We start from the raw sequence: 72,089 nt of genomic DNA on the forward strand, positions 1-72,089 counted from the left end.
TAGGAACCAGAGTTATAAAATCAGTGAAAGGACTGTTACCTACAAGTTTTTCACAACCTCCAAAAACTTACCGAATTGTTTATCAAACTTACTCTTCAATTGTCTATTGGGGAATGGTAGTTTGATAAATGGGCTCTGTACATCTCCTCCCTTATCCGGAGATTTACCCTGCAAAGAAACATTATAAGGGTTAGTATCTTTTTGTAGCCCTGTAGGGTTAGTAGGATTAGCGTTTGGTATAGAGGAATTAGGATCAGGAACAGGTCCATCATCCTCTGGTATAGGAGGTCCATCATAATGTGAACCACTCCTTAGAGTGATTGCATTGGCATGATTTGTGGAATGGATTGGTTGCGATGGTAGAGCTCCCTGCTGACGGATTTGTAGGGTAGATGAAAGCTACGCAATTTGATTATCCATGATTTTATTGTGAGCTATAATTGAATCAATTTGTGCATCCCTACTCTCCATATGCTTTTGCATGTTTGTAAGCATTGCTCTAATTTCTGTCATAGCAGGGTTAGAAGATGAGGAGGGTTGTGCTTGGTTTTTCTTGCCAGAATTAGGATGGTAATATTTCTACTGTGGTGGAGGTTGTTGTTGTGGTTGTTGTGAAGGTGGAGGGTTTTGTACATTGGTACTCTAGTAAGAAAGATATGGATGGTTCTGGAGACCAGGATTATAAGAGTTGGAGTATGGGTTATTTTGCCTATAGGTTTGAAAGGCATTAATTTGCTCCATGGAACTCCTACAATCTTGCTCCCAATGCCCTATAATTCCACAATTTTCACAAAAAGCTTCATTATTAGCAACAGCAAAAACATTAGCTACAGAGTTAGGAGTAACAGTAAGACTATCTAGTTGTAATACCCCGTATTTTTATACGTATTTTATTTAAAATATGTATTTTATAAGGGTATTTAAATAATTTTAGTATTTGAATTATGATATTTTAATTATTTATCCCATGTAAGTTGGGAATATTTTACTAAAGGAAAGTTTGTTTAATTAATTATTTTATAGAAGTTGGGGTTTTATTTTAAGAAATTATGATTTTAACAAGTTTTAGTAGGGAAGGGATTAGGAAAAACTAAAGGAGGAAAGTTTAGGGTAAAAGGGGTGATAGAGAAGGGGTATAAATATCCCTCTTATGACGCAATTCAACTTTGCCCAGAGTGGAGAAAACCCAAGGTAAACTTCTTTCCCTTTTTTCTTTATTTCTTCTTTCTTTTTCTTTTTCTCTCTCCTTCCCTTCCCCTTCTTGTTTGCGCACCACCACCATCGGAAACCACCACCACCGGTGGTCCGCCAGCCACCAGCACCAGCAGGCAGCAGTGGCGACCACCGGCGCTGGCAGCAGCCGGCAGTGGCGCCGGCCTGCTGTCGGCAGTCACAGCTTTCGAAAAAAAATATAAAAAAGTTTTAAAAATCAAATCTTTCTTACCCAAATATAATCTAGGCTTTAATCTAATTGTAAATTATGAGTTTGGAGATTTAATTTTGATGTTTGGTTATTGTAATTATGTTAATTAATTTTCAGATTTGGTTTTTAATTAAAAAGCCCCAATTTTTGAAACCCTAGGTTCTTGATTTATGAGTTAATGAAGGATTATGATGTACAATGGGGTAGACTTTTGTTTTAAGTGTTTTAAAGCTTAATTACAGCAAGTTTTAATTATAATAAAGCGCTGGAATTTTATGTAGAACACTTAATATTATGTTTCTTGAAGAAATTTTAATTACCCATTAATTGGGACTTAATTATGGTGTTTTAAATATAATTTCAGCTTACTTTAATTAAATTATGAGGGGTTTTAAAATAGTATATATTGCTGGAAATTTGTTTAGAGTGGATTTTAATACTCTATTATGAATTTAATGTGTAGGAGACTTTGAAGTAAGCAATTTCTACTAGTCGTGGCAATTTTAAAATCGTACTCAAGGTACGTTCGCGTACTTAGCATATTTTGATGATGTAGAATCATGCTAGGCTTGATTTTAATCAATTACAAGTAGTATCATGCTAAGGTTTATGTATGGAATTGTGAATTAATGGTGTTGGTGATTGAATTGTGAAGCATAAATTATTTGTGATGGTTTATGGATTGGAAAATTATATTTTGGGCATATTATGTTTGAACCACACTTTTATTTATGGCATGTTAGAATGCATGATTAATTAAACTACATGTTTAATTATGTTAGGAATATTGAAAAGGAATTTTATTATGGTTCAAATAATTTTTATTGATGCTTTAAGCATGAGGAAGGAGCTATATAAGTGTCTATGTACACGAGGAATAAATTGTATGTTGGTGCATTTGTGCACTTAAGGTGTTTTTAACACCGAGGGATAGGATTTTTGGCGCTTTATGCGTTTAAGGTGTCTTTGACACTGAGGTAGAATTAAAAAGGGTTCAACATTAAATAATATGTGGTCACTAATTATTCAAGAATTAATTTGGTATGTTCGGTTGATTGAATAACTATTGTTGATTGTTTTATTATACTTTGAGAGTCATCACCAAGTCCAATAAAATGTAAATAACGTAAAGTGAAAGAGATTACTCACCAAAACTCTTGGAACGTATATACCTTGAGTATGAACAATGGGGGGAGTTATGGGGTTTTATATTTAATCATAACTTCTAATGGAGTACAGGACGCTGTACATTCCTTTTTATTTATTATTATGCGCAGGAATTCCACCACCTTTGAGTGGTTTTGTTGCTGGCACGGTTAGCTCCCGTGTCAGTTAACCTCAATTTATTTGGGGGAGGATAGTTGGAAACCCATTCGATGCGTAATCAACGCTAAATGAATTATTTAGTGTCTAGTCATTGTGTTTTGTTGATTGATGTGTGTGCTTGTAAATAGGTTCAATGAGGTAAGTGTGTTGATAGGTGAAAGCATGTTAGTGTGTTTAATTTACGCTTATGTACTCAGCTTTGCTGATTGTGTGTGTGTTTGTGTGTTTGGCCATGTCTTTACCTTGGCCCTATGATGACCCATTTTTAATGGAGAGTAGTGGAAACAAGTAGAGATAAACTTTTCAGGTATTGAAGCATAATCATGATGGGGCATGAGAGAAGAGTGAATCTTGCTAGCTTTCATTAGATTACGATGTGTTTTATGCTTTATTTATGACATATTTTATGTGGACTAACACAAAGGTTTGGTTTTGGAACGGTTTTGAATAATGGTCTTTAATGGTTCCAAGTTGTAGTTTGATTTTATTTGACTTTGTTTGTTTGGTTTTAAACTTTACTTTCGTTTGGTTGACTTTTGAGTTGACTTGTTTAAACGGTTTTTAATTTTCAGTCTTCCGCTGTGTATCTTTGATAATTGCCTTAGCCGTTTTCACGGTGGCGGTAATGTCTTAGATATTCCTAAATCGTATTTTAAAGAGTAGAATGGGTATTTAAAGGAAAGGAATTTCTAGGGTGTTATACTAGTTTCTGACAAATAGATGTTTACTGAGCTTGTAAAAAGGATACGGAATCAACATTATGTTTTCTTTGTTAGCATACCCTCTCGGATTCCCGTAATGGGAATTGTGTATTTCCATATCTTCGATAACCTGTCCTGCATCTTCCACATTAAGATTCATGAATCTCCCACAAGCTGTAGAATCTAGAAATGATCCAGATGAATTTCCAAATCCATTGTAAAAGGCTTGGATCAATTGCCATTGTGCCAGATTATGGTGGGGGCATTCTCTTTGTAGATCCTTGAACCTCTCCCAAGCCTCATATAGAGTTTCATCGGCCTCTTGGGCGAAGTTCTGAATAGCACTCCTTAGTACAGTTGTTCTCTCTACAGGGTAATATTTATTATAAAAATTCAAGGCAAGAGTTTCCCAGTCAGTAATACCAAGTGCAGTTCTATTCAAACCATTAAACCATAATTTAGCTTTTCCACATAATGAAAAGGGAAAAAGAATCTCCCTGATTTGGTCCTGCGTGACCCCGGCTTGTCTAATGGTGTTTCAATACTGGCAGAAATATGCAATGTGAAGATTAGGATCTTCACCCTTAGCTCCACTGAATTGCTTCCTCTCTATCATGGTGATAAATTGGGGTTTGATTTCAAATTGCACTCCATCAAGGGCCGAAGTGGGAGTAAGGTGTGGAAAATCTGTGAGCTTTGGCTGCGAATAATCAATGAGCTTCTTTGGTACCGCCATCTCTGATTCTGGATCTAAAGGAATTTCTGAGTCACTAGAATTAGTTGGAGGGTCTCTTCGATTATTGCCTTCCTTAGAACCAGCCAGGATTTGTCTATAAAGATTCTTTTGCCAACGGAACGAGCGCTCGTTCTCAAGATCGAATGGAATGTAACCTGATCTGGAACACCTGGGCATAAACAAAGAACTAAAAGACAAATACGAGAATTGCCACAAAGAACTAACGTTCTCTGAGACATGAGGGGATAATCTAGACTAAAAAAATAATTAGAAAATAAAAAATAAAACCGTATCCCCGGCAACGGCGCCAAAATTTGACAGGCTCAAGTCGTACTCACCCAATCAAAAATAATACCTAAATCCACTAACTATGTAGATAGGGAAGAAGGGTCGAACCACGGGGAAACAAGTCAATTTATTTCTAATTAATTAAAAGCAAAAAAAATAATCAAGTAATCAAATTATTATTATAAGGGTAACTAAACTACTAAAAGTAAGAGTAGGAAGGAATAAAAATAAGAGGGAATTCAATGAAATAAAAGCCTACGGTATAGGTTCACCAATAAACAATATTCCAGAGTAAGACATAATAATCAATCATCAATGCATCAATTAATCAGATCATAAAAGGCTTTCGCTACGTATTACAATAACAGATTTAATTTACCGGTATTAAATCTCATCTCTCGAATCTCGACTTAACCATTTATAAATCAGTCCGCCTATTGAAACTAAGCCTAAACATCAATTCTCATCTCTCGAATCTCAAATCAATATTGCTAAAATCATACAATAAAACCAGGACTAAGCTAATTGCATATCATTAAATCAATCAAAAGGAAAATAATTAATCATAGACAATCAACAATCATAAATTACCCCTTCATATTATTTATTAGATCCCCATAAACCCTAGAAATAAAAATACTCACTCATAATTAAATCTAAACTAAATAAAGCAATTAAATAAGCCATAAGAGAATAAAGAAATAAAATTGCTGAAATTAATAGAGAAGAAATCGTTACAAAAATCAATGGAACTACAAAGTTGAGTCAAGAACAAGAGTTGAGAAAATTCTAGAGATAGAAAATAATCTAAGTAGAGAGAGAAAGTCTAAGAAAGAAGGTAAATAAAAATTAATCACTAAAATCATACTTAAACAACTCTAAAACAATCCTAATTAGAAACTAAGAATTCGGCAAATCAGGTCTCTCGGAAACACGCGCCCGATCGGGCAAAGGGCCGCCCGATCGGACCCGCCTTTTTCTTCGTATCTTTTTTGGGCATCTGCGCCCGATTGAGCTAACTCTTACCCGATCGGGCGCGCCTTGCTCGATGCACCTGACTGCGAGCCCGCCCGAACTGGCGTAAGCTTGCCCGATCAGGCCCGGTTACTTCTTCGAGGCTTGGACTTGGATTGGACTTGATTCTTCGGCCCAATCCGGATTTCCTCTTCAGGTCTTGAATACTTGGTCCAAATACCCCGGTATCATATATACCGAGCCCTTAATCACCGGATCTAACCGGTCATAGGCTTCAAAGATGGTCGTGCTCCTCTAGAGTTCGTAGTTGCTCCATGAAAACCCGGGAAAACACTCCAAAAGTGCAATTACCTACAAAACTCAAGCAAAACTACAAAAACACTAGAAAACACCAATTAGTAATAAAAGTGGCTCTAAAGAGCCAAAAATACTACTAATTATGACCAAGGGAAAGGGGTAAAATACTATATAAACTAGACACATCAATGCTTATGCCAAAAATGTTAATCAAAATTACGCACATGAAATACTTTCAACTTTTCAAGTCTCATCCACTCATTCTAAATTATTGCCAAAATTAATTTTAGGAATTAAAATAGAAATCCTCCCCAGTGGAGTCACCAAAAAAACTGTAGGGAATATTTGGTACGACTGTCGCGTGTCTACCAAATATTAACCTAACTAAAACCTCCTAAAATGTAGTAGGGTAAGCTAGGGTCGATCCCACAGAGAATTGGATTATCAAATTATTACTTGTGTAAGTTAGAAACCCCTGTTTTGAAGAAACAATGATATGATCTAATAAATAAACTACTAACTAGATAACAAATAAAGCACGGAGAAGTAAACTAATAAAAATTAAAATACGATAAAATCAAAAATAATGAAATAGGGAATCGGGAGATGTATTATAGCATTGGAGTATCAATTATTGCTCATCGAATTATACGAATTACATTTATATCTTAATGTTAACCAAGGAACACAAACAAGCATTCAAAACTTCCCTTAATTGCATATATACCAAACGAGCTCTCGGAATATTGTCTAACTAACTAATAATCTAGAACAAGCTCTCTAGACTCGATTAATTAGCCGCATTAATAACAAGGAAGTAGTTAACTTAAGCCACGAGTCTCACAAGCTCGGACTTGTGCAACTCAAAGGGTTGATAATCTTAGATATCGGACAAGTTTCAGTCACCTATCAAATACCTAAGTGCTACTAAGGAATACTAACCCGAACAATTACGTATCACACGGTAGTACTCTAGCAATTAAACTAACAAATTATACTAAAGATGGCCGGTCTCAAACATAATCAACTAGTTTGTAATTCAAGCGGATTATCAAACCAATTAAGAATATAAACATAATACCCAAGGACTACAACATATCAATTCTCACAATCCAATAATCCAATGCATAATTGATCTCCCTACCCCTCTAATAATTTAGCCTAACATAACAAATATTGAGGTTATCATACTAGAACATATAGAATTCATAGTTAAACTAGTTAACAAAGCAAAATAGAAATAGACTACTAGAAATTATATTAAGCAATCAAAGTATAATTCCCAGGAGTAACTGACGCATTCAAGAACAAATTAAGGAAGCACTAACTTTATTATTTCCATTTTCTAAACAAAACTTCTACTACTAATCCAAAGTAAAAACAAGCAGCTGACAATTGAATGTAAACAAAATATATAAAATACCAAAAGCTTCCAGTAGATGATCAGAGTAACCATGCACAGAACCAAGCCACCTCTGTTCACTCGTCTACCACCTCTGTTCACTGTTGGATCTCGCAACTCTCCGCCGAAATTCAGATTATATTCCCTCAAGTGCAACTCAAAGGGTTGATAATCTTAGATATCGGACAAGTTTCAGTCACCTATCAAATACCTAAGTGCTACTAAGGAATACTAACCCGGACAATTACGTATCACACGGTAGTACTCTAGCAATTAAACTAACAAATTATACTAAAGATGGCCGGTCTCAAACATAATCAACTAGTTCGTAATTCAAGCGGATTATCAAACCAATTAAGAAAAGGACTCGTGCTCATATACTGGAGCAAGCTCGTCATATTCCGTTACCTCACAGTGAAAGTTCATCTTCGGACGAGGAGGGTGAATATATTTTTGAGATGGGTGATCAAACACTAAAGCAGCTTGCAGCTCCAACGTTTGATCCAAATTTATTGTGCATAGTAGACGATGAGGCAAAAATTGAGATCAAGCCGGGGTTGATTAGAGCTCTTCCCACATTTTCAGGTTTCTGTAATACTAACTCCTTGGGTTCAGTTCACATGAATGAGGCTAGCAGATTTTTGAAGGAATTGCACATAGCATGTGCGGGGATGAAACCGGCTGGTGTCACCCTCGAACAGCTCAAGTTAAAGGCATTTCCTTTTGCCTTGTCTGATGCTGCCAAGGAGTGGTTATTTGAAGTACCTGCTGGAACCATCACAACATGGGATCAAATGCTATAATTTTGGCGCCGTTGCCGGGGAATTGGCGTTTTATTTTATTATTTCTTGTGTTTTTCTAACCGTTCTTACTAACTTGTCACCTAGTTCCTTGTTCTTGTATGTGTGACAGAAATTTGAAACATCAAAGATTGAGAAATTTTGCGGCAAGGAACCAGGGACTTATAATTCATCCTTTTTCTACTCTTCCTGTAGCTAAAAGGACTCGTGCTCATATACTAGAGCAAGCTCGTCATATTTCGTTACCTCACAGTGAAAGTTCATCTTCGGACGAAGAGGGTGAATATATTTTTGAGATGGGTGATCAAACACTAAAGCAGCTTGCAGCTCCAACGTTTGATCCAAATTTATTGTGCATAGTAGACGATGAGGCAGAAATTGAGATCAAGCCGGGGTTGATTAGAGCTCTTCCCACATTTTCAGGTTTCCGTAATACTAACTCCTTAGGTTCAGTTCACATGAATGAGGCTAGCAGATTTTTGAAGGAATTTCACATAGCATGTGCAGGGATGAAACCGGCTGGTGTCACCCTCGAACAGCTCAAGTTAAAGGAATTTCCTTTTGCCTTATCTGATGCTGCCAAGGAGTGGTTATTTGAAGTACCTGCTGGAACCATCACAACATGGGATCAAATGCTAAAAGTATTCGCAGAAAGATATTTTCCAGCATCTTCAGGAAAGAAATATGTGGAATTCGAAAAGACGATGCAGAGACACTTCATGAGTACTGGGAGCGTTTCAAGAAACTATGTGATAGTTGTCCAAACCATCAAATCAGTGAGCAATTATTAATACAGTACTTTTACGAAGGACTCAAAGAGACAGACAGGAATCTAGTTGATGCAGCAAGTGGTGGAGCACTGGTTGACAAAACACCCGCCGAGGCAAAGAAACTGATTGCAAACATGGCTGCAAACTCTCAGTATCGAGGAGGTCGAAATATCAAGTCCACCTCAGTACGTCAAGTTAATGAAGTGGTGAGTTCTAACCTCGAGCAACAAGTAGCTAAACTCACTTCCTTAGTGGAGCGAGTAATGATCGAAAAAGGGCAAGAAAAAGTATGTGGCCTTTGTTCAATGGTAGGACACCCAACTGATATGTGTCCTACTCTGCAAGAAGAAGAAATGAATTCGATTGGTGGTGGTCAGGGGCAGCAAAGACGTTATGATCCATTCTCTCAGACTTATAATCCGGGGTGGAGAGATCATCCAAACCTGAGATATGGTAATGCTCAGCAGAAGGCAGGAAACTCTAACCTCAGACCACCAGCTTTCCAGCAACAGCAAGCTTCTAATCCTCCACCTGGGTTTCATCAGCAACCACAATATCAGCCGCGACCTCAAAATCAACAAGTTTCCCAGCCACAATCTGGTAGCATGTCTCTGGAAGATATTGTGAAGGCAATGGCTGACAACACTTTGCATTTCCAGCAAGAGACAAGAAGTGGTCTAAAGAACTTGGAGAACCAAGTTTCTTAGTTAGCTAACACAGTGGGAAAGCTCCAAGCTCAGAACTCTAATAAGCTTTCGAGTCAACCAGAGAGAAATCCAAAGGAGAACGCGAGTGCAATCTCCCTGAGAAGTGGCAAGCAATTAGAGGTTCCAACGAAAAAGACTGAAGAGTTGGCAGCACACCAAGAGGAACAAAGGACTATTGTTCCAGAGCAAGATAAGCAGCCCACTAAGGTAAGAGATGGTGTTTCTCCTAATACTGATCAGTTTAATTCTTCTGTTCCATTTCCTAGCAGGTTATCATCTAAGAATAAGAAGAGAGAGCAAGAAAAGGAGAAAGAGACCCTGGACATTTTTCGCAAGGTTGAGGTAAACATACCTTTACTGGAAGCTATAAGACAAGTGTCGCGGTATGCAAAGTTTTTGAAGGAGTTATGTACTAACAAGAGGAGATTGAGTGGAGATGAAAAAGTCAGTGTAAGTGAGAATGTGTCTGTTGTTTTACAGAGGAAAGTTCCTCCAAAGTACAAGGATCCAGGTATTTTCACTATACCATGTAAAATAGGTAACACGAGATACGATAAATGCATGCTAGATTTAGGAGCTTCTATTAATGTCATGCCTTTATATATCTATAAAGCTCTGAACTTAGGACCTTTGAAAGACACTCGAGTGATTATTCAGCTTGCTGACCGTTCTAATACATACCATGTAGGAGTAGTTGAGGATGTTTTAGTGCAAGTGAATGAACTGGTATTTCCTGCTGATTTTTATGTTTTAGATATGCCAAATGATGAATCCCCTAGTGCAGCACCTATCTTATTAGGAAGACCTTTTCTGAAAACATCTAGAACTAAAATTGATGTTCACAGTGGGGTGTTGACCATGGAATTCGATGGGGAGGTTATTCGGTTTAATTTATTTGATGCCATGAGATATCCCTCTGATTGTGAATCTGTTTCTAGTATATATGTCATTGATGCACTAACTGAGCAGGTATTCTTTCTCTCTGGTCATGATGGGTTAGATGTTGTTTTGACTGCGCCTATGGAAAAAGAAAAGTATACTGACTTGCAGGAACATTTTGAGCTTAAGGGGGAAGTTAAGGAAGCTTTTTCCTCTCTAGAAATACTTCCTGATAAGCAATTAAGGTATGACAAACGGTTTATGCAGTTACCTGTCACTTCTAACAGATTGTTACCTTCAATTGTACAGGCCCCTGAAGTAGAACTAAAGCCACTGCCAAACCATCTCAAGTATGCATTTTTGGGAGAAAATGACACTTTGCCAGTCATAATGGCGAGTAATCTAACTCCGAATCAAGAGCAAAAGCTGGTGCAAGTTCTGAAGGAACATAAAACAGCTCTAGGGTGGACAGTTGCTGATATAAAAGGAATTAGCCCCTCTATGTGTCAGCACAGAATCTTATTAGAAGAGGGAGCTAAACCCGTGAGCCAAGTGCAGCGACGACTTAATCCACCTATGATGGAAGTGGTGAAGAAAGAAGTAATGAAGCTTCTTGAATTAGGGGTGATATACCCTATATCCGATAGCCCTTGGGTCAGTCCCTTGCAAGTGGTCCCAAAAAAGTCAGGAGTCACAGTGGTGGAAAACGATAAGGGAGAAATGGTTCCCACCCGAGTACAAAATGGGTGGAGAGTTTGTGTAGATTACAGAAAACTCAATTCTTTGACTCGAAAAGATCATTTTCCCTTACCATTTATTGATCAAATGGTAGAACGTCTTGCTGGTCATGCTTATTACTGTTTTCTTGACGGTTTTTCAGGTTATGTGCAGGTTCCTATAGCTCCGGAGGATCAAGAAAAAACGACGTTCACATGCCCGTACGGCACGTTTGCGTATCGTTGTATGCCATTTGGACTGTGCAATGCTCCAGCGACTTTTCAGAGATGTATGGTAAGCATCTTTTCAGATTACCTTGAAAATTTCATAGAAGTTTTCATGGATGATTTCACTGTACATGGAGATTCTTTTGATAGATGCTTAGAACACCTCACTTTGGTCCTTAAACGTTGTCTTGAAACTAACCTTGTGCTTAATTCTGAAAAATGTCATTTCATGGTTCAACAAGGTATAGTTTTAGGCCATATTGTGTCGTTTGAAGGAATAAAAGTTGATAAAGCTAAAATAGATCTTATTTCTTCTCTGCCTTACCCCGCCTCTATGCGGGAAGTTCGATCTTTTCTTGGCCATGCAGGGTTCTATCGCAGGTTTATTGAAGGATTCTCGAAGATTGCGCAACCACTATGCAGACTACTCCAAAAAGATGTGGAGTTCCATTTTGATGAGGCCTGTAAGCAGACATTTGACAAGCTGAAAGACAAGTTGGTCACTGCCCCTGTTCTACAACCTCCTAACTGGGAGCTCCCATTCGAGTTGATGTGCGACGCTTCTAATTATGCTGTAGGAGCAGTGCTAGGTCAGCGAGTTAGAAAAGTTCCCCTTGCCATCTACTATGCCTCAAGGACTTTGTATGCAGCTCAAGCTAATTATACTACAACTGAGAAAGAACTTTTAGCTGTAGTTTATGCTTTAGACAAATTCAGGTCTTATTTATTGGGTACTAAAATTATTGTGTTTACTGATCATGCAGCGCTGAAATATTTATGGTCAAAGGATGTATCCAAACCTAGGCTAATACGTTGGATTTTATTGCTTCAACAATTTAATGTTGAAATAAAAGATAAAAAAGGTTCTGACAATAGTGTTGCTAATCACTTGAGCAGGTTAGTTATTGAAGCTGATGAAGATCACGCCCCAACCAATGAAGAGTTCCCCGATGAGCAACTTCATGCCTTGAACTCAGGAACTCCGTGGTATGCTGATTTGGTGAATTTTCTAGCATCTGGGAAGTTTCCAGCCAGCTACACCAAGGCACAAAAGGACCAGATGCGTAGTATAGAAAAATACTACATATGGGATGACCCATACCTCTGGAAATACTGTGTTGATCAACTAGTCAGAAGGTGCGTACCCGATTCTGAAATTCTGTCTATACTAACTTTCTGCCATTCTTATGCATGTGGGGGACATTTTGGACCAAAGAGAACCGCACGCAAGGTTTTAGAGAGTGGATTCTACTGGCCATCCATATTTAAAGATGCATATGAAATCTGTAAGGCATGTGATAGTTGTCAAAGAACAGGTACACTAGGTCCTAGGAATGAAATGCCCCAAACTCCTATCTTAATATGTGAAATCTTCGACGTTTGGGGTATGGATTTTATGGGTCCCTTCCCCTCTTCTTTCGGTTTTCAATATATTTTGCTTGCTGTCAATTATGTCTCGAAATGGATGGAAGCTATAGCCACCTGTACTGATGATTCTAAAGTTGTTGCAGAATTTTTGAAATCAAATATTTTTGCTAGATTCGGATTCCCGAGAGCCATCATCACTGACAAGGGGACACACTTTTGCAATAAGACAATAGGAGCTCTCTTGAAGAAGTATAATGTGTTTCATCGAGTGTCCACTGCATATCACCCACAAACAAATGGACAGGCAGAAGTCTCCAATCGAGAAATCAAGTCCATTCTAGAGAAGACTGTGAATCCAAACAGGAAAGATTGGAGTCTCCGCCTCAACGATGCTCTGTGGGCGTACAGAACAGCGTATAAAACTCCGATCGGGATGTCTCCTTACAGGCTTGTGTTTGGTAAACCTTGCCATCTGCCAGTAGAATTGGAACACAAAGCCTTTTGGGCCGTGAAACAATGCAATATGGAAATGGATGCAGCGGGGGAGCACAAGAAACTTCAATTGCAAGAACTTGAGGAAATCCGAAATGATGCTTTCGAGAATGTGAGAATTTACAATGAGAAGACCAAGGCATTCCATGATGAGCGCATAACACGAAAGACATTTACAGTGGGGCAGAAAGTTCTCTTGTACCATTCTCGGCTCAAACTATTTCCTGGTAAACTCCGTTCTCGATGGGTGGGACCATTTGTTGTCACAAAGGTGTATGAGCATGGTGCAGGGGAGATTCGCAGTGAAGATACGGGGAAGGAATTCAAGGTGAACGGCCATCGACTCAAGCCGTACTATGAGGGTCATCAGGTCCAAAACGTTGAAGTGATGGAGCTAGAAGTTCCAAATTATGACAACTAGCATGCTGAAAAGGCGTCGAGCTAAATAAAGTGCTATTGGGAGGCAGCCCAAATTTATTTTGTTTGTTTTTGTCATTTTATTTTTAAGTTTATATTTCTGTTTTCTTTCTTAAAAAAAATTAAAATAAAATAAAAAAAAAATAAAAAAAAAAGTGAAAAACTCTATGCTTTAGAGCAAGGAGAAATGTTCTTGAGCTGCCTCTTTTCTTCACTCAGCTAAGTAGGAAGATATTTTCATTCAAGGCCCAAATGTAAAATCCTACACAATAAAACAATATTGGGCTTGAAATATTTGAGAGTCAACTGGCTTGTAAATTTTGCTTCTCTTAATCAAAGTGGCGTAGAATGCAATTTGATGCCGATATTTTCTTTCCTACAAACAAATAAATAAAATAGTAGTAAATCATGTATAGGATAGAAAATTACTTATTATACTCTTAAATTATCAAATGCCAATATAAAATCAAGAGTTTAATATATAAAAATAATATACTTTTATGGTCCTATCAATATTTCAAGCATACCACACTAGAGCCCCATTGTGATCATACAGTTAAGCATGGTAGCGTCCAAAGGGAAGGAAGCTAGAGTAAAATGAGTCGCCAACAAGTTTTAGGAACTTGTAAACCGTTCACAGGGTGAAGGTTACACCCCTTAACAATCCGGGAGATCGTTAACTCCAATAGGTCTGGAACCATGACTGGAAGTTTAGGGATGAAGGTACAAATTGATGGGTGTCCTAAATGGAACCCATTTGATGAGTATTTAGGTTGTTTCCACCTTCTTTTCATGGCTTTCATACTTAATAAATGCTTAGTTTTATGATTTTGCTCTTGGTTTTACCTTTTCTCTCTCATTTTGTAGCTTTTGTGCATTTTTATGGTTTTTCTAGTATTTTCTCCTTTATTTTCTCTATTTTTGTGGTTGTAGGTATTGTACGAGATTGGGGTCTTGATATTGGTGATTTACTAAGGTGAAAGATGCTTTTGGAGCAAGCTCATAGCAATTGGAAAGCTCAAGATGCAAGGAAGTGGATTCTCCAAGTTCTAGCTCTTACGCTTTCAAGTCGTACTCTCATGAAAATGGGGTGTTGAACCCACAATCAGGTGCTTTTCGGATTGCCTCTCTTAGTGTTTATAATCATCATGTTGCGCTTTCAATTGAAGGCCTTGGCGAACGCATGAATCCGCAAGAAGATCGAAGAAACCCAGAGACGCGCGGGCACTACACCTGCCTGCGCGGGTGCGCCATATTCGTGCGCGGGCGCGTCAACCCTGCTCGTACGGCCGCGCCTCTCTGGGTACTTCCTTGCTCGGTTTTTGTTCGCGCCTCCTATATATATCTTTGTAACCCGATTTTTGGGCCAAGTTTTTAGAATAAGTTGGAGAGAATTAGAATTCATAATTTTAGCTTAGTTGAGAGCTTCTCTCTATAGTTTTAGGGTTAGTTTAGGAGTAGATTTTAGAGAGAGAAAGTGAGGAATTTCATTGGTGATTGAGAGATTGAAGATTGAATGGTGACAATTGTGTTGAAAATCTTCTCTATTATTAATGAGCATTCTTAACTCTATCTCATTTTATTGCTTTGTTTAATATTCATGTTTGTTTGGATTGATTTTAATGTTTGATGCTTGATTAGTGTAGTTGTTCTTCATATTTTGTTGATTCTTGATTTCTTTAGTTGTTTTTGATTAGATGATGATGTTTGAGTAGTTTTTTGGCTAGGGATAGGGTGAAACTTGTATGATTGATTGATTGTGCTTAATTTGGGGATTGTGTTGATTAATTGTTGAGATTAAAGTGATTAATGGAAGTTTGTATGTGTGTAATTCGATTAGGCCTTGAGAATTATGCTAGATTGCATTGTAGTTTCTAATGATAAGAACCATTGATTTAGGAATTGCAATTGTCGATTGAGCTTGATTAGTGATGCCCCAAGTTAGAGTCTCTCGTAGTTGGCGCTAGTTTGACCTCTAGGAGATAGCTTGTTGACTCTTTTGATTGAGCTTGCCATTAGTCTTCACAACCATTGACTTGCATGTATTTCCGAGCTGCTATAATTGTTATGATTACTTGTTGATCCTCGTTCCTAGTGTTTTATTAGTTTGGTTCTTCGTTTTGTTAGTTGGTTAGTGTTTATCTTTAATCCTTAGACTTCGACCTAGCTTAGGCACATAATTAAGAGCGCTTGAACATTATCGTTCCTTTGGGTTCGACCCTTGACTTGCCTCTATACTAGTATTTAGGTTGGTTAAGTGTTTATAAATTTAGTTTGACCGAGGGAGGATTAGTTTCAATGACCTTGTTCCACCCCTCGTCACAAATCCAACCTAAAAGAGATTGAATCTGCCCTAATAATAGGCCTCTACTTTATTCTTCTCGTATTCATGTGCGCTTTCTTACTAACATACAATCAATAGGTTAACCCTAAACCTTTTTAATCTATGTTGGTTGAATATTAATGCACAGACAAAACTATTATTGGCGATCACTTAAATTATAATCATATTAGCCTAAACAAGATTATTAATTATCTTATTAAGCATGAGTACAAATACAAATTCCATTTAAGCATGCATGAAAGGTGTGATCAAGCAATAACAATAAAATCAAGCAACATAACAATCATCATCATAATAATCATCAATCTCAATAAAGCATATAAATAATAGCATGATACTAGGAATCAACAAAGTAATCTAAGCATGATTTGATTGATTTCTATATCAAAAGATTAATAAAACAATAAAATTACTTACTTCGATGCCTCGTACCTCTTCTTAATAACAAAATACACGCGTTAGTAAATTCAAGGAAAATAATAAAATCAAACAATTAAATTAAATAATTGAAATAGAAATTTGGGACCAAAACCCTCAGAAATATTCAACCTTTCACGTCTAGGGCTAAGGCAACTTCAAACGTGGATAGGTATGTCTAGAACTAATGTATGAGGAATTTTGACAGAGGGAAGGTTTAGAAAAAGAATAGAGAGAAGAGAAAGCTTCTAGCTTTTAGAGAGAGAGAAAGAGAGATGATGGTTGTGAATGAAAAAAAAAGGGAGACACGACCCCTATTTATAGAAAAAAATAGCACGGAATCAAATCAAGTCCTATTCGGAATAAAATACCTCATGTCGCCAACGACAGGAGTCAGCGCCAGACGACAGAAGCAGCGCCAAGCGACAACTTTGTCGTCTCACACTAAGTCAAAAGTACAACGCGCTTTGTACGCGAAATCATCTTTTTAAATCGATTAAGCATGTAATTCCGCGTTAAGCAGATTAAAATCATATTTGTGACAAATCATATATTTTATTCAAAAATAAAATAACTTTAAAAATATAATCATCAATCCTAATCTTATTAGAATTAAAAAGAACCTCCTAGATATTCCTAGAAGATTAAAATCAATCCTAATTACTTTAGAAATAATAATTAATTCCTGTCAATAATAATAATAATAATAATAATAATAATAATAATAATAATTAATAGGTCTTCCTCTAGATCATTAGGCCACATGTAAAATCATTGGGCCAAATTTAATTTAATCCATAACTTCCTCGTTATTCATTGAAATTGGGTTTATAATATAACGTTGGAAAGCTTTTTTCAAGCCCAATCCAACTACACTACTATTGCACCCTTATTATAGACCAAACCAAATTGGACTGGTTATTTTCATACATAGAGTAAGAAAAGAAATATTTTTAAAAATAGAAAAAGAGATATTTAAATAAAAACATCCTCATCACTAGACTTTTCACACTTTCACTTCGTTCGATAATCAAATGACGTGAAAGGTATTCATCACTGGGTTTGGTTTTGGGGTGACACATTTGGGTGATTACACTCCGTTTTATAAAATCTGCAATAATTTCCAATAAAAAAAAGCTACACATTATCTACAACAAACTAAAAGTTTCCTCTTTTAGTAAATTATTTTTGATAAAATTACCACCATACCCTTAATTTATTTTACTTAACTTCAATACACCACATGTTAACTTATTAACCCAAATTAATTTATCCCCAATTAAAACCCCAACCCACATTCTCTCTCCTCTCTGACAACCGCCTCCACCACCAACATTACCTAACTTTTCTCTCTCCTCCCTCTCAACCACAAGCAATACTTTTCTCTCTCTTCTCCCTCTTCTTTCACCATGCCACCCATTCACACCATAGCCGCCGGTTCTTATCGATTCGCCGCTCATTCTCATCGATTCGCCTCCCGCTCTCTTTTCCCTTTTCAAAGTTTTCAATTCGCAATTAATTTGGGTAGGGTTCAATAATTTTTTGTAACCAATAAGAGTGAGGTCTTTGTGGTTGTGCGTATTTTATCTTTGTGGTGGTAAGGTGGGTTTCAAATCTAAGTGGTGGTGAGCATCGTTGGTGGTGATGAGTTGGGGTTTTGGTTCGTTAGTGTTGGTTGATTACTGGTGACGTAGGTTTCCGATTCGTTGGTGCTGGCTGGTGATGGCGTGGCGGTTCGTTTGGTGGTGGCTGGTGACGTGGGGTTTCGGTTGGTGGTAATGAGGTGGGATTTCGATTTAGGGGTAGTAATGTGGGGTTTTAGATCTTGGTGGTGGTGAGACCGTAAGAGGGTGGTTACTAGGTGGGGTATTATTGGTGGTGTGAGTTGGTTAGGTGGGTTTTAGGCGGTTATGGTTACAACGTGGGTAACGTGGATTTTAGGCATGTTTCGAAGCTTGTGGTGGTGGCATGGTGGGTATATGGTGGTTTCGGTGGTTAGTGTGGCGTGGGTGTTTGTGTGGTGGTTGTGCGGCCCATTAGTGTTACTAGTGGAGTATGTGTGTGTTAGCGGTGGTGAACTGGTGGAGTTCTCTTTCTCTCTCATTCAATTAATCACATGCCCCTCTATTTCCTAATATTTATTTAAGAAATTTTGTATTGGGAATTGTGCAAGCGAGTTTGTTGAAGATTTTATGAAATGGAGGTAGTAACTTTCACCAGAAAGCCGAATAAAGTCAATAAACCATTAAAATTTGAATAATCCTAAACCTTCACGATGACGGCACCTACGCTGCGTCGTACCACAGTGTAACGTTGCGCGATGCAACGAGGCATATCATGCTACACGTTTGGATTAGCACAACCTTTTTTTCTTCCACATTCACTTCAACCGGCGTTGTGACTCACCAAGGTCGTCGCAGCATTTTGTACAGTATCACGACACTAGTTCGCCACCCTGGCGTGTCGCACTGCTTTTGCGTCTTTCACTTTCTTTTGTAGCGCTCCACTTTATAAACACTAGTGCACTTGTTTAGAGTTCATTTGGCATTGTTGCGGTTTTCAGTTTTTTGGTTTTTTTGCATTTTAAAAGTGTATGATATATGTCATATAATGAATAAAAAATTAGTCAAACTTATTAAAATCATGCTAATTTTGAAAACAGACAACAGAAAAGTGAAAACACCTTTTTCTTGTTTCCTGTTTTTGGTTTTTTGTTTTAAAAAAAAAAACTGAAAATTGAAAACAAAAAACAATGCCAAACAAGCACTTAGTTTCGAGCATCAGTTTTCACTCTCATATAAGTCATAGCAAGCTTCATCCGTTCCCTAGACAATAATCATTTCTCCCTTGAGTATTCCTAAACATCGATCCCTAAAATACTCAAAGCTCTGTTTATAGTCCACAATGTGAAAGGTATAAATTTTGAGGGTTTAAACCTCTATTCTATTCCATTTTAATAAATTTATTTGACTTATTAACTCATTAAAGTTTGCTAATATTCCATTCGTGATGTAGTTGCAAGTTGTTACAATCAAAGTAAGTAGAGTAATTTAGTTTAATTATTCTATTATATATAATTCATGCTAATATCATGTTTACAGATTATTTTATCTATTAATATCTTGTTCATATTAGTATCATACTATCATGCCTAGGATTTATTAAAAATTATTTCTTATCTTTTTAATTGCTAAGTTGCTTCCTATATATATGCATGTTTTAACTCAACTGCACATTTCAGATAAGACCTATAAATGAAATCATGCCTAATAAGATAGTTTGAATCTTAAGTTACTTTTTAATCTTGTTGCTACTTTCAAGTGATCACGATAATTAGTTTATGTGTACATTAATATTAAACTAAGGTCCCTCTCTGATTGTTGCAGTTTTTGGGAAATGTTGGTCATTTTGAGAGGGTAAAAGGGTGAAAGGTTTTTCTTGGGCGGGTGGGGGAAATTTTAAGGTTGGTCGGATGGGTGTGGGGTGATTTCAAGGGTTGGGGTAGTTGTGAAATCTGGGTGTTGGTAGTTTTGAGGGGTTGGGGTTGTTTCAGGAAGACGACATAGGGTTGTTTTGAGGTGGGATTGGGAGAAGCAGCGGTGTTTTTGATGTGATGGTGAAGGTCATAGTATTGGAGAGGTCTTAGTTTGAGCGGTGATAGAGAAGTCTCGGTGTTTCGGTGGAGGTTTCGAAAATATTTTTAAGGGTATTTGTGTAACGTCACTCTTTATACATCAACTGACATTAGTCTGATAATTGTGTTGTTAATGTCGTAATTAACTAAGAAAGAATAATACAAGATTACCAAAGTTAATTAAGTTTCTGTAATATACCAAAGAGGAAAAAAAAGAGTGTTACCAAATAGAATTTCCTAATTTCTTTTACCGAGATTAGGAAAAATATAGCCGCGCACGCGTTAAAATCTTATGGGATTGATAAATACTTTCAACATATTAAATTTTTTTTTTTATAATCTAAACTTATATATTAATAAACTTTCCTAAAATTGTTTATCACGTAGATTTATTCTAACATTACGCCACATCACCATTAGGATTGCAACATTTAATCCATGTCATTATTAATGAGAAATAAACATCCTAAAAGATTCGAACATTGAACCTTATGAATGTAATACTCATGAATATAATATAATATTATTTACCATCTTAGCCAATAATAAGTTACGTCCTCTTTATAAATGAATATGTCTTCATGGGGGGGGGACCAGAAAAGGCCCTTCGTTTTCCCCCTTCGTCGGCCCGTGCCACCTTCCTTAACAAGCCCTCGAGCCTTGTTTTTGCTACGTTCCTTATAGATGTCGTTGGGTTGACCCAACTTAGTTTCCGTCTGGGTATGCCCCCTTAGATTATTGTTGCATATTCAGCTCTGATTGCAGTTACGCGTGCTCCTTCGAGAAGTAATCGAGCTTTGGAAAAGTTCCTTAGCTATAATGGCTATTTCAGAATTTCCTCACGCAACCATAGCCTTCTTCCTCCACGTACATGCATGATCCAGTCGAACTGTCGAAACGGTTAAGTTTCGCCACTATGTCTATTTTGCTAGAGGCCCTGGCGATTCCACAGCCTAGCTTGTCCTCCACAAACCCAAAGCACCGCCTTTTGGGCGGCGCACAACAATAGATAAAATAATAATTATGTAGCCTATAAAATTGAATAAAGAGAATAGATTCGAAAACTCCATGACAATAGAAAATTATTTTTTATACTTTTTAATTTTTACTTAAATTTTATTTCAAAGTAGTAACCCATGTCCAATCCACACACTAATTTTTAATTTAATATAATCAAATTTATTAGTTAATACTAAAACATAACATACTTACATCATATTTGACACATGTCAAGCTAATAATTAAAAAAATTACGCCTAAACAATATCTTATGTGATCTCTTTTTTTTCCATTTATACAATATTAATCATAACTTTTAAATAATATCTTATAATTGAATCTAATTTTCATCATCAAATTCGTTTTAAAAATTTTAATAATATAAGATCCACTTATAATATATATAAAAAAAATAGAGAATCGATAAAAAAAAAAATTAAATATATAAACAATTCACTAAAAACACTTATTTTCAATGAAAATAATTTCAAGTCAATAGTAACATAGATTTCTTTACAAACGAGGCTACAAAGAGTACGTTGTTATATAAATAAGCGATATGACCGTATTTAACATTCAAACGAAAAAATTAATCCTAAAACTTTATCAATTATCTAGGCACCGCCTCGTCCGGGCACAAAACTAGGCATCGCTAGTTGGCATTCCAATTTTTCGGCAAGTGTCGAGCCACGTAAGTGACAAATAGATATTATTGTGACACATAGGGTGCTAAGCAAGCGAATTTTGGATAGATTTTGTAAGAAAAAAATGTTGTATAATGTTTTATTATCGATATGCTTCTAATATTTCATATATACAAAATTAATTATAACTAATTAATCAATATCTCGTAACTCAGTATTATTTCCACTATAAAATTCGTTTTAAAAAGTTTTTAAAATGAGATTCATTTATAATATATTTCAATAAAAAAATAGAAAATTAGTAAAAAGAAAAAAAAAGTTTTACTTAGAAAAAAAAATTAGTTTGGTTCAGTTCATTAGAAATAATTTAAGTGGAATATTAAAAAAAAAAAAAAAAGTTAATTATAACATAGATATTGTAGACACCCATTTGTGTCTCCCCAAAACCAAACCCAGTGATGAGTACCTTTCACGTCGAATCATAATCGAATGAAGTGAAAGTGTGGAAAGTTTAGTGTTGCGGGTAGTTTTAATTTCTTTTCTCTTCTCTCTGTTTTTGAAAACCTATTTTAAGAAAATAGCCAATCCAGTTTGGTTGGTCCATGATATGGGTACAATAGTAGTGTAGTTGAATAGGGCTTGAAAAGACCTTTCCGACGATATATTATAAGCCCAATTCCGATAAATATTGAGGAAGTTACGACCAAATTACTGAACTGGGTCTGGTTTGAGCTTTATATGCGGCCCAATGATCTAGAGGAGGGCCTAATATGGATTTATCATTCCTAATGCAATTAGGAATGGTTTTAGTCTTCTAGATTCTTTTAGAAGGTTCTTTTCATTCCTAATTCAATTAGCATTGATAAATTGACTTTTGTTGACTTTTTAGAGTTTTAATCAGAATAAAAGAATGTTTTTGAGGAAAATACAATTTTATCCTCCTGTACGGCAATTTCTATTTGAATTTTAGAAAACGCGTCAATAATTAAGTTAGCGCCAAACGCCAGCATTAGCGCCTGACGCTAAGCTTGGCGCCTGGCACTAATGTCAGCGTCTGGCGCTAACCTCGTTTTACGCGTTAAAACTCTGTTTTGATTTTTTATCTTTTTGGCTGATTTTCTCTATAAATAGTCTTCTAAAAACTCCGTTTTCATTCACCAACTCTCATCAAGAAATTCTTGATTACTCTCTCTCTCTTTTCTAAACTAGCTTTTCTCAAAATACAAAATTCCGCATTCACAAGACTTAGATACACCTAGTCATATTCGAAGTTGCCTTCGCCCTAGACATGAAGGGTTTAATTTCTGAGGGTTTGGTCCCAAATCTCTCTTTCAATTATTTAATTTAATTATTTTCCTTGAAGTTACTAACGTTTGTATTTTGTTATTAGAAAGAGATACGAGGCATCCAAGTAAGTGCTTTAATTGATTTATTGATATTATGATTTAGAAATCATGTCTAGGTTGTTATTATGATTCCTAGTGTCATGTTAGGGCGTTTTGATCTTCCTATTATCATGTTTAGGGTAAAGAATAAGTTTCTTAAATCAAGTATGATTAAAAGTATGGTGTTTCCTATTTTCTTTCCTAATATTCATGTTAGTATCATGTTAGGGCTAAATATTTGATTTTTATTACTTAGTGACATGCTAGGGTTTGTTATTAATCTTGTTAGTATCATGCCTACGATCTTGCTATTATTATCATGCTTTAACATGATGATTATGATTATTTTAATTATTATTATTGATTATTATTATGTTGCTTGATATTTATTGTTATTGCTTGATCACACCTTTTATGCATGTTTAAAGGGAATTTGTACTTGTAATCACGCTTAATAAGATAATTAATAATCTTGTTTAGGTTAATTTGATTATAATTCAAGTGATCACCAATAATAGTTTATTTGTACATTAATATTCAACCAACATAGATAAACAGGTTTAGGGTTAATTCTATTGATTGCATGTTAGTCAGAAAGCGCACATGAACACGATCAGAATAAAGTAGAGGCCTATTATTAGGGCAGGTTCAATCTCTTTTAGGTTGGATTTGTACCTTCATCCCCGAACTACCAGTCATGGTTCCAGACCTATTGGAGTTAACGATCTCCTGGATCGTTAAGGGGTGTAACCTTCACCCTGTGAATGGTTTACAAGTTCTAAAACTTGTTGGCGACTCTTTTGCTCTATCTTCCTTCCCTTTGGACGCCACCGTACTTTAGTGTATGATCACAGTGGGGTTCAAGCTAAGGGTAATGCTTGAAATATTCCCTACAGATATCTATTTAGAAATAAAACTACAAAAATACAATATATAAATAAGCGATATAATATCGTATGTCTAAATATTTTACATTATCAAAAGGGGTTATATGATCTTATTTAAAAGTAACATAAAAAGTTTTAGACAACTCAAACATCGTCCGGGTACAAAGCTAGTAAATAATATACAAGTATAAAGCTAAACTTTAAGCCAGGTCACGAGAAAGCGACACTTGGTGTTTCAAATTTTTGTCAAGTGTCGTGACACTTTGGCAACAGTTAATATTAGTTTGACAAGTACTCATTTAGGATAAAAAATTGGATAGATTTTATAAGATAAAAAGTTAGTATAAAGTTTTATTTTCGATAAAAAGTTGGATAAAGTTTTAGGATAAAATGGTAGGTTTAAAGTTTTATTTTCGATAAAATTCCTATATTTCAAATGTATAAAATAAATAATAAATTTCAATAAATATCTTATAAATTCTTTAACTTCTCACCATGTCACACTTGATAAATAAGCATTAATGTGACACATGGATATGTATAGTAGTCAACGAAATATAATTTTAGATGACATATAATTAAAATAAGAAAAAGGTAGGTTTCTAAGCTAAAGATGACTAAGGGTCTGTTCTCTTCCGTTGAAATTCAGTTCAGTTCAGTTCAATTCAGTTCAGTTCAGCTCAGTTCAGTTCAGTTCAGTTCAGTTCAGTTCAGTTCAGTTCAGCTCTTATGTCTAATGATATTGCTAATGATATAAAGCCAAATTTTATTCTTTTAAGCTCTTATTACAACGACAACAACAACAACAACAACAACAACAACAACAACAACAACAACAACAATTATAATAATAATAATAATAATAATTATTATTATTATTATTATTATAATAATAATAATAATAATAATAATAATATTAACAATAACAATAATAATAATAATAATAATAATAATAATAATAATAATAATAATCAATAAATAATAATAATAATAATAATAATAATAATAATAATAATAACATTAAAGAGAGTGGGTTAGGGTGTTGGACTGTTGGGTCGTTGCCTCTGTCAGCTTTTCGTGTTTTTTTTTTTTTTTGAATATTTTTTTTTAAAATTTGTTTAAATGGGTTAGATACATGTAAGTGTTTTGTGTTCTTTTGTCATAATATTATTTTATTTTTAAATTAAATAGTATATGTGTTTAAAATTTTTAGAGGTTTCAAGTTTTTAATATATTTTCCATAAATTTTATAATTATATAGTATATTTTTCGTAAATATATTAATATGTACATTTGTATAAACACATATGTATAGTAATAAATAATCAAAGATCACTAATCCGTAGTTAAAAATCACTAATTAATAAGTTCAGTTCAGTTCAGCTCAGTTCAGTTCAGTCAATCAGAACAGGCCCTAATAGATTGATAATATGGCGAAGCATATTGAAATACTTGGCTACAAAATATTTCAAGAAAAAAAGGAATTTTCATTCTTTAATTTCTCACCAAGTCGCACACGATAAATAAGCATTAATGTGACACATAGATATGTATAGCAGTCAACGAAATATAATTTAAGACAAAATAAAATCAAAATAAGAAAAAGGTAAGTTACTAAGCTAAAGATGACTAATACATCAGTATATGGTGAAGGATATTGGAATACTTGGCTATGAAAGATTTCAGGTAAAAAGGAGGTTTTATTCAAAGAGGGTTTATAATCTAAATGTTGAGTTTTTTAAAAGCAAATGTGGACATAATTTGTGAGTCGGGAGAAGCTACATACGGGCAATGGTACTAATAGAATAAAGTTCACAACCGATTGTTGTATTGTATATTATTTATTTTACAAGTATGATTGTCAAGTGATTATTATTCTATTATTAATACAAAACATTTGAATAACATTGTGCATCAAAATATCTTAAATTTAATATATAACACTATTTGTATTAATGATATGTTTAAAATTTAGCATATAAAATTAAAAAGAAAAATTATCTTAAAATTCAATATACAACTCGAGCAATGCCCGATGCCCAAAACTAGTAAATAACAAAAAAATTTCCTCAATTTTTATTTTAATGATTTTGGCCTCATTTTTATTTATATTTTTAATAATATTTTGCCTCGTATTTATACCATATCACAAATTTATTATGAAAAAAAAAATTAATATTAAATGTTTTTCAACACAAATAAAAAAATGAGGAAGTTTAAGGGCCACTTTTATTTTTATTTTATTTATTTCCTTTCTTTCGGGAGGGGCATGAAAATCGTAAAGTCGTCAATTGGCAAAATTTGAAACTACCACACAACACCAGATACAATATTAACCTAAACAAAATTACAAATAACTAAATAAGTACTTCAAAAAAATATAAAACAGTATGTGACCAACAAGGTCAGTTTTTTTCTTACAGATTAATCATAATAAAGTGTTCTATATTATGTATCTCATCAGAAAGAGAATTGTGCTCCCATGTAAACATATCTAATTCCTATAGCTTCCAAAAGTAGAAGTGAATGTTGTAGAGCCCTGATCTAAGATAACTCTCTTCGCCTAGCCCCATATCAACCCATTCCATCCAATTGAATAAGCCTTCGTATAATCACGTCCAAGGCTATCACTGAGAGCAACCTTTATCCAATTCTGGACATCCATGCCTTAAAATCTCATTCATTACAGTGGCTGCTGAACGAAGGACAAAAATGCAAATGTAGACAAACATATTCATGTTTACATGACAGTCTAATTTCCTAACAATGAATGTATTATGATACTTTGAAGGTTGATCATTTAATCTTATTTACATATACATCAGTACCCTACCTGAGTCCATCTTTATAGGTCAAATTGCAAGACTTTGGCAGGAAGGGATGAATTTAAGATCGTAAAATTCCAGCCAAAAGACACCAAACATTATGTCCTATAAACAAGGTGTCCTGTAATTGGTCATCCTCATTGCAAAACTTGACCATCGAACATGTTTCAAAATTTGCCATCTTTAACCCAGAAGAAAAACAAGGGTGAGAAGGCCATACCAGTAACAAAAAATTGGCTTCCAATAACTTAGCTCGATGCAGTATTTCTATCCTTCTGTGGTAGAAGTAGCAAGGACACCGGACATATTCAAGCTACACATCTATGTTCCTTTGCCATATTTTTTATTGCTTTTGCTTTTTTTCATGAACAATGACAAATGGTCAATATCTCCCCCGAATGAAGGGGTATCACCCATCAACCATTTTACGGCCTCCGCAGCAGCATCTTTTTCTGCTTGCTTCTTATTGTTACGAGGTTGGCCAACAAACTCCAGGCCATTGAAATCTACAGTAGCGCGAAATTGGTTGTTTCTCAGTTGTCTCGTCTTATAAGCAGGTGCTTCATGTCCTGCCTTTGCAAGCAAAGTTTGCAATTGATTTTTGGAATTATCATCACCACTTTTTTTATCACCATGAACACTTGTCGCTTTAGCTCCCTTTCTTGACGGTACTGGCAATTGACGACCAAAAACAAATCTACCCTCACATTGGTCTTCTGATATCAATAATCTTATTGCAGATAAAAGATCCACATATCTATGTATATCCAACTTGGGCTCCAAGAGCTGAATAACACAACAAAATGATTAGCAAAATTATGACACAGAAAAAGAGCACTCTAGTGTGAAAAATCAAGCCAGAATGATACCATGATATAAATTAGTAAAATCAAGTAAGCATTGTTCACCTTATAATGAATTAGCTCCTCAAGTTCTCTTTTCAAGCACAGGTAGATGTCTGCTAAGCCAGGTTTCATAAAGAACTCTAAGTATCCTCCCAGCATTTTTAGGTGTCCATCCTAAAGATAAGCCCAATAGATAGAACAATAAATCTCTGCAGCCTTGGAAACAAGGTAAAAGAAAGAAACCCAAATATTAAAAATAAAACAAAAAATTACCTGTGCACCCCTAGAAATGTCTCCTCCAAACAGTAACAACACAGAATCTGAAACTGCTGTTGAATCCCTCAGGAAAACAGAATTGACCTTTATCTTCTCATTGAAGACTAGCCATGGATATGGTATTTTTGGCTCTTGCGCATTCACTGAATTCTGTGGGAGAAAATAAATAAAAAGTTAACAGGACCTGCATGTCCAACTTCAGTTCAAGCATTTGCACTTGAAAATACTTACCGAATACAAAAGAACCTGTCCATCTTCCATTGTTTTCAGCATTATTGATCTCTCTTTATTCTGCACGGGTATAACAAAGTTCAGCTCCTACTGTTGGTAAAACTATACACCACAAAACATCTTTCCTTATTTTTAAAAAGCTATTCAACTTAAGTTCCACAAGTCACAGAGCACAAAAAGTTTTTGTGAAAAGGAAAAACTAGTTGCCAAAAAAATATACTGTTAGTTCTGAACAAGCTACTTACAACAACGGAACAAACACCAGGGAAAAGACCAGCACAGATGATTGCTCGAACAAGATGCTCGTCATGGCTCCACTTATTTTGACTTTCATTATCAAGGCCAACAAGACCTGTATCTTTAAGTAATGAAAAGAACTGCTTCCTCAGGGAATCAATAGCTTTAAATGTCTGGGCAGACAAAAAATTTCTCCAACAGTATTCATAACCAGATTGTTGTTTTTCAGCATCTTTCCATCCTTCATAAGCTCGAATAAGGGCAATATGGTCACTGAACTCACGACCGGAGAACTGAGCCTTAGCTGACTCAGCAAGCTGCATAAAACAAGCAATAACCATGACGTTCAAGCCTATGCATGGGTAAGCAATAAGCTGTTTGGGCAAAAGCAACTCAATGTCACATTGCCCTTCTATTTCTACTGTTAAATAATGTTCAGGGCATAACGATCAAGTTAAAAAATAAAAGGTACAAAAATGAAAAAATTAGTAAACGATAAGCTTCACAAATACTACCAAGACCAACAGTTAAACACCTCCATAACTCTAGGAGGCGCCAGGTGAACATCCTATTTCAAACCACCCCTTAATGTCTATTTTCTAATATTTTGTAGATATTTTAAAATTGCCTTTTAAAGTTTCCGAAGTCTGTCCTTGAGATTTGAGCGTCACTTTTCAGGCTCAGTTTAACAGGTATCATTTTCCATATATATTTAAAATAGGTGTCATTTTCCAAGGGGTCAGTGCGCGTTTTACTGGTGTCATTTTAAAAAAAAAAAAAAATTAATGATGCAAGTTATACTAGTGTCACTTTTAATAGCTCTGTGTCAATTTAACAAGTGTTTATGCCATTTTTACCCGATTTGCACCATCATGATGGTTCATTTTTATTGATTAAAGTTGATTTCATTTTACAAATATACTATCATTTTTGGCAAATGCTATTTTACAAATATACCATCATTGGACTTTGGACTCACCACACATATCCTCTTGCAATATTTTAATGGCTAAGAAATACTAAACACAATGATGGTACAGGATTGCCATAAGTAACAGTTCCCATGTGATATATATAATGGCATGACTACAACACAAGCATCTAAGTTGCCTCTATATTGTATAAATTAAAAAGCTCATTGATTTCAGCACAAGTTGCTGCATAACATGATTTACTCAAATATGGTGAAATTTTGAAATACAAACAGAATAAGAAACTTAAAGAAAACCGCCCCGTTTACTGATAACTTACATCCTTCTTGTCAAATGGAGTCATGAAGGGGTCTCTAACACTTAAACCAGCAACAACAGTCATTACTGGGTCTAAGCATTTGAACATAGCCCCCAATATTAGCATCTTCCCAAGCTTGGGCTCCACAGGAAGCACAGACAAGTTTTGACCTGCATGGTAACAAGAGTTTATACAATTTTGTGGTGCAAGATCTCTAATCACAATTCATAATAAAATCTTAGGCTAGAAATCTGGTTGTTTCTGATGATGAAAAGAGCAAAGAGGAGTATGAACCAATAGTATGCAACAGAGATTTTCTTGACTACTTACCAAGCACAGTAAGATTTTCGTTTTCGTCCAATGCTCCAATGATTTTCAAAAAATCAACAGCATTTTGAACCTATAATAAAAACCAAAACAACTATCAAGTAATTTACTTCAATTGCATCAAATGATATTAATGACATTGCCAACAGAAGAGTTTTAATATGCATGCACTGTTCGAAACAAGATACAAATAACCAAGATGATCAGAAAATGTGGGAAACCAAGAATAATACCGATAATGGCTCAGGTGGTTGCAAAGCCTTCGATAGAAACTCAGAAATACCACCAAGATCTAAACTTTTTATCTGAAGACAGAGGGACTGTAAGGGTGTCCTCAAAAGTTCTGGCAACTGATAATCACTGAAAGCATCATAGACACATTTGGGGTAAAGATGGTAACACTCCCCGGACTGAACACGACCAGCTCTACCTCTTCTCTACAGTTAGTGAAAAGAATTAGTATTTTTGAATAGAAATTAAAAAATGTGAGAGCTAGACATTACTTTAATAAATTGTAATCAGAACAAAATGTATAATATAGCACACAATAAGCATGTAACAGAAAATTTAATAAGAAAACTGTAAAAAACTAAACAAAACATAAATAGAGCTCTGACGATAAAGCTGAAACACCATCTGGGTTTTTTTTTTTTTTTTTTTTTTGGGAGGGTGAGGGGGGAAGAAGAGATTAATCAGCAAGCCATAAAATTTTGAATTTAGTAATAAGTGACAGATGCATGTATCAGTCTGGTTTCAGATTAAGTCACATTGACTCTTCGTTTCAGATTTGAGTATTTTGGGTAATCATGTATTTGATGACAAATAAGATAAACCTATTGCATACCCCTTACTTGAAACTCTTTAAACAAGTTCCATTTTTACACACATTAACGTACTACAAGTGTTCTAATGCCTACCTAGCTTATATGATCAGCATGTGTACTATAAACTTGGAAGCCATGAAAACAATTTTGACTATGTATGCAGTAATATTAAAATTTCAGTTGCTACTACAAAAAATCTGCAAACAATTAAATTTGGATTTTGTTTCCCCTGTCATAGCTAGACCCATACACATTCATCTTTTGACTCATACTCCTCTCCTTCAAAAACAAATCCTTCAAAAAATCTAAAACAGATGAAAATTCTTCAACAAACTCTCGAGCTTTAACCCACTGAAGATATCCAACCTTACACCCATTAAAGAAATTTATTTTACAAGAAAGACGACCAATCATCGTTACACACATCACAGGTGCTAATTATCAACATCATCAGCCATAACATACTATCAACACAGTAATCAAGCACTTCTTATGTTCTATTATTTTCATTATCATATACCAAGGGAATATAAGTGACATTCAATCTAGAAATAAAATGTAAAGTTCGAAAAAACACTATATTAACCATACAAAAGCCCATGGAGCTATTATTCCCTAAACAAGGATACAAAATTTTGCAAGGAGTCAGCCCAAGCCCATAATTACTTATGCTCGCAGGACAGGAAGGCTAAAAAGAATTCTCCAGCAACTTGATGCTGAGCTGGAATTCTGATAAAAGTTTGTTAGTGGGTTGGGGTAATATAGTAATTGTGGGATTAGTTTGTAATTCCTTATGAGCTGTAAGAATTGGTTAGCAACTGATTATAAATAGAGGTCTTGTAGATGGGTTGAGTATCCAGAAAGAAATTGAGAGTTGTATTGGGAGAGATTCCTTCCTCTCGAAAGAAGGAGAAGTATTGTTGATTATCCTGATTAGCAATATATCATATCATCAGTTTGGCTATTTCTCTATTGTGCTTGTGTGCATTAATTCTCTGTTCTGGTCCTACTTCCTAGCAAATTTCACCCTTTATAGAACCCAACACTTCCTCCGATCTTTATAATTCCTTGCTTTTTATTAGTCAACACATTTTCCTTAGGAAGTTTTTTTAGTTGACATTTCTATTGTAGGTATTTACTATTTAGTGTTAAATTGTCAATTATACCCATGAAAGTCTTCTCACTCCTCTCTTCTCTCTCTTGCCTTCACCCATAAACCCATAACAGAACCCTCATCATCATCTCTCCCATTCTATAATTTCCAAAGATGACCACCCATCTTTCCATTACCACCACCACCCCCATGATCCCCATCACAACCTTGTCCACAGATCCCATTATATTTCTCTTCCACCGCCACCCCCACCTTTTCTCCTATTCATTGCCACCACCATCGCAGCCTCGCAGCCTCCACCTCTATCGTGTGTGTATTTTAAGATTTAGGGTATCCAAATCGCAAAGGTAAGTAATTAAAGAGGGTTGGGCCTCAATTTTTATTAGGGGACGTCCAAAAAGTACCAAAGCCGTCCCTGAAACATCCCCAAGTAGCCTGAAAGCCGTACCCAAAAAAGGCTCCCCGTACCACTTTTTAAGGGTACGCCATGGGGACGTATCCTAGGCGTGCCTGTACCAGGTTCCGTCACCGGTACAGAAACGGCATAGAGGAGTCATACCCGTGCATCCTTGCTAAAGTATTTGTGGGAAACTGAAAACAAAGATATAGCCACCTCCCCCGTCACCATACTGTTCAACAATTCTTTTATTTCCAACACTCACTACATAAAACATATGTCCCATTCCTATGCTCTCTACAGTCCACTGTAAATTCACTTTAATGATGTAAAAACAGCTCACATATCAGTGATTGCCCGAAGAATATGTAGCAGCTTCCAATAAACAAAAATATTTACCAACTGTTTTCTCATCAAATAAAGCAAATTAATGCAGTCTCATTCCGAGATCAAGAAGTAGGCAGTGATAACGATAAAAGTAATAAAAAAAGCTTTAGAAAGAGTAGAAAGAATCAAAGAATTGAACAATTAGTATGGTTGACCATATTAACATCAGACTTTAGTTTTTACCTGCCGAGCAGCAGCTTTTGAGATCCAGGTTGGTAGCAAGCAGGGGGTGTTATTCAGTGCATCATATGATGTCTCTTTTGCCTTACCACAATCGACAACAAAGACCACATCATTTATGGTGATACTAGTCTCTGCCATGTTTGTTGCAAGTACTATTTTCCTCACTCCTTCTGGTGGCCTATCAAATATCAACCTCTGCATCCAAAATAGTTGAATAACACATTAGTGTGGCCACGATGTACAAATAAAGCTCAAAACAAATATAAGACGAATGATAAAAGTTAGATCCAAAACCAATTAAATGAATTAAATCATTCCATAATGAATTAATTTGGATTATGTCATTAAGGCCTTAGGAGTTTGTTGGCCATGATTCTTTTTTAAGATATTGTTTTAGTTTTCAAAGGGCTTGATACAAGGGCAGAAACGACCTTGAAGATCAAGGAAAATATATGGCTTATAATATGTTTTTGGAAATGCCAAGACGTCAGCTAACCAATGCATGTGGTTCGACAAGAATCGGAGTTCATTTACAAAGGGCTAAGACCAAAAACCGCACAAAACTGGCACAGCTAGTTTCCTAATCTAAGTAGGATTAGTATTCCTATTCTAATTTGGTTGCTTGGAGCTAAGAGCTAGGGGTAACACCTAGAGGCTTGTCCTAGTCCTATTAGAAGTAGGCTTTTTTGGCAAGGAGCTTTTTTAAAAGCTTTTAGCTTACTGAACACTATTAGAGGTTTGACCATTTTAAAAAGCTAATGTTGGTGTTTGGTAAATAGCTTGTTAAAAGAGTTGTTTAGGGTCAAAAAGCTCTTTTATAAAAAACTCATTATAAGAGCTCTTTGAAATTAAATTATTGAACCATTAGCTTTATGAGTATTAAATACATTGAAACAGCTAATAATAAACAACTATTTACCAAACACTTTTACACAATTAGCTATTCACAACCAGCTAGTGAAATCATTTAATATAACCGGCTAGTCAAACCAATCAGTTATATCAACCAGCTAACATCTAATTAGGGCCGCAATCATAGGTGCATGATCTTGTATTTCATAGGTTATGAAGTCACAGCAATTTCAGATTAACAAATGTTTGAGTTTTAAGCTTTATTTCTTGTTCATATTACTCATTCTTTAATTACAAGAGTGCTTTTAAGGTTAAGATCATTAAACACTTAGTGTCTAGGAATAGCTAAGAGTTTAATCTCAAATAAATAGCTTCAAGAGTGCGTTAATTAGATTAAGGATTCAAATCATAAGTGTAGGAGTGGATTTGTGAGCAAAAATATTGGTTTGATTCGTTCAATCTTCAAGAAACTTGTCAAGATTGGGTCTTTGTTACGAGATTGTGGTTTTCTAAAAACTTGAGTAGACAAGGGGTTAGGATCTACATCATGGCTTCAACAAACGCTGCAAGTAATCAAAACCTTGTCTTCATAATTTCTAAAGGGCATCTTGTGTTGGCTCCTAATGCTAATAACAATGGGGGCATATTCATCATTGTCCTATACATCATTGGAGGAAAAAGATGAAATTCCCTATTATATTGGAAGTTCTAGGTTATTATTCCTATATGGGGAACTTCCAACTCTCTCCGTGAGATTTATAGTCAGATGTAGAGGGAGAGCATTCCATCACGCTGGCGAGCAGTTCAAATTTACAAACCTCTCTTTTTTATGTTTATAATTGGTTGTTCTATAGGTAAGATATCTGTGTAGAAACAAGGATTCTTCATATACTAGGATCGCAATGATGACAACTCTGACCCCAATTTCAGATGTGACATTTGCGTTAAAAATTCGACTTTGATCATTATTTATACTATAATACTCCCCCGGCTGGATCAATTTAGTGTTATTAATCATGTGGTAAAATACACAATAATCTAACAAGATCCCACATCAACACAACCTTTATATGGAGTATATGATATCAGCATAAAACTCTATGTAAGGTTTATGTATGGTTTTTTTTTTTAAGAAGATTTATCCATTGGTTTAGCTAGAAATCAACACGGATACTATAATATCAATAAAAAAAATATTATATAATATCACTATGAAAACAATATGAATATATCCATACACACAGTAATATTTACAAAATTCATGATTATTACTAATCTATGTTACATTGACACTGGTACGGGTATCCGATATTGGTACGGATCCTCAAGTGTCGGATACGTCATTTTCAAAAATTTAGGACACCGGGACACCGTCTTAACTTTGGACTCGGTTACGGATATGGCAATAAAAGGAAAAAAAAAAAAAAAATATATATATATATATATATATATATATATATATATATATATATATATATATATATATATATATATATATATATATATACTACTCTGTACTCGTATGATGTAGTACTCCTTACCTTTTTTTTTTTTGTTGTGTAGTACTTACCTAATAATGCCAAATTTATGCAACTTGCTCTGACGAAGACTCCACTTTTTACTCAAGATTATAAAATATTCTTATCTATAGTACTACTACTTCAAAAAGCTACGTTAAAATTTTTTTTAAAAAGAGAAAATATAGTGTGGGTCCAAAATTTTTCCCCACCATTCAGTTTTATTCCTTTCTCCTCTCTCTTTATTGTTGAACAATGTTAAAATGTCCGCCATATTTGAAGCTCTAAGACTCCCCCTTCAACCTCTTCTCTGCCATTTTTGAATCTTCAAGACACCATTGCCATACCCGAGAGCCAAGTGGTGTGTCCGGAACGGATTTCATACCCGGATCCGTGTATGACCCGGGTATGATAGCAAAATTGCCGTGTCCGAGTAACAGAGTTACTAATAATATACTTTATCCGTTCCTAAAACCTCGACTCACTTTGTATTTGTGCGATCTCTCATGAATATCTTTGACAATAAATGTCTTCGGCTATATATAAGTGAAATTTATAAAAAGTTGATATTTGAAAATTTTGAAATAAGAGGAATCTAATAAGATCCCTCATGCTAATTTATTTCTCTTGTATAAATCCTAATATGTGGTCAAAGTTATTTTATTTTGACCAAATGAATAGTAAGTGAGTGGAACTTTGGGGAACAGAGGTAGTACAAAGTATTTCGTACATTATTAGATCGTTGACCAGAGGTATTTTCTATTTATTTGTTCCACTAAATAAATTTTGAAGCTATGAAATATATTAAACATGATTACCAAATTGGATTTATTATACACCCGTATATTCCAAAGGTAATGAAATTGTAATATACTCATATTTAACTTTAATCTACATAGTACAAACTCTCTTCTGTTACTACACATCAAGGGGATAAAAAAAGCTTTAATCGAGATCAAATCATCAAACTCAAGTTGATTGATGGTCATCTCAACTCATTTACATAATCCACAATGTTTGTAGCGACACAATAGTGTCAAAATAAATATTACTACAATACTACCTCTGTTTCTTATTTTGTGCAACTTTTGCCATTTTGGGGTGTACCGTGCAAAAAAAAAAAAAAAAAAAAAAAAAAAGTTATGTGCAACCAAAAATTTCTTTCCTTTTATAGTAAAATTTTTAGAGTAAAATTACTTCATTAATCATCATTACCCCTACTTCAAAATTCTCACCCAGTCAACAAAAAAAAAAAAAAAAAAAAAAAAAAAAAATCTCAAACTCAATTAACCCGTCAAAATAGCAATATTAAGTTTTAAACTACAATAATTTAATTAATGATTTCATCTAACATACCCCAAAATAAATAGATTCACCAAACATCTTTAACCCTTGAAAATTTCATCTCTTTCTCATCTTCTCTAGCCACCACCACCACTGTACTGCCGCCACCACCGTCCAGCTCTGATCGCCGCCGCTACCGCCACCACCAACGTTCATCTCTGACTACCGCCGCGGCGCCGCCACAACCACCACCACCAACGTTCAACCGCTGGCTTCCTCCTCTTTTTCTTCTTTTTTTGATTTATCACCACAATCAAAGCATAAAATTGAGGTTCTTACGGTCAAATGTGACCATGAAAATTATACATCTAGAGTTTACATGGTCAAATTTGACCAAATAAAGCCATAATTGATGGTGTGAAGGTAACAAATTGCCCTTATTATCGATTTTTTCATATTTTAAGGGTGGGTCGTGGTGGTTTTGGAGGTGGTGGTTCAGTGAGAGGTGGGTGGGTCGTGGTGGTTTTGTGGAGAAAGGGTGGGTGTGGTGGCCTAGGTTCAGTGAGAGAGGTGAGTGGATTGTGGTGGTTTCGTGGAGAAAGCTGGGTGGATGTGGTGCCCTGGGTTTGGTGAGAGGTGGGTAAGTTGTGGTGGTTTCGAGGAGAGAGAGTAGGTGCGGTGGGTTCGGTGAGAGGGGGTAGGTGGTTCGGTGGTTTCAGGGAGAAAGGGAGGGTTGTATGGGTGGTTTTGGAAAGAGGTAGGGTGTGTGTAGGTGGTAGCGGTGGTGTGTGGTGGCGGCTAGTGGATGGTGTCGGTGAGAAAGTGGGTGATGGTGGTGGACCGGTGGTTGTCCTTCATTTAGTAATTATCTCATTTTCTCTCTCCTAATCACATACCCATTGTTCTCTTTAACAACCATTAAGAAAATTTGTCTAGGAAACGTGAGACTAATTTTGTTGCACAAAATAAGAAACGGAGGTAGTATAATGCTTGTGTAAATAAGGAAACAACAATAATAATGGTTAAATGTCGCATTGTTTATTTCAATAGATAAAAATAAATATATTACTAATAAATATATTTAATACTACAAAGCTGTCAAGCATGTCTAAATTATTGTGAATTGGTCATTTAAAAATGCTAATTAACAAAAGTACTTAAGTGATAAAAATAAAAATCAGATAAAAAGGGAGACCACTACACATTTGTCAAGGAAGATAGAATTGTTTCCACTTTTTTTAATAGGAACTATTTCCCTTGTGATATAGTTTAGACTATGTAACCAAGGTTTGCCTAAACTAGAATGAGAGCCATTTATTGGACGTACTCAAACTTCTGAAAGCATTCATCATAAAATCAATGAAGTACATACAAATTCTCAGGAAAAAAAAAAAAAACATACGTGTTAAATAAAAATTCTCATAGAGGGAGATGTCAACATTATTACCTGTTCAGTACTAGCCATGGAACCATGGCAAGCAAGCAACAAAACCCTGCTCGGATCTCCAAGCAAAGGATGAGCTTGGAGCTGGTCCTTCAAAGAATTAATGTCCTCCCAACCAGTCATAAAAACTAAGACCGCACCAGGTCTTTCATTCTTACATATATGGGATAGTACATGCTCAATAAGATTAAAACCAATCGAATCTGGGTTCCAGCAGGACAATGAATCTTGAGTCCGATGACTATACCCATTATAATCAGCAGCTTCTAGTGTATCCTGCCCCATGTTCAGTATAAGATATAACTTCAGCACAAAATTAATTGGTATAAGAACACTATCTAGAAATGGCACAAGAATCTTTCATACCTCTACTGCTGATGCAATTTGTGTCTTTCTCTTCCTCATGGTTTGTTTCTGCATTTTCCATACCTTTTCTTGACCATAATCATCAATCTGGTTATAGGGGGTCAACCTATATCCTGTAGTTTCCAAGATATTCTCCAGGTAGTGTGCTCGTACAGGATATGTGAAACCCTGAAAATTATTTATTAATGAGAGTTCATGAGCTTAAATCTTCTCCACCATCTCATCCTTTCATATTGACATGGTGATGCTTTCTCCTTTATCAGCAAAACTCATAAGGCTGATATGAATATCTAACTTTTGCTAGACATAATCAATCACAACTTAATTTTAAAGTTCTTTCAATCACTTCTAAGTTCTAAATCCATCCGTAATATGCATATTGTTTCAAGCCATCATTACACTAGATTAAAGACCAATACACTTATCACTCCATAGCAACTTTGTCACTGGAATTAAGGGGCGTTTGTTTAGGGGTCTTCCGGAAAGGGTAAGATAATTGATCAATCAACAAGGTTCATTCCCTTAGCTGTTTGTTTGGTATATTTTGTCATTCCCTTTCCCCTTCTCCCAAAGTCCTCAACACCCATTCCCCAATCAATCTTAAGGATTCACTAACCCTTTCGCTCCTCTACCCATGCTCACCTTGACCCACAGTTGACCAACTCCTTGACCACTAACCCCTCCCATCAACCCCCAACCAACATCCACTGTCTCTGACCCCTCCATCGCAACCACCTGCCACCACTACTTACTTAAATACCACATAACCTACACAGCCACTGATGAACCCACCAAACCACCACAAACCCACACAGGTACCACCCACAACCAATCAAATCTCAACAAACATCACCCAACCAACCACCTTGAAAAACTACCCACCACTCGAAAACCACCCACCCAAACACTAGCCCATACCTACAAAAACCCTACCCACCCATCAAAATATCAATTGGAAACCCAATGACAAACCTCCACCCTCAAAAATCCTACCACCACCCACAAAAACCCTTATGGCACCGACAAAAAACCCTACTTAGCCGGCCAAAAACATCCCATGTCCAACCTTGAAATTGGATCCGAAAAAAGGAGAGAGAAAGAGAAATCATCAAAGGGGCCTCTGCCTCCAAAGATAGAGGGATGAGGTGGCCTGGTCCAATGAAGTTGTTGAGGTGATCCCGTAGACTATGGATGGTGCTGGTTGAATTATTTTATCATGTTGTAGCTGTTGTTGGTAGCTCTATAATGAAGGGATGGTGAATTGGTGGTGGTAACTTTCATTTCCTTCTCCTTTATATTCACAAAAACATCAAGGTTTAGGACTTTTTCATTCTATTCTCCTTATACCCCTTTCTTTTTCCCTCATCCCTTCCCTTTTGAAAACCAAAGGGCCCCTTGGTCATTAACTTTTCAGGGAATCATATCACATCTAGAATGTAGCATGTTCAACCAAACATTTCAGCATAGATTTAAGACAAGACCCTAACTAATTATATTTCATTTGTTGTATTTTTCAAGAGTTTTGTTAGGTAGGAGAATACCACTGCATGCATTAGACTGTAATTTTCTTCAATTAGTGAACAGCTACCCTCTTTTATCCCTAAGCTAAAACAATCATTTTTTTTTTTTTTTGAAAGAAGATAAAATATATTCACTTGTAATTTTTGCAAGAAAAAAGGACTTCAGCGATGCTTTCTTTTTATTTGAGTACTTAAGGTAGAGGTAAACCATCATGAAGAGCATGAACCAATCCATATACTACCTCCAATTCTTATTACTCGCAAGTCGCAACAAAGAGTAGTTTTGCGGACTCCTGGGCAAAAGATCTTAAGCATAGTTAGTGAAAAATAAGGGCATATACTTGAGTATTAATCCAACCCAAAAAATAAAAAAATAAAAATAAAAAAAAAAAAAAAACCCAAAAATTAACTAAATAACCTACCACCACTAGCACCACCCAGCAGCATCGAAAACACCCACCACCACACCCACAAAACCACCACCGCACCCACAAAAACCACCACCGCACCCACAAACCCACCACCGCACCTACGAAACCACCACTAGCACCACCCAACAGCACCGAAACTACCCATCACCGCTCCCACAAACCCACCATTGCACCCACAAAACCACCCACCACTGGTCCACTGCACCCACGAAACCACCACCCACCACACCCCACGAACCCACAAGCTGCATCAACCCACCGAACCCACAATGTGAACCTACCACCCATGATGTGAACCTACCACCCACGATCTGAAGCCACCGACGAACCCCACCAAACCCCACAATGTGAACCTACCACCCACGATCTGAAACCACTGACGAACCCACGATCTGAAACCACCGACGAACCCACATCTGAAACCTACCACCGACGAACTCACCAAACTGAACCCAAGAACCCACCATGAAAATTGGGTTAGAGGAGAGAGAAAAATAATGGGGAAGAGGGTAAATTAATTAACCTTGAGGTTTAATCTAATGAAATCAGATTTGTAGTTTAATAAGATTGTTTTCAAAAAAAAAAAAGTAAGGGTGATTTCGTCATTTCACAGCAAAAAACTTACAATAAAAGGAAAGAAAATAATTTCTTGCGAGTAATATGAACCATCCGGTTTTAATAAATGTTGCGAGTAATAAGAGCTGGAGATAGTATATAGAGCAGATGAAAAAAGAACTGTAAATTATAGTAAAAAAACATAGAGCCTAACCAACAAAAGATGGCAGGTGGGTGGATATACTGTTAATATTGATCAGGCCAACTTAATGAGATACTTTTCTTGCTCACACCATTTAGGTACATCAAGATAAGTCACAAAAAAAATAGCAATATACATTATAAATAGTTGCTGACAGAAGAATAATAAAGGAGAAATGCAACATAAATTATTAGACTAAATAAATAAAAATAATTCATTGAAAATACTTGTAGCCAAGCTTCTTGGGCGTACATCTTAAGAAAGATAATAGAAAGGGTTAATGGACGTATTAATGGAAATATTGTATCACCTTAACAACCCAACCCAATCCTCTTACTGATGTTTGAGGCATTTTGATTAAATAGTCCATTGTGTGCCAAGAAGCTTGATTTAAGAATTTTGGAATAGGTAATTATACCAAAATATTTCAAACAATCCCTAGTAAAAAAAGAATATCAATACATAAAGCGCTTCTTTAAATCCATAAACTTACAGGAATATGTAGCATAGGAGCTCCACCAAAGTAAGAGGAAAATAGCTCAGCATTCAGGGTTGCGCTCATCAAAATCAGCCTCAAATCTGGCCGGCGTGGTAGAAGATCTTTCAAGACAATCAGGAGAAAATCTGGCAAAGTTTGCAACAGTAAGACTTTCCTTGTTCTGCTACAAATGAAATAAAAAGGTAAAACTGCTAGCATTACCTTCATTCATGCCACGTTCATGAATTTCATCAACAATGACATGAGTTACACCCCTTAAATTTCTGTCAACAAGCAGTCTCCTCAACAGTATACCAGTAGTACAGAAGAGGAGGCCTGTATCCCTTCCTTTAATCCCCTCCAATCTAATTTTGTAGCCAACCTGTAATCAGAATGAGAATAAAATCACTTGCTACAGAAATTGGCCACATTCTTAAAGAGCTATACGGATATTAAGGTCAGAGTAAGAATGAGAATAAAAAAAAATAGAAACTCACTGATTCTCCAAGTTGTTCCCCTCGTTCAGCAGCAACCCTCTCTGAAACAGCCATAGCTGATATTCTTCTTGGTTGTGTGCAGATGAGGCTACAACTAGCTCCACGAGCAGCTTCAATTTCAGACTCTAAAATGTATTGAGGAAGTTGAGTTGTTTTACCACAACCAGTTTCACCGGAGACGACTACTACCTGAAATTTTTTTATTTGGAGACAAAATTTTGAAGGCGTATCAGGACCAAATTAGGATAATGTTTATACATATAGGAGTATGAGCAGCTGAGAACAAACAGGAATCCATTTGAATCAGCAAAAACAAATGCAAATTCGCAATTTGTAAACAAAGCACTGACTCCATCAAAAAAACTAAAGATAAAGAGATGATGAAGCCATTGTTTGTATACAGGTTAATCAACTTCCTCAACTAAACCAACTTCCTCTGTAAAGAGGGGATGGTGCTGACAGTAAATTCTACACAGAACCGCTGATTGTTTATCATGCACAGTTATTTTGATTAAAAATATGTGAGCTACATTCCTTTAGTGAAGTTTTCTTTATCCTCTATTAAAGTAAGGTGTTGTCACCACTAAGCAAAACAGTTGTTTACTAGTTCTAAGGTGAGCATGAAGTATTATAATATGAAAAAGATGCTGATAACAGAAGTTCCAAAGAGAGAACAAATAATCTGCAGAAGAGATTTGAAGCATTTTGTCTATCTTCAACATAGCAGCTATTAAACAGTTTTGCATACATCTGGGTCCCCCTACTTTGCCCCCCTTGAAACCCTTGTAGACAAAATTCGATAAATGATATGTTGGTACAGAGTTTTGAATGCCAACAATAAAGAAAGCCTTTAATGTCTTGTCACTAACTTGAACTCTAAACATAGTATTAAAGAGAGCAACACCTAATAAAACTTATCAACTAATGATGAATAGAAACCTGATTTTCTGAGATGGCCTTCAATAAAGCATCCCTCTCTTTGTATGCAGGTAGACTTCTTCGAAATTCTAGCATCTTCAAACCCTCCGATGATTCCTACACCGAAAACATCATCATCATTACTACAAATAATCCATTAACTAAAAAAACAAAAAGAAAAATATGTAATTACTCAAAATGCAAGAATTTGACACATGAGGGAGGGAAGATTCAAAGGCTATCTGAGCATCTTTTGTCTGATTCAGAGATGGGTCAGACGATTTTGACTTTAACAAAGTAAGACTTTTATAACAGATCAATTAATCATTCGAGGCAAGGGGAATTAATTTAAGAACATGACCGGAATCAAAAACAATTAGAAAAAACCAGATATTCCAAAAAAAAAAAAGGTTAAAAGAAAGAAACAGATATGAATTTCGCTCTAAACTACATATGCCTGACGTTGTTTGGGTATATGACGTCCCCCCATTACGCAAACGGAATTTGTGGGTTCCGAAACACAACTCAATTTGATGAACCATGCAACCCATTTCAACAATCCGATGACCTATTCATTGAGGGTTATTTGCTTAGAATTTATTATAATTTGTTCCAAGCATTCCCAAATCCCTATAGAGCATTCCATGATCCTGAACCCATGCCACAAATTTCCTTGTACCACATATCATGTAACACTACGCCAAGACACATCCCAAAGTAGCTTTGGATATGAAGATTTTGCATGTCATTTGGCCAATATGAAGTGAGATATAATATACTTCCTCGGTGTTTTTTTAATTGTACCATTTTGACTTGGCACATTTGCCAACACACAAGTTTGACCATCATTAAATTTGATGTTTTACAATTAAAAACGATAAAATTTGATTTTATGAAAAAACATATAGAGATGAACATAAGATCTCATGCAGTTATATTTTCCATCATGTATAAATAACTAAAGATGGTCAAAGCATAGGATCTCAATTCTCAACAGTGCAAAAGGTGAATATGCTACAAGTCATACATCTAATTGATGGAGGAGCTAGAGCACGAGCTCCATCTATTTGGGGCAGTTCAAAAATTCAGATTTGCACTTAACTGAATTCATCAGAACCTAAAAGCATAATCTATATGTAAAGTAGATAGCTCAGCAGATAAGCAAAAAATTGAAAATCTATGTAGGATCTACATCATAATAAAGTCTTGGTGCCAAACTGCCAATTGTGACTGTGGAACCAGTAATACTTTCTAAAAATTTATAGTTTGTAAAATATGAGTATATTCCAGCATAATCTGTTTTGTAAAACTCATAGGCAGGTTCGCATCTTCTTATGAATATAGCCCATTTTCATACCAAAATAAGGGGTATTGCATTAAGAGAAAGGGATGAGGGCTATGAGGCAGCTAAGCATTGGATCTCATCGAACTGGATAATATGTAGTCAACATTTAATGACAAAGGAAACTAACGCTGCAATTACACTCAATTCAAGTTTTTTTTCCTTTATCACTCCTCTATTCTGCTACGAATTGAGTGCTCTCAGCAATGCAGTAAATGGACAATAAAATGGAACAGACAATAATCCAACTGAGGTAAGCTTAATAACTTGATGAATTGATGATCAGTGAAATCACACTAATTACAAACTTATCACTCCTCTTCTAGGGGTGATATTCCTTCCAGTAGAATTTTCTCTCTTTACAATCAGCTTGCCCTCACTGGTGCTCTCTCTCCCTAATTATTACAGCAGCTCTCCTCTGCCTTGCTGCAAAATATTCCTTTTAAGTTTTAACAAACTATAAACTGATTATCACATATCCATCCTTCTATTATAAACTCTGACAACTAATTTCTTTTATGCTTTTACCTTATTCCATACTTTATGCTTTTACCTTTTTTTATACTCAATGCTTTTACCATTCAGTTCTTGGGACACTTTCAGGAATAGACTGAATTATAGGGAACTTGGGTTTATTTGTAGCAAATCCCCCTTCTCTTCACCTTCCAACCCCATGATCTGTCACATTGCCACATCAATGGCACATGGAATGTAACTAGACTCTCACTGAAAAATGACAGCAATATAATGTATGAAATGCTAAAAAAGACGTACACGAAAACCACGGATACTACCAAAAGTATGTAAAAATATTGAAAGATAACCTGCCACTCTCGCTGCTGAATCCGGAGTCGCAAACTTTTCTCCCGAAGCATTTTCTCTTTTGCAGCACTCATCTGCGCTGTGGGTTCAAGATGGTTGTATCCCTGCTTACCCAGACTGGAAGTATTTCTTGACATGGAATGATTTTGAAAAGCATCTTTATTAAGGGAATGTTCAGACAGGTGCCTCTTCAAAAGAAGATCTACATCCTTTTGCAGATCATAACTAAGTACCACCTGTGTGACACTAACATTATCAAAAGGTGGTCTTCCGATCTATACAACTATCTAGAGCAAAGAAATTTTCAAACTTTTCTTGCAGAGAGAAACACGAAACAGAAAATACAAGAATGCCACATTACCTCCCTTTGTGGCCGCTTATCATCCAGGTCATGGCGATAATTTGCCAAGGGAACTTTACTAAATACAACCACTTTGGAATATTGACGGCTGCCAGATGAAGTTATTCGTCATTGTAAGTCACAAGGACAATAAAAGCTGGTGAGGAAAAATTATTATAACCAATTGGTGATACCTGTGCAAACCCATTCTGGTTGCCATTGCAGAAAGTTGATCAAAGTCACGTCTGTCCTTTCTCTCTCTAGACACCACTTCTTGTTCATCTTTATTTTGAAGAAGCATGGACAATTTCCATCTCCACTCGTCAATGTTGTCAAGTGTTGAAGATTGCTGAGAGCAAGCCCAGTGTTAGTGTGTAACATCCAAGATTTTTGGTTCATTCAAAAAGTAGCAATGAACAAAAAAATGTTTAACAGACATGAGACCCAAATAAGGAGCTTTTGAGAAAACAACATTTCATGTTGTAATACCCCTTTTCAAACTTACCAAGATAGGTGTTCATAAGGGACTAGTCAAAAGGAGAGGAGAATAATAGACAAGAACTTAATCTGAAAATAGTAAAAATCAAGTAAACAGATAGGGACTTTCAGGTTTACCTAAAATACCAAATGAAACAATTACCTTTACTCTACAAATTTACTGCTTTTTTTCTGGAGAGAGAGCCATGGACATGGTTCCCTCAAAACACTAGAAAGAATAAACCATAAAACAATAGCTAAAACCTCTCTTCTTCTTACCCCATGTGCCCCCTTATTGGGGCTCTTAGCTTCAACAATACTCCTGCCAAAGTGTCATTTCAAGCCTTTTCTAACCTCCTTCAATTTCTACTTTAGCTTCTCCATAAATGTACTTTCTCCATTCGAAGCAACAATTGGCCGAATTATTCTCCAGCTCAAGCAGCACATGTGTAACAATCCTCACTTCCAAAGTGTATCATATTCATCCACATTTAAGACTACTATGGATTCTCATACTGCTGCTTTGCTTTTGCCTTCTTTTTATCATGGATTATTTCATTTCAAATTCTCTTGGATTATTAAGGTAGCATATAAGAAGTCACCCTTCCAATCATTTTCTTTTCTAATTTTCTTATGCCTTCATTTGCCAAATCTCAGTGAATTCTTGTATCATAAATATCATTAACTCTTTAGTTTCCAAGGGAATTCTAAGTGTGACACACGGATACGCGATAACACAGTGAAGTTCCTCCTCAATTCAACACCTCCACATACAAGCCACACATATTCTAATTATCATACATACAATCAAAACAATATAATACAACACAAACTCACTTCAAACCATATGATACATAAACCAAGATAGAAACTACCTAGCAAATGAACAAATAAACATATTCAAAACTGAAATGACGACATAATGCAATAAAAAAACAACTCACTAATTGTTTTCCAGAATCATGTTCTCGGTCGGACTCGTCTTCGGAATAATCATCATACGCAAACCTCCCAAACTCTTTAGTTTGCTGATACAAATTCGGGTTGCGTCTCTGCAACAACTCAAAAGACCTTCGAGAACCTCCAACAGCCGAGACCCTACAAGAAGCAATCGGGCGCCATTGAAGAGGCCTGAAAGCTAGGGTTTTAAAGGATTTTTGTTTCCCAAATTGAAGGAGAGAGAAAGGTCTTGGAGAAATGTTGTGGAGGTTTCTAGAGGGTTTAAGGGACATGACGAGGTGTGAAGTTGTGCGGAGGTAGCCATGAAAGAAGGGAGAAGAGCAGGGCATGACTAGTGAGAAATGAGTGTTGCTGGTTGGTTGGTTAATTTTGAGGGAGGTTGAAGAAGATGATGAGGTTGTGCGCGCACATTTGGTGCAAGTTGTTGGCGTTTGTGTGTGCGCCGGTGTTGTGGGAAAATGAACGAATGATTGGAAGAAAGGAGAGGAAGAGAGTGGGGTGCGTTTCTTGGTTTTGTGTTTTTTTTTTTCGATTTTTTCGCAAGCATGGTTGTAGCTAGGGACTTGCTTGTAATTTTAAATAATTTTGAGCTATTAGCTTGACCATTGGAGTAAAAATATGTAATTAGTTTAGGCAAGCGTCAAGCTAATTTGCTTGAAAAAAAAACTTGTCAAAAAGAAAATGTTAAAAATCAATTAATAATTATGATAAAAAATAATAAATTGATTATTTAAATAGTAAGTTAATAGCTAGTCATTGAAGATCAAATTAGCTACAAACATAATTAGCTTATGTGGCATGACAAGCTAATTTGACGATAGCTTGCCATTAGAGTTGCTCTTAAACAGCTTGATGTGGATTAATGAAAGTGTCGAGTTCGAGACTCACCAAATACAGAAAACTTTTATCAAGGGACTCACTCCTCATTAGTCAGGTGTGCGACAAAGGTCGGATCCGGATACAGTCGGAGCCAAGTTCCGGTGAACAGGGTGGGGCAAACTAAAAAAAAAAAACCAACCCTTTTTGAAAAAAATGAACTGAATGTCCTAATAATCACAATTTTTTGTATGCGATCTTTTTACAAAATTTAATGGTCTCCCAATCCCGTTTTCTGTTATTTTAAAGCCAAAACTAACGGACCCCCATTTAAAGCATTTTTTTTCCCCAATTTTCACTCCTCATTTCTCATGCTTTCTCCTCTCCAACTTTCAATTAACTCCTGGTGCATAGCTCCTATGGGTTTGGAAAAATATAGGATGACAAACTTGTGAATAAATGGAAATTGGTAAGTGGAAGTGGGCCATAAGTTGCCATGGTGGATAAAGGAGCAGGACATGCATAACGGGAAGTGAAATTGTGAGCGGGAAAAAGAGAAAGTAAGTGCACAGTAAATGTTTATTTTTTTTTCACCCCAAAATCGCGAATGTACGGTCCAAAACTAAGCCCAGAATTTTGAGAGGGGAGGACGGCGGTTACTGTATGAAAATGGCATACTCAGAAAATTGAGAAACACCATATTCATATATTGTAAAGGTGGAGTGAGAATGGAAAAAATGTAGCTGAAAAAAATTTGGTACAAGATGCGAAATCGATTAGTCCAGATATTGGGGGTTGATTTAGCTGAAGCAGTGGTTGAAAATCGGGAAGTTGGCCATGGCTGCGCTAGGGAGCTGAGATTCGATAGTGATAATGTAAGTGTTCATACTGCATACTTGATTTTAATAAATATTCAAATTGTTGGTTAATCGTGAACAGATTGTATAGTAATCTGGGTTAGGGTTTGTAGAATGTTGATAATAGTATATATTTGTTGTTGAATGTATTATGAAGTGGTTATTGATGCATTGTGAGTTAATGTGACTGGGCAACTTATTATTGAAAATTGTGGTTTATGATGGTGATTTTTTTCCCTTGAGAAACATGTAAATTTGGGTTGGTTTAGCAATTTGGGTCAGATCCTTTAAAGGAAGGTTTGATGGAAGAGGATGACACTGCTTTGAAGAAGAAATCCAAAAAGTGTGGTTGTCCAGTCAAGATGTATGCAAGTGTGAATAAGGAAGGGAACTGGGTAATTTGAAAGCTGAACTTGAATCATGATTATCATATTGTGACACCAAGAAAGTTGAAGGATGTATTGATGTTCCGAAAACATGAGTTGGTAGTAAATAACAACCACTTGGTGAAGCAAATGCGTAACGCGAGGAAGTCAAGGGTTAAGGTCTCACAGATGTATAGTTGCTTTGCACGTGAGCGAAATGGAGTTGATCAGATGGCATTTACATAGAAGGACTTGAAGAATGCATGCAGTGACAGAGAAGAAGAAATTGTAGGACTTTAGATACTAATAAGCGGAATTGCATGAATCATATTCATAAGCATCTAAAGTCTAAACACCAAGATAAATGCACAACACATAAAGAACAAATAATAATACCTTTGAAGCGTGAATCCACGTGCAATCGAGCAAGAACAAGGGAGATAAAGAACCCTAAGTGTGATTCCTCTACTTAGTCCACAGGCACAGATCAAACCTCGACTAATGCTAGTTAGTTGTGATTAAACCCTTTGTAGACACCCATTTGTGTTTCCCAAAAACCAAACCCAGTGATGAGTACTTTTCACGTAGAATCATAATCGGATGAAGTGAAAGTGTGGAAAGTCTAGTGTTGCGGATAGTTTTTAATCCTTTTCGATCTCTCTGTTTTTGAAAACCTATTTTAAGAAAACAGTCAATCCAGTTTGGTTTGGTCCATATCAAGGGTCCAATAATAATGTAGTTGGGTCGGGTTCAAAAAGAGCTTTCCAACGATATATTGTAAGCCCAATTCCGATGAATAATGAGGAAGTTATGGCCAAATTACTAAACTGGGCCCCGTTTGATCCTTATATGCGGCTCAATGATATAGAGGAGGGCCTAATATTGATTTATCATTCCTAATGCAATTAGAATTTATTTTAGTCTTCTAGATTCTTCTAGAAGGTTCTTTTCATTCCTAATTTAATTAGCATTGATAAATTGACTTTGGTTGACTTTTTAAAGTTTTAATCAGAGTAAAAGAAGTGTTTTTAAGGAAAATACGATTTTGCCCTTCTGTACGGCTAAATTTTATCAAAATTAAGAACACGTGTGAAACTGATTATTAGCACCCGGCGACAGCATTAGCTCCTGGCGCTAACCTTCAGCGCCTGGCGCTAATGGCCTGCGTCTGGCGCCAATCGTGTTTTATTCTCGTTGAAACACTGATTTGTTTTTCTATTTGTTCGGCTGATTTTCTCTATAAATAGCCTCCTTAAACCTCCGTTTTTAATAATCAATTTCCATCAACTCTCTAATTCTCTTTCTCACCAACTCTCATCAAGAATTTCTTGATTTTCTCTCTCTTTCTAAACCAACCCTTTTACAAACACAATTCCTCATACATTAGATCTAGACACACCTAGCCAAGTTCGAAGTTGCCTTCTCCCTAGACGTGAAAGGTTTTAATTTTTGAGGGTTTGGTTCCAAATTTCTCTTTCAATTATTTAATTTAATTGTTTTTTATTATTTTCCTTGAAGTTACTAACACGTGTATTTTGTTATTAAAAAGAGGTACGAGACATCCAAGTAAGTGCTTTAATTGTTTGCATTTTTATTATGATATAGAAATCATGTCTAGGTTGTTATTATGATTCCTAGTATCATGTTAGGATACTTGATGTTTTGAATGACAACAATGATTCCTAGTATTATGTTTAGGGGAAAGGTTATAATATCAAATATGCTTATTATGATTCCTGCGATGCTTCCTACTTTCTTTCCTACTATTCATGTTAGTATCATGTTAGGGATATATATTTGATTTTTATTGTTTAGTGACATGCTAGGTGTAGACACTTAAAAATGTCTCCCCAAAACCAAACCCGATGATGAACACCTTTCACCGCCATTATTGGTCGGGTTGAGTATTTAATCTTTGGAGTGCTTAAATCCATGTTCTATCCAATATATTTTATGAACCAATCCATTTCCTAGCTCATTTTCCTAAACCATAACCTATTTTCCACTTTTCGTATCCAAATCGCAAAACCGAGCTAAACTGATTTTTTTGTTCTTATAATTTTGATCCAATTACTATTTAGTTGGATAGGCCTTGAAATAAGCTTTCCAACCATATATCATAAGCCCAATTCCGAGCTATAATGAAAAAGATATGAGCAAAACACTAAACTCGACCCAAAACCGACACCCTTCCACTAAAACGGCCATATCTTAAAATCTATAAATCATATTGACCTGATTTTAATTTGGTTGGAAAGTAGACTTGATAAAATTTCCAATGATGTATTATATTTCTTATTTCGAGTTACGGATCAAAATTTATGATGATTTTAAAAACGGGTAAAAAAACTGGAATCGTCGCGCAGGCAACAAAACCACCGTGTCACGGGGCAAAGTGACGTAGCACGGGGCCTGGTACCGTGACACAGGAATTCTCAACGTGTCAGGGTGCCTGGTGCCGTGAAACGGGAATTCTCGTGCTTATTTTCGCGTACTTTTCACGTGAAAATTCCCCACGTCACGGGAGATGATGACGTGGCACGGGGTATGGTACCGTGACACAGGATTTTTTCACCGTGTCACGATGCTTTCCCGTGTCTTTTCCGCGTTTATTTCCCACGCGCTTAAGAATCTGGACGCAAAAACTCCACCGTGTCACGACATGTCTTCCCGTGTCACGGTGCACATCCCGTGACACGGGATTGCTCCGTGTTTTCTCCGCGTAATCCCTAAACGCGTTTTCACTTCCCGTAACCTAATTATTTCCCGCGTCACTCAGTTTTCCCCCATGTCACAGGATTTTCCCCTATCTGACGATGCCTTCCCCCGTCTGACGGTACCAGGCACCGTGTCACGGTGCTCTTTGCCGTGACACGGTGTTATTTTTTAGGGTTTTTATCTTTTTAGGGTTCCGTGTGTTCCCTCTGCTCATTTTCCCTATAAATAGGACCCCCCTTTCTGCAGTTTGGGGCATCAAATCCTTCTTTCTTTCTCTCTTTTACACCGAAAATCATTCTCTTCTCTTTCTCTCGTATTTTAAGCCTTAAACCTATATTCCTAATTACATCATTCTTCCCTTAAGCACTCCAAGGAGTCTATACTTAACTCGAGGTTCCGTCCATAAACCAAGGCGTGAAAGGTACAAATAACTGAGGGTTTGGACCAAATCAACTCTACTTTTTATTTAATTTAATTGTTTCAATTTGATTTATATTTTAATTGAAGTTACTAACAATTTATTCATGATGTAGCAATTTAAAGGAATGTGCGGAATGTGAGTAATTAATTAATTTAGTTACTCTTATTTTATTTTAATATTGCTAGCATCATGATTAGGTTATTTTTGATTTGACTAATGATATTATTGTTAAATTGCTTCTAATATTAATGATAATTCAATTATATTTTTTATGATCACCATTTTGCATGTTTAAAGGGAATATGTAATTGAAAATCACGCCTAATAAGATAATTTGGACAACCGGTTTAGGATCCTTTTAATCTTATTATTAATTGAAGTGATCACCAATATTTTAGAATTATGTGTTGCATTAATATTCAACCAATTTAGTTAAATAATAGTTGGAGCGAATTGAATTATTGTTTGTATGCCTTTGAGATCACAGGAATGCTTTTCAATATAAGAATCGAGTAGAGGCCAATACAGGAGAATGTAACTCCATGACTCACTTCGTACCATCATCCTCGATCCTCTTTTCGTGGTTCCGAACCATATGAATGGGGTGTAACCTTCACGGGTCAATCGTTGTTGCCTATCGTTGTCCCTTATTCGTGGTTGCCTTTTATGATCCGTGAACGGTTTACAAGTTCCTTAAAAACTTGTTGGCGGCTCCCTACTTTGCTTTGTCCCTAATCGTATTATGTCATTTCCCACTTCCTATGAGTGCCAAGCATATTCACAACATGCTTAACATAGGCGCACTTCGAACGACGCCTACACTAGGGTTTGTTATTAATCTTGTTAGTATTATGCCTAGGACCATGCTATTATTATGATTTAACATTATTATTATTATTATTATTATTATTATGCTTTAACATGAATATTATCATTATTTTTATGATTATTATTATGTTGCTTGATGCTTATTTATTGTTATTTCTTGATCATGCCTTTTATGCATGTTTAAAGGGAATTTGTACTTGTAATCATGCTTAATAAGATAATTAATAATCTTGTTAGGGTTAATGTGATTATAATTCAAGTGATCGCCAATAATAGTTTTATTTGTGCATTAATATTCAACCAACATAGATAAACAGATTTAGGGTTACACATATTGATTGCATGTTAGTCAGAAAGCGCACATGAATACGAGAAGAATAAAGTAGAAGCCTATTATTAGGGCAAGTTCAATCTCTTTTAGTTTGGATTTGTACCTTCATCCCCGAACTACCAGTCATGGTTTCAGACCTATTGGAGTTGACGATTTCCTGGATCGTTAAGGGGTGTAACCTTCACCTCGTGAACGGTTTACAAGTTCCTAAAACTTGTTGGCGACTATTTTGCTCTAGCTTCCTTCCCTTTGGACGCCACCGTACTTTAGTGTATGATCACAGTGGGGTTTAAGTTTGGGGTAATGCTTGAAATATTCCCTACACCCTTTTAATCAACCTTCTACGAGAGTGAGACATGAACTAACCACAATCCACCACCATGAACACCACGAGCCACTAAGGAGGTGGCCGGCCGTACGGATAAGGAGAGAGAGACTAGGGGAGGGCCGTCACTACTAAAATTCGGTCAAATTGCGACCGTTTTTCTAGGACCATCATTAAAACAGTCGCAACATATAAAATTTGTGACCAATTTATATGCGGTCGTAGTTTTGCGACTGTTTTTAAAGCGGTCACAAATTTGAGATCGCTTTGCGACCAACTTTGGCTTATTAAACCGACGCAAAGATATTTAAATACTTTTTTAAAATTAAAATACGTGAGCAAAATAATTCTAAATAAAAATAAACCTTTTGCGACCGCTTGTAATGGTCGCAAATTGCACAAATTGCGACTGGTTGAAAATCGGTCGCAAGTCTACGACCGCTTTTACCAGTCGCAAAATATATATTTTTTTTAAAAAAAAAGGATATATAAGACGGATGACACCCTAACCCTAACTTCCTCTAAGCCTCACGCAACTCCCCTTCTCCCTCTCTCTTTCCTTTCTCTCTCTTCTCACGCCCCTTTCTTTCTTCCCTTTCCTTTCTTTTATTCTTCTCTTGCCTTTGTTCTATTTTCACCGAAAATTACATCTCCATTTTCGTTCACATTCAATTTTTATTTCCTTTTTCTTATTCATTCTTTCCAGATCTAGAGTTTTGTTGCTCGAATTTTCGTTAACAAACGAATTATGGGGTTCGGATTATCTTCAACAAGCGAATTATTGTTAAAAATTCCAGATCTGGAGTTTTTGTGGTTGCATTTGACCATATAAACCTAAAGAGGAAGAAACATTGGGAAAGGTATGTTGATTTTTCTGAAAATTTTGTTTGCTTATATTTACTTTTGATTTTTGTTGTTTTATTTCGTTTTTTTTTTTTCCGATTTTTTGGTCGGATTTAAGTTTGGTCTTTAATGTTTGGTCGAATTTGTGTTAAAGTTTTTGGGTGAATTATGTTCTAACTTAAGTTTGATTATTGTTCAAGTTTTTTTTTTTTTGGTTAATTTGTTGGTCGGATTTTGGGTTTAATATGAGGGTTCAATTTATTTTTATTTATTTATTTATTTATTTATTTTTTTGTTTATTACCGTGGGTTGAATTTTGAGGGTATAATCATTCTGGGTTTAGTTTAGTGTGTTTTAATTTTGGTTGAATTTTTAGTTGAGTTTTTGGGTGTAATTTTCTGGGTATAATTTTTGGTTGAATTTTGTGGGGTTTTTTTTAGGTTTAATAATTATTTGATATATTCATATTTTGTTTGGGTGGTGGTGTAACTAGTGGGCGGTGGTGTAACTGGTGGGCGGTGGTTGTTGCTGGAGTTGGTTTACGGTGGGGATTGGTAGTGGGGCTGGGTAGGCAGTAGGAAGTCGGGTGCGTTTAGGCGATTTTTTTTTTTTTTGAAATTTAGCGACCGTCTTTGGAAGTCGCAAATTATCAGAATTTCGACCGACACAAAAACGGTTGCAATTAATATAATTTACGACCGTTTCACACACGGTCGTTGAAAATAAGAAAACGGTCGTAAAAGAAATTGTGACCGTCAACCAGTCGTAATTTTGGATTTTTGTGACCAAGAAAATAACGACCAGCTTGTTACGACCGTTGACGGCCGCAATTATTTTTTACGACCGTTTTTGCTATTTTTAGCAACCGTTTGCGACCGTCGCAAAAACCGACTTTTTTAGTAGTGTTTGAGAGTGGGAGAGAGAATTAGGGTTTGGGACTTGGTTGCTTGAATTAGAATTAATTGACTTGTGAATTATACTGTCAATCTAAGTCATGGATCTTATTTATAGATCACATCTCTAAATAAGAGTCCATGTCAAGCCCAAACTCCTTGTCCTAATCAAACTACTCTAGCCCAACACTCCTTATGGTATGCCAAGTGGCCCAATCGGAAGCCGCCACGTGTCACTGGTAGAGGTGCCACCTGGACCTTTGAGATGGTGACACGTGGTAGGCAGGCATCCCTTCGATCTGGGATGATTGATGATCCAGAATGGACCATTAGGAGGGCAACACATGTCACCCTAAGAGGCGCCCAAATAGCCTTTTGGGATCAGTGACACGTGTCACTCAGATATCGCTTCTGAAATGGCGGCCTTCAAGGGCCAAACCTTGAGGCGTCGTTTTGCGGCGTGCCCTAATCCCTAGGTCACCAGACCCTAGGGAGGGAACACTTTCCCAAAAGACCCTATAAATAGGGACAATTCCCTCATTTGAGGGCAGAATACACAGAACACGAGACAACACGTCACATCTACACATATTACAGAGCTGTCGTTTTCAGTAAACAGACTGTACCTTACCCGAGCTTGGAATCCGAGCAGATAACCTTATTTCCGCACGTTTTACTCCGAATAATTTACTAATTAATCTTCGGAGGCGGACCATCGACCATCTGGCGGTCTGTTTGCTTTGCAGGTACAGGCGCCCCTTGCTGGATCCAGTCTTAGTGTTGTAACTCTCCTGAGGGACAAAAACCCCCAAAACATTTGGCGCCGTCTGTGGGGAGAGTACCTCTAAGATGGCTTCACAAGTCCCTGTACCGAATCCTAAGACCAATCGGCCTCCGGAAAACATAGTGGTCCAGAGGGACCATGACTCAGGGGACGACGCTGATGTCGAAACCTATGTGGATCCTAACGGATCCCTCATCTCTAGACGCATCCGCAGTAAGGAAAAGCGGGAGCGTCACCCTAACCAGGGGGGCCAAGCTAAACTGTTGGTCAGCCAAAGAAGCCCTCGGGGCGGCCGGGTGATCCTTCCCAGGCGGCAGGATCAAACCCCGTTACCCGAGACGAACTCGTGAAACTCCTAAGCAGTCTCAGGGGTGAAATCAAACAACTTGCCTCCAAGAGGTCGCCTACTCCTAGAAAGGAGCAGTCGGCCAAGAAGCCAGCTCAAGCTGGTAAACAGAAATCGGTCAGGGACCGCCAGCCGACTCCTCATCCTACCCCCAAGGAGAAGGCTCGGCCCCAATTTGACCTCACCAGACTCCGTTTCCCAGAAACGGGTATAAGAAAAGCCATCCGGCATATACAGCCGGATGGTAGCAAGAAAACATTCTCCAATGCTCGACATTACATTGAGCAGAAGAAAACCCAGCTATCAGAGTCGGCTTCTACGTTGACCTACCATGATAGCTTTCGGAATACCTCTGCAAGGTATTCCCAGTCTGTACATGAGACTCTAGCAAGCAGCCCACGGGTTCAGTCTGACCCTCATGTGATCTAGTCGGCCCAGTACATGGCTCCGCCATTGTACTAGTCGCCTGCTTTACCTTACATGTAGCCTGCCCTCTTTGGAGGCCAGGCGGCATACGGCTATCAGCCGATGGATTGGCAGCTCAGGCTGCAACACCTTGGAGATCAACCCTCTGCTTTCTCCAAGGAAATAACCGAAGCCGAACAGCCGGCCAAGGTTAAAACTGTTTTGGTTGGAACCTATGATGGGACCTCCAACCCGGAAGACCACCTGCTAGCATACACCCACCTCATGTATTTGCAAGGGTTGGATGATGCCGCATGGTGTCGCTGTTTTCCAACCACCCTGAAGGGCATAGCCCAACAGTGGTTCGGCAATCTGCCAGCTGGTTGTATTAATAGCTTCAAGACGCTTGCGTTCTTGTTTGCTTCAAACTTTTCTATGAACATCCCTGCCAAAAAAGACAAGCCTCGATTTAGGCAATGTACAACAAAGAGATAGAGAAGGCCTGCGTTCCTATGTCAGGCGGTTCAATCTGGTACAAATCCAGATTTATGGGATGTCTGATGAGGTCGCCTTCACAAACTTCTTTAAGGGTCTGAAGGACGGGTCTACTTTTAGGTATGAACTCGTCCGCAAACAAATTTTCACTCTGTAGGGAGCATTACGAGAGGCGGAAGCCTATATACAGGCGACCGAACTCTGCTCCTCCAATAAGCAGTCGGACCCTAAGAAGTCCGACCGACAGAAGGAGAGTCGGCCTGCTCAGCCGGCTCCTTAGCCAAAAGAGAGCAAAAAGAAAAAAAAACAAATTTGGGCTATTGATAACTCTGATCAACCGGCCCAGAAGAAGAAAAAAGAGTGGAAACCGTACGTTCCAAGGTACGAGTTCCACAAGGACTGTTGCTCCATCCTCTTGGAAATCAAGGATCGGCTGACTCTCGAGAAGCCGACCCCTATGAAAGGTTTCGCTGAAAATCGGAACAAAAGCAAGAATTGCCATTTCCATGAGGATGTCGGCCATGACACGAACGACTGCTTTAGTCTCAAGTGGGAGCTTAACCGTCTGGCCGACAAGGGACAGCTGAAGTCCTATGTGAATTCCAAAGTGACTTCCAAGGCAAACCCGGGGCAGTCCAAGAAGAAGACTCCCCAGCCTGCTGTTAGTGCCGAAACCGATGAAGATCCGGTATATACAATAGCAGGCGGATTTGCCAGGGGTGGCCCGACCATTCGGGGCACCAAGGACCGTCTGAGAAATATGGTCAACTCTGTTGAAGAAGGAGAGGCGGCAGGCACATCCGCCTTCCCTAAGGTTGTCATCACCGAGCAGGACAGAGGCAAAGTCCGTCGGCCGCATGATGACCCTGTGGTCATTGAATGCAAGGTGGCCAACCAAATGGTTGGTCGAATTTTGATTGACACAGGAAGCTCCTCGGACCTCATTAGCCTCAAATGCTTATCCAATCTCTAATACAAACCGGGTAGCATAATGGAGGTCTCTAACACCCTTGTTGGGTTTGGGGGAGGACTTGTGCACCCAGTCGGACGAATTGACTTACCCGTCCGCGCGCCTGGGGAACAGGGGAGACGGTCGGCACATGAACATCCATTTCCTAGTGGTTGAAGAGCTCACAGCTTACAACCTCATTTTTGGTCGACCCACTCTAAATGAGTGTAAGGCCGTCATCATTCTTGCTCTCATGCTGCTTAAGTATGAGAAGGATGATGGAACAATCGGTTCCCTCAATGGGGACCAGAAGACGTCTCGAGAGTGTTATCTCTCGGACGTCAAGCCCGCGGCCGCAGCATCCGGCTGGGGCAAGCAGACAATTGACCTTGACGATGTCGAGGAAGAACAGTCGGCCCCACCAGCTGGAAAGAAAAGAAAGACTGATCAGCTGGTGGTGGTCAAAAAAGAAAAACAATAGCAATCACTGACCGGGGAACGGTCAGATGATCTCTGTCCCCAGCCTGCTGGTGAGAAGGTAAAGTCGTATCCCCTAATAAAAAATAATTACCTAAATCCTCTAACTAAGGTAGATAGGGAAGTAGGGTCGAACTCCACAGGGAAACATGTCTTTTTTACTTCTAATTAACTAATATAATCTAAATTATCTAAGTAACCAATATTTGTATGAATAAAATCTAAACTACGGAGAATAAGGTCGAAGGAAATAAAGTAGGGAGAAATTCAAATATTAAAAGGCCTAGGGCATAGGTTCACTAATAAACAATATTCCAGGGCAAATCATAATAAGCAATCATCAAGCATTGGTTAATCAGATTATAAAGGGCTTTCGCTACGTATTATAACCACAGAGTTAATTTACCGGTATTAAATCTCATCTGTCGAATCTCGACTTAACCATTTATAAATTAATCCGCCTATTGAAACTAAGCCTAAACATCAATTCTCATCTGTCGAATCTCGAATTAATATTGCTAGACTCATACAATTAAATCTGGCCAAACCTAATTGCATAGCATTAAAACAATCAATAGGAAATCAACCAAGCATTGATAATTAACAATCACAAAATTACCCCTTCATATAATTTATTAGATCCCCACAAACCCTAGAAATTAAACTACTCTTAAATCATCATGACTAAACTAATCAAGCAATTAAATAAAAGCATAATCAAGAAGGGCACAAGCAACAACATGGGTAACAAGAAGGGAACAAATGTATCTAATACTCTGAAGGCTACCTAAAATAATGAACGCCTTCGTCCTCCTCATGTGCATAATAATAAGTCATGAAACACTACTCATAGTTGCAAATAAATACTCAAATTCATTGACATACCAGGAATTATGGAACTATCACACATTTCCTAACCAAATCAACTAGTCAAGCACTATATTCACAAGTAGTTGGGCAAGATTGACTCATGTTTAGGAATCCAAGCAATTAAACTTCAAATCATGACCAACAAATCCACAATGCTCATTATCAAAACCAAGAATCAAAACAAATTTTTTTTTAAGTATGGGGCACAGGGAAGCATGATTTATAATTCATTGGAACGTATTTTTGGATTTTTTATTTTTCAATTTTTTTTGTATTTTTCATAAATAAGAAAGCAATAAAAACTAACCTAGAAAGCAAGAAATCTAACCTAATAAAACACACCAAAAATAAAAGAAAAGAGGAAAAGAAAAATACCAAAAAAAAATCTCCCCCAAGCCAGAATCAGACAATGTCCTCATTGGCTCGGAAACTAGCCCAACATAGCTAGTCATCATCATCATCCATCCTCTCATGTCCTCCTCCATGACTCAAACCGGCACCACCTTGGCTTGGTCCAGCACCACCATAACCCGAACCACCTGCAAAGTAGTTAGGGTCCACATTCCCACCCATACCCCCATATCCGTGGACCGAAGAATAGTCCACATAAGTACCATACGCACCGGGGTGAGAATACCCTCCTTGGGGGTATTGGAACCAGTCTAGAGTAAGTGAATCAGGAGGAATAGCCCTCTGACGGGCATAATCATCATACATGGGATAAAGGCCCCTCCCGAGATTCCTCTCTATGTAACCAACCCGCCCATCTAAGGTGCTTAACCTAGAATCTAGGTTGCATCATACCCTCAACTCTCCCTTGCCCCGTCTCGATGCGGTCTAATTGGCTCCTAAAAGCCGAAAAGTCATAAGGGGCATTGGGGTCGACGTTGTAGTCGACCGAGGAAGTGGGTATGCCATAGGTGAAGGGTGGAGGTGGTTGGTAGTGTGGTGAATGGTGAGTGGGGGAATGGTCTAGGGGGGATTGGTGGGGTTGTGGTGAAGGGTGAGGTGGTTGAACCTCACCTTGACCATTAATCTCAAAAGTATAAGAAGGCTTCCCCTTTTCAAATTTGCTCAAAGCGGGGTTGGGTAAGGTAATGGCTTGGTCCCTCCTACCCGATTGTCGGTGGACTACCCACCGAGTATCACTCCCCATAGGTTGCACCCAGTTCAAACTCCCTAAATAGGGTAGGTCCATGAGGTTTGATCCTACAACTTTCCTATGCCCATCCGGGTTCCAACCTAGGTGTTTCCTAGCAATGTGGGTCACTAACCCCCCAAAATAAATAGGTGCCCTTGACCTACTAGCCTCGGCCGCATTGGCCGCCCTTTGGAAGTGATTGGCTATCCTATGGGGTATGTTCAATTTTTCAGCGGTAGGAATTACATAGGATGCCAAAAGTTCCAATTCATCTCTCCTAACATTTGCCGGTTCATGCCTCCCAAAAATAGTGAGGCCTGCAAATCTTTGCCAAAGTTTTGGGACGGGATTTTGAATCCACGTCCCTTTGGCATGTTGGAGGTTAACTAAATCCTCCCCAGTTAGCCTCTTATAGGCCACGACGGTGTGGTCTTGAGAGGGTTCAATTGGTTTATCCGATTTTAAATCAAACAACTTTCCAAATTCTTTAAGAGTTAGTCTCACATCGTTATTTAATAATCGGAATTGTACATGAGTAATTAGTGCATTCATTTTAATAACATTAAAACTTGAAATAAATTCCAATGTTAAGTAGTCATACGTATCATGGCACATTTGAAAGAAACCACTCATGCCTATACCTTTGAACAATTTTTCCAAATATTTACCTAGGCCTAACCTAACTAGTGTGGGATGATGAATAAAATGGGTAGAGATTACCCGGTGATCGATGAGGTTTAGCATCCTAACCCGTTGCTCCTCCGAGGTAATTACAACCTCCTCCCATCCTGGAATTTGAAGATCCGGATTGACCGTTGGTTGCGGTGCCCTCGAAGTCTCACCCCTTTGGGTCCTTGAACGTTTTGAGGCCATTATATGAGGAAAAAGTTTATGCTTGGAGCTTTCTCTCTGTAGGGGTTTGAAGGAAGTATGAGAGAAAGTGGGAGAAAATAGGTGGGAAATGTGGAGGAAGATGTGAGGATTAATAATATGTAAAAAAATTTAGGTTTTGATGGATGAATTTGAGGAGATCTTGAAAAAGAAGTGAGTTTGAAGGTGTAAAAATGGAGGTTTTAGAGAGAGAAAGTAATAGAGAATAAGATGAAGTAAGAAGAAAACGAGGAAACAAAGAAGAAGAAAATTATAAGGGACGACCAAAAATAGGCGCGCCCGATCGGGCAAGCCTAGCCTGATTGGGCGGATAAATTTGAATTCCAGAATTGGAGTTGCGCGCCCGGTCAGGCGAGCTCCGCCCGACATATCTTTTCCTTCACTCGATTTATGCCCGATCGGGAAACCTCGCTCGATCGCGTGAAAGTTGCTCGAGTTTGTGACTGAACTTGCGCGCCCGATCGGGCAGCTCCGCCCGATCGGGCAAAGAAAAGGCTCGATTCCAGCTCTCTTCTCGCGCCCGATCGGGCAGCCACGCCCGATCGGGCAAGAGAAGGCATGTATTCTAACCTCCCTTGCGCGCCCGATCGGGCGAGCTTCGCCCGATCGGGCCCGTGTCTAGTCGTTTCCTTTGCTTTTCTTCGTCTTCAAATTCTTCTAACTCTTTTGACCTCTTAAACCTATACCTGGACAAAAACACTTATAAATGGTAAAATTTCACTCTCCTCGCCTCTCTAAAGTAAAAAAAAATAATAAAAAAATAAAACTAGTCTAGAAAGCAAGAAATACGGGTTGCCTCCCGCAAAGCGCTGGTTTATCTAGGTCCCGCACGACCCTCTTACCACGGTGAAACTGAGAGTGAATCGGAACTACTTAGGTGAAGTATATCAACCGCACCGATTGTAGCTCCCTCATGATATTGTTTGAGTCTTTGGCCATTAACCTTGAACTCGTTACCATGTTCGTCGAAAACTTCCACAGAACCGAATTTGTTGGCCCTTTTTATGATAAAAGGACCCGACCACCTTGACCTTAACTTTCCTGGGAAAAGTTTAAGTCGTGAGTTGAATAGTAACACTTTATCACCCTCTTTGAATTCTCTTGGAAGGATCATCTTATCGTGCCACTTCTTCGTCTTCTCTTTGTAGACTCGAGCACTATCATAGGCCGTCAACCTAAACTCATCGAGTTGATTAAGTTGAAGTAACCTCTTTTCCCCCGCTAGTTTGGCATCTAGATTGAGCTCCTTAATAGCCCAATATGCCTTATATTCCAATTCAACCGGGAGATGACATGCTTTTCCATACACGAGTCTATACGGAGTAGTACCTATAGGGGTCTTAAATGCAGTTCTGTATGCCCAAAGAGTGTCGTCCAACTTGTCACTCCAATCTTTCCTTGATTTTGACACCACCTTCTCATGAATGGCCTTAATCTCGTGGTTGGAAACCTCGACTTGGCCACTAGTTTGGGGGTGGTAGGCTAAACCTGTCCTATGGTAGACACCATACATTTTGAGGAGGGTGTTCAACTTCCGTTCATGAAAGTGAGATCCTCCGTCACTTATTATAGCTCTAGGTACGCCAAATCTTGGAAAGATGGTCTTATTAAAAAGTTTGTGGACGACCTTGGCGTCATTGGTAGGAGTGGCGATGGCCTCAACCCACTTAGATACATAATCTACGGCGACAAGAATATAACGGTTCCCTTTTGAAGAAGGGAACGGTCCCATGTAATCAACACCCCAAACGTAAAAAATCTCAACTTCTAAAATTCCTGTTTGGGGCATCTCATGCCTCCGCGAGATGTTGCCAGTCCTCTGGCAAGAGTCAGAAGCCTGCACAAACATGTTAGCATCTTTATACATTGTAGGCCAATAAAAACCTGACTCATTAATCTTGGCCACCGTTTTAGTGGGGCCATGATGTCCTCCATATGGTGAGGTGTGGCAACTGGTAAGCACATCGTGGACTTCCCATTTGGGAACACACCTGCGAAATAATCCATCTGCACACTCACGAAACAAAAAAGGATCATTCCAAAAATAATGCTTAACATCAGAAAGGAATTTCTTTCTTTGTTGGTAGGACAAGTCAAGGGGTAGAGTACCACCCACTAAATAATTAGCAAAGTCTGCATACCATGGGTGTTGCTCTACAACTGCATATAGATTGTCATCAGGGAAGGAATCATCTATAGGTAGAGAATCCTTACCCTCATCATACCTGATACGTGACAAGTGGTCTGCCACTACGTTCTCTGCTCCCTTTTTATCTTTGATTTCTATGTTGAAATCTTGGAGCAAGAGAACCCACTGGAGTAGCCTTGGATTTGATTCCGCCTTAGCTATCAAATATTTCAATGCTACATGATCAGTAAAAACAATAACTTTAGAACCAACAAGATATGATCTAAATTTTTCTAAAGCATAAATAACTGCAAGAAACTCCTTTTCCGTAGTGGCATAGTTGACTTGGGCTTCATCCAAAGTTTTGCTAGCATAATAAATAGCATGAAAAACCTTGTCCTTCCTCTGTCCGAGCACGGCTCCTAGTGCAAAGTCACTTGCATCACACATAATTTCGAAAGGAAGGTTCCAATCGGGAGCACATATGATGGGTGCCGATATCAAAGCCTGCTTGATCTTGTTGAAAGCCTCAAGACACTCGTCAATAAAAATAAATGGGGCATCCTTGAGCAAGAGCTGTGTCAGTGGTTTAGCAATTTTAGAAAAATCTTTTATAAAGCGGCGATAAAACCCCGCATGACCCAAGAAACTTCTAACTCCCTTAACATTAACTGGGGGAGGTAATTGCTCAATCACTGATATTTTAGCCTTGTCTACTTGTATGCCCTTATCAGATACAATATGACCTAGGACTACTCCCTCTGTCACCATAAAGTGACATTTTTCCCAATTAAGGACTAAGTTGCACTCTTCACATCTTTTCAAAACTTTAGCGAGATTAATTAAACATGAGTCAAATGAAGAACCATAAACGCTAAAATCATCCATAAAGACCTCCATAATAGACTCTATGAATTCAGAAAAAATGCTCATCATACAACGTTGAAAGGTAGCGGGTGCATTACATAAACCAAAGGGCATTCTACGATATGCAAAAGTGCCATAAGGGCATGTAAAAGTAATCTTTTCCTGATCTTCAGGGTGAATCGAAATTTGGAAAAATCCCGAATACCCATCCAAATAGCAAAAGAATTTGTGATTGGCTAACCTCTCAAGCATTTGATCAATAAAGGGAAGGGGGAAGTGATCCTTTTTAGTGGTGATATTTAATCTACGATAGTCTATGCACATACGCCACCCTGTTACAGTTCTAGTGGGAATTAATTCATTTTTTCCGTTTGTTATCACAGTTATCCCACCCTTCTTTGGCACTACCTGCACGGGACTTACCCACTTGGAGTCAGAAATAGGATAGATAATACCTGCATCAAGTAATTTCATAACCTCTTTCTTGACTACTTCCTGCATGTTAGGATTTAATCTTCTTTGGGGTTGAATGCAGGGCTTATAGTTGTCCTCTAGATGTATCATGTGCATACAAAAGTCAGGGCTAATACCCTTGAGATCATCAATGATGTACCCTATAGCCTTCTTGTGGGTTTTGAGAACCCCTAGAAGTTGGGAAGATTGTAGGTCAGTGAGTGCAATACTGATGATCACGGGGTGTAGTTCCTGTTCATCTAGAAAAACATATTTTAAATGAGAAGGGAGAGGTTTTAGCTCAGGTTTCTTAACCTCTGCAGGTTTTTATTCCTGAACCGAATTTACTACCTTCATTGTTTCCTTGGGGCTTAACTCTTTTAAGGAAAGAGCCTTTTCAATATCCAGTACCTCATTACCCCAAATGCTTGCATTGTCGCTAGATAAAGTCCCGCAGAGAACTTCCTCTAAGGGATCCTTCGCAAGAATATGTGGCAAGCTATCGTCACAAATATCGTCCATTACATCAATTATATCAATGTAACAACAATTTTCCTCTAGCATAGGCCCTTTCAAAACCTTTCCTAAATTGAAAGTAACATTATCGTCACCTACAGAAAGGGTTAGTTTACCATTTTTTACATTAATAATCGCTCCTGCAGTATGGAGGAAAGGCCTACCTAATATAATGGGTATTTGTGTGTCCTCTGCCATGTCTAAAACAACAAAATCAATAGGAATAAAAAATTTATCAACTCTGACAGGTACGTCCTCTAAAATACCTAAGGGGTATTTTACCGAACGATCTGCCATATGCAAAGTTATATTAGTAAATTTTAATTCTCCCATATTTAATTTAGCGCAGACAGACGATGGCATGACACTGACACTAGCATCCAAATCATACAAAGCTTTGTCAATAAAAACATTCCCAATGTGACAAGGGATAGAAAAACTACCGGGATCCTTTAATTTAGGAGGGGATTTGTTTTGCAATAGAGCGCTACACTCCTCTGTGAAAGCTACAGTTTCTACTTCATTAAAGGCCCTTTTCCTAGTCAGAATGTCTTTCATAAATTTAGCATAAGCAGGCACTTGAGTGATTAAATCAGTGAAAGGAACTGTTACCTGCAGGTTTTTCACAACCTCTAGAAACTTACTGAATCGTTTATCAAGCTTATTCTTCTGTTGTCTATTAGGGAATGGAAGCTTGATAACTGGGCTCTGCATATCTCCTCCTTTATCCTGCAATTTACCCTGCACAGAAACATTAGTAGGGTTAGTATCTATTTGTAGCCCTGCAGGGCTAGCAGGATTAGCGTTTGGTATAGAGGAATCTAGATCAGGAACTGGTCTATCTTCCTTTGGCATAGGAGGTCCATCATAATGTGAACCACTCCGTAGAGTGATTGCGTTGACATGATCTGTAGGATGGATAGGTTGTGCTGGTAGAGCTCCCTGCTGACGGGATTGTAGGGTAGATGAAAGTTGTGCAATTTGATTGTCCATGATTTTATTATGGGCTAGGAGAGAATCAATTTGCACATCCCTACTCTCCATGTGCTTTTGCATATTGGCAAGTATTGCTCTAATTTCTGTCATGGCAGGGTCGGAAGATGATGAGGGTGATGCTTGGCTTTTCTGGCCGGAATTAGGATGATAATTTTTTTGATGTGGTGGGGTTTGCTGTTGTGGTTGTTGTGGAGGTGGAGGATTTTGTACATTGGTGCTCCGGTACGAAAGATAAAGATGATTTTTATAACCGGCATTGTAGGAATTGGAATAGGGGTTATTCTGCCTATAGGTTTGAAAGGCATTAACTTGTTCCATAGAGCTCCTACAATCTTGCTCCCAATGACCTACAATTCCACAATTTTCACAAAAAGCTTCGTGGTTAGTAACAGCAGAAACATTAGCTACAGAGTTAGGAGCAGCAATAAGATTATCTAATTTTTGACAAATAGATGTTAATTGAGCTTGCAAAAAGGATACGAAATCAACATTATGTTTTCCTTTATTTGCAAACCCTCTCGGATTCCCATATTGGGAATTGTGTATTGCCATGTCTTCGATAACCTGTCCTGCATCATCCACATTTAAATTCATAAACCTCCCACTAGCTGCCGAATCTAACACTGATCTAGAAGAATTTCCAAGTCCATTATAAAATGCTTGGATCAATTGCCATTTTGCTAGATTGTGGTGGGGCACTCTCTCTGTAGATCCTTGAACCTCTCCCAAGCCTCATATAATGTTTCGTCGGCCTCTTGAGCGAAGTTCTGAATAGCACTCCTTAGCACCGCCGTTCTCTCTGCAGGATAATATTTATTATAGAAATTCAAAGCAAGAGTTTCCCAGTCAGTAATACCAAGTGCAGTTCTATTCAAACCATTAAACCATAATTTGGTCTTGCGTGACCCCGGCTTGTCTAATGGTGTTACAATATTGGCAGAAATCTGCGATGTGAAGATTAGGATCTTCACCCTTAGCTCCGCTGAGCTGCTTCCTCTCTATCATAGTGATAAATTGGGGCTTGATCTCAAATTGAACTCCATCTAGAGCCGGAGAGGGAGTAAAGTGCGGGAAATCTGTGAGCTTCGGTTGCGAGTAGTCACTGAGTTTCTTCTGGGCCGTCATCTCTGATCCTGAATCTGAAGGAATATCTGTGTCACTAGAATCAGAGGGAGGATCGCGGTGATTATTGTTATTATCACCAGAATCCGCCAGGATTTGCTTGTAGAGATTTTTCTGTCTATGGAAGGAACGTTCGATCTCAGGATCGAATGGAATGTAACCTGATCTGGAACACCTGGGCATAAACAAAAACTAGAAGCATATATGAGAATTGCCTCAAAGAACTAACGTTCTCTGAGGCAAAAAAGGGATAATCTAGACTACAAAAAATTAATCAGAAAACAAAACTAAAACCGTTTCCCCGGCAACGACGCCAAATTTTGACAAGGTAAAGTCGTATCCCCTAATAAAAAATAATTACCTAAATCCTCTAACTAAGGTAGATAGGGAAGTAGGGTCGAACTCCACAGGGAAACATGTCTTTTTTACTTCTAATTAACTAATATAATCTAAATTATCTAAGTAACCAATATTTTAATGAATAAAATCTAAACTACGGAGAATAAGGTCGAAGGAAATAATGTAGGGAGAAATTCAAATATTAAAAGGCCTAGGGCATAGGTTCACTAATAAACAATATTCTAGGGCAAATCATAATAAGCAATCATCAAGCATTGGTTAATCAGATTATAAAGGGCTTTCGCTACGTATTATAACCACAGAGTTAATTTACCGGTATTAAATCTCATCTGTCGAATCTCGACTTAACCATTTATAAATTAATCCGCCTATTGAAACTAAGCCTAAACATCAATTCTCATCTTTCGAATCTCGAATTAATATAGCTAGACTCATACAATTAAATCTGGCCAAACCTAATTGCATAGCATTAAAACAATCAATAGGAAATCAACCAAGCATTGATAATTAACAATCACAAAATTACCCCTTCATATAATTTATTAGATCCCCACAAACCCTAGAAATTAAACTACTCTTAAATCATCATGACTAAACTAATCAAGCAATTAAATAAAAGCATAATCAAGAAAACAAATAAAATAGCTGAAATTAAAAGAGAAGAAATTGTTACCAAAAATAAATCTGGAATTAAAGGAAGAATTAAGAACAAAAGTTGAGAGAGAATTTGAGATAGAGAAAAATACTAAGTAGAGAGAGAAAGTCTAAGAAAGAAGGTAATCTAATAATACCGTACAAAAACGTATTTAAACGTTTCCTAAAATAAGAATTAAAACTAAACTTAATCAGGCCTTCCAGAAACACGCGCCCGATCGGGCGAAGGGCCGCCCGATCGGGCGCGCCTTTTTCTTCGCGTTCCTACCCAACAACATCGCCCGATCGTGCTAGATGTTTGCACGATCGGGCGCGCCTCAGCATGCTCAGCCTACTAATCTTGCCGCGCCCGATCGTGCTAGAGGTAGCCCGATCGGGCGGTTGCTTCTCCTTGAGGCTTGGACTTTGATTGGGCTATATTTCTTGGCCCAATCCGGATTTCCTCTCGGGTCTCGAATACTTGGTCCAAATGCCTCGGGATCCCAATTACCGAGCCCTTAATCACCGGCTCTCACCGATCCTGGGCTCTAAAAGTGGTCGTGTCCTTCTAACTTCCGTAGTTGATCCATAAAGCCCGGGAAAATGTTCCTAGAGTGCAATTTCCTGTAAAATACAACTAAAACTACGAAAACACTAGAACACACAAATTAGTAATAAAAGTGGCCCGAAAGAGCCAAAAACACTGCTAATAACGATCAAGGGACGGGGGTAAAACACTATATAAAATGGACATATCAGCTGGAAAACACATTGATATCCCTCTGGACGACAGTCGCCCAGAGCGGACGGTTAAGGTGGGGACGGTCGCATTTGCTAAGCTTGGAGAGAGCCTGCACCAGCTGTTGAGAGAATTCAAAGACATCTTTGCCTTTGAAGTGGAAGAGATGACAGGTAACAGCCCGGATCTCGCTGTCCACAAACTCGCCGTGGATCCTAAAAAGAAGCCCATGTGGCAAAAGAAAAGAAACCATGGCGAGGAAAGAAGTCAGGCGGCAGCCGCCGAAGTTAAAAAGCTGCTGGACGCCAAGTTCATTCGGCCATGCAATTTCCCTGAGTGGGTAGCTAACGTTGTGTTAGTAAAGAAGCCGAATGGAACTTGGCGCAGGTGTGTTGATTACACAGACCTCAACAAGGCCAAAGGATAGCTGTCCACTGCCTAAGATTGACAGATTGGTCGATTTAACAGCCGGACATGCCCTGATAAGTTTTATGGACGCCTATTCAGGTTTCCATCAGATCCCCCTGTGGAAAAAAGATCAAGAAAAGACGACATTCGTCACTGATCAGGGGTTGTTTTGCTATACGGTGATGCTGTTTGGTTTGAAGAATGCGCCTGCTACTTTCTAATGAACGATTAATACGGTCTTCATTAATCAAATCGGAAGGAATGTAGAGGCATAAATTGACGACATGATAGTCAAATCCAAACAACAGGCGGATCATCTTACTAATCTCCGAGAAACATTCGCCACACTCAGGCGACACAAGGTCATGCTAAACCCAAAAAGTGTGTCTTTGGTGTTGAGTCTGGGAAGTTTCTCGGATTTTTGATTGATCAAAGGGGAATAGAGGCCAACCCTGAGAAAATACAGGCGGTAATCGACATGCAGTCGCCCCGTACTGTGAAGGAAGTGCAAAAGTTAACAGGTTTTTTGGCGGCCTTGGGGAGATTCCTCAGTCGGTCAGGTGACAAGCGTCTCTATTTCTTCCAGGCAATAAAAAAGAAGACCAACTTTGAATGGGGGGATGACGCAGAGGCGACCTTTCAAAAACTGAAAACTCATCTGCACTCTTTGCCGAGGCTTGTTAGCCCTTTGCCCAAAGAGAAGATCTTCATGTATTTAGCCGTCTCCGATCATGCCCTCAATGCCGTTCTATTAGCTGAAAGAGACGGCATCCAGCTCCCGGTGTATTTCATTAGCTACGTTCTTAGGAACCCAGAGCTTTGGTACCCCATGATTGAAAATTTTGACCTTGCCCTTTACATGGCCATCAAGAAGCTAAAACCTTACTTCTTGGCGCATGCGGTAGAAGTCTATACTGACCAACCGATCCAGCGGCCACTCACAACCTTGGAGTCTTCTGGACGAATGCTTAAATGGGCGATTGAAATACAAGGATTGGAAATCACTTACGAACCAAGGAAGACAATAAAGGGGCAAGCATTCACCGACTTTATTTTTGAAATGACAAGGCCGGTTGCACCGGACAATACTAACTAGGTTTGGAAAGTGTATGTGGACGGGAGCTCCACTACGAATGGCTGTGGTGCAGGGATTATCTGTCAATCACCTGAGGGAGATAAGTACGAATATGCATTGCGGTTCAAGTTCCAGGTCTCTAACAATGAGGCCGAATATGAGGCCTTGCTAGCCGGCATTCGGTATTGCAAGGTGGAAGGGGCAAAGAAAATTGACGCTTGCTCTGATTCCCAACTGGTCGTACTCTAGGTCAATGGAACGTATGAGGCCACTCATCCGACCATGATAAAATATTTGCAGGCGGTTAAAAATGAAGTCGAGACACTTGAGGAGTTTCATCTAAGTCGAGTTCCCTGGTCTTCAAACAATTAGGCGGATGCTCTGTCAAAACTGGCGTCATCCGCCTCCTGTGAAACGCCTCGGTCAGTTTTCTGAGAGGTCATGGAAAAGAGATCTATATCTAATGAAGACCCCATTGGAATTCTTGACCAAAGCTCAACCTGGATGGACAACATCTAGACCTACCTTGCAGACGGCACACTCCCTGATTCACCCTAGGAGGCGGCTGTTCTGAAGAAGAAAGCGGCAAACTTCGAGCTGAGGCAAGGAGAACTCTTCAAGACTAGTTTTTTTGAAACCTCTATTGAAGTGTGCTACCCCAGAGAAGGGTAAAGAAGTCCTCGAAGATTTGCATGCGGGTTTCTGCGCCTCTCATATAGGTGGCAGGTCCTTAGCTGCAAAGGCCAGGCGGCTCTATTTCTGGCCTACTCTAGAGTCGGATGCCATGGAAATGGTAAAAAATGTGACAAGTGCCAAAATTTTGGCAAGCTCATCCATCGTCCGGCCACAGACCTAACGACCATCCACAGTCCAATACCCTTTGCCAAATGGGGCATGGACATACTTGGGCCTTACACAGCGGCCGCAGGCAGCAAGCGCTACATATTGGTAGATGTGGATTACTTTACCAAGTGGGTAGAGGCGGAGGCAGTAAAAAACATCAAGACTAAAGATGTCATCTCCTTCATATGGAGGAATGTTATCACTCGTTTCGGGGTGACTATGTCTATGGTTTTTGACAATGGACCTCAGTTTGAGACGCCTTAGCTCAAGACTTGGTTGGGAGACCAAGGGGTCTCAAGTTTCTTTGCATTCATCGGCTGGCCCCAAGCAAACGGCCAGGTCGAAGCCTTCAACAAGTTAATCTCAGATGGGATCAAAAAGAAAATAAAGAGAGTTGGTGAATTACCACACGTCTTCTGGGACATCAGAACAACCGCAAAAGGGGCAACTAGAGAAACCCCATTCCTCATGGTGTATG

General features: G+C 37.7%; 2 protein-coding genes across 2 annotated transcripts; one reads left to right on the plus strand and one right to left on the minus strand.

Moving 5' to 3' along the window:
- The first annotated feature begins 7,825 nt into the window (after window positions 1-7,825).
- Window positions 7,826-9,466, plus strand: LOC110694495. Its single transcript, XM_021871683.1, has 2 exons — window positions 7,826-7,932; window positions 8,571-9,466. The coding sequence occupies exon 2, from the start codon at window positions 8,571-8,573 to the stop codon at window positions 9,423-9,425; it is 855 nt and encodes a 284-aa protein (XP_021727375.1). The 5' UTR covers window positions 7,826-7,932; the 3' UTR covers window positions 9,426-9,466.
- A 16,572-nt stretch (window positions 9,467-26,038) lies between these two features.
- Window positions 26,039-47,045, minus strand: LOC110694503 (DExH-box ATP-dependent RNA helicase DExH3-like). Its single transcript, XM_021871693.1, has 19 exons — window positions 46,701-47,045; window positions 45,474-45,628; window positions 45,301-45,388; window positions 44,942-45,175; window positions 42,797-42,892; window positions 41,858-42,046; window positions 41,583-41,742; window positions 41,376-41,506; window positions 38,175-38,342; window positions 37,812-38,084; window positions 32,712-32,906; window positions 30,040-30,243; window positions 29,810-29,879; window positions 29,501-29,649; window positions 28,258-28,566; window positions 28,013-28,072; window positions 27,779-27,931; window positions 27,569-27,679; window positions 26,039-27,446 (listed from the first exon to the last, which is right to left on the minus strand). The coding sequence occupies exons 1-19, from the start codon at window positions 47,043-47,045 to the stop codon at window positions 26,982-26,984; spliced, it is 3,555 nt and encodes a 1,184-aa protein (XP_021727385.1). The 3' UTR covers window positions 26,039-26,981.
- Between the last annotated feature and the right edge of the window lie 25,044 nt (window positions 47,046-72,089).

The sequence above is a fragment of the Chenopodium quinoa genome, unplaced genomic scaffold (assembly GCF_001683475.1).
Source record: "Chenopodium quinoa cultivar QQ74 unplaced genomic scaffold, ASM168347v1, whole genome shotgun sequence".
NCBI lineage: Eukaryota > Viridiplantae > Streptophyta > Magnoliopsida > Caryophyllales > Amaranthaceae > Chenopodium > Chenopodium quinoa.

Coding starts and splice junctions, on each gene's coding strand:
- LOC110694495 (XM_021871683.1), top strand. CDS start 8,571: ATGGGATCAAATGCTAAAAGTATTCGCAGAAAGATATTTTCCAGCATC.
- LOC110694503 (XM_021871693.1), bottom strand. CDS start 47,045: ATGCCCTGCTCTTCTCCCTTCTTTCATGGCTACCTCCGCACAACTTCA. Junction 45,176..45,300: donor ATAAGCGGCCACAAAGGGAG/GTAATGTGGCAT, acceptor AGTGTCACACAG/GTGGTACTTAGTTATGATCT. Junction 29,650..29,809: donor CGAAAATCTTACTGTGCTTG/GTAAGTAGTCAA, acceptor GTTACCATGCAG/GTCAAAACTTGTCTGTGCTT.